The sequence below is a fragment of the Apium graveolens genome, chromosome 8 (genome assembly GCF_009905375.1).
Source record: "Apium graveolens cultivar Ventura chromosome 8, ASM990537v1, whole genome shotgun sequence".
Taxonomy (NCBI): Eukaryota; Viridiplantae; Streptophyta; class Magnoliopsida; order Apiales; family Apiaceae; genus Apium; species Apium graveolens.
In genome coordinates, this window is record NC_133654.1 from 261,980,577 (window position 1) to 262,052,665 (window position 72,089).

A 72,089-nucleotide genomic window follows, 5' to 3' on the forward strand; every position below is an offset into this window, starting at 1 on the left:
ATTTAGATCATGTAAGAACATTTCTAATGGGTTGTTAAACTAAGATTGCTAATATTACTAGCTCACCAATAATATTATTATAATAGATATTTTTTCAATTATAATTTTGACACCATTCTTATAAAATACATATATTTAGTGGGATATATTGGGCTTGCTAACGAGTCCTAACTCCAAATTATTATGATATTGTCCGTTTTGGACTAAGCTCGCACAATTTTGTTTTGTGCACATCCTAAAAGACTTCATATTAATAGAGTTATTTGTCTGTTTATATTCTAGTAATCTGCCCCTTATACATCGGGTCGACACTTGTCGAATCTGCTATCTGATTGTGTGATCTTACTCCCCCTTGGCCCATACTGAAATCCTTCTAACTTTCTGACTCCCTTTACCTTTAGGCCCATATTGGAAGGTCTAGCTGCCTCCCCCTTAAGCCCATTTTGAGTAGCCAATCTGCTGCTTTCTAGGTCCATTATGAAGTCCACGTGAGATTGTTCTAGACCGTTATAATCAGAAGTTTTGATACCACTTGTTGGGCTTGATAAGCATGTTTTACCTTCACATTAGTATGATATTGTCCGTTTTGTGCTAAGCCCGCACGGTTTTGTTTCGGGTATATCGTAAAAGATCTCGTACTAATAGAGTTATCTGACTGTTTATATTTTAGCAATCCGCCTCTCCCACAAACGATGTGGTACAACTCTTAACAATATATTGCATTGTTTCATTTATGGAGAGTGACAAAAATTGTCAAAAATTGGCTATTTTGATTGACACCCCTAAGCCTCTAATGGGTAGCCAAAAAACTGTCAGCCAACAAAAGTGTCATGCTATCTCATGTCACATGATATTTTGACACTTTTTTTGACACCTCACATGAGACACGATACTAACATGAAATTTTGTGACCCTCTCTGGTGTTACCTTTACACATTTTTTTAAAAGAGGCTCTAAGGGTTACCTTTACACTTTTTTTAAAATATACTATTGCTGCGATCTACCCGATAAAACATTTTAATTTTTTTAAGTTAAAGAGGTTTATTTCAATAAAAGAATGACCTCAATATTCACGTAATTCGAATTTAATGTATGTACAATTTCATCTTTGTTTCTTTTAGAATATTTTTATGTAGTAAAAAAAGCCAGTTGATAATAAACTTTGTCACAGCATGCCACCTTAAGCAGTCCATCACAAAATATTGAATATGTCTGATATTCTCATGTAGTGAATGTAGGAACAAAACACTGCTTTCCATTAAATTCAAACTTCGCGCGTAAGGACTAAGAATCCACTCTCCTATAAAAGTCACAATATAAAAAAGTCAAATTTTTAGAATAAATATATAATTTGAAGGTGATATATAATGATACTCAACGCGTTTGAATAAGGAGATTTCCTCTTTACTTGGTAAAAGAAAGTGACAGGAGTGTATACGCTAATTATATATTTATACAAATGTGTTGCCCTATATAAATAATGAACTAGTCGACTACATACATTGAGTACATGTATTATAAAATTGCTAGCAAACAAACTAATGGCTTCAATGGGTGTATCTACTACAATGGTGATCAACTTAACCTTGTTACTCTTCACTCTTCTCTTCACTTTCTCTTTAGCGCAGAGAGGAATTACAGTAGTTTCAACACCTAATGATGGTAAATGATTCTCTTATTCATAAGGAAATTACACATTGATCAGTCTAATTATTAACAGCTACAACATGTTTTTATCATCATCTAACTGATTTCTAGTATAGTAAAATAAGATAACCCTAATTTGGGTGTGTAGAAAATCTCTGCTGTTGATACACGTTTAACATAAATTCAATTCAGGGAGTAGCTTTGCACACGGAAGCCGTTCTCCACCCGCACCACATGGTTAAGAGGTGGCTTGAGGATCCAGTACCATTTAATTTACTATTTCGCTAATTGTGCATGTAATATTTCAGTATTTCTCGTGTAATAACAATACTTCATGTTAAGTAAATTTATCTACTAATAAGGATGGTATTAGTTATCTGCTTACTTTGAAGGTGTTGGAATCAATCTTAAACTTTATTATTTAATTTTTTTAGTCTTGTTAATTTTTTTAGTTGTGTTAGTGTCGGGAGGAAAAGGTCAGCAAAGTAGCAGAATTTTAGAGATTTTTGAGGAACATAGTGAAGTAAGTGGAGTAGTTTGTGTAGTGTGAAACTTATCATGTAGTTTCTATTTTACTGCCACCATATTTGGTGTGAAATTGTATTTTTAAATACATGCATGTAATCATTTTTACATATCATAAATTTTAGTTTCTTCCCTGAAAATGTTAGAATGTTCATACATTTAAAGAAAGAGTTTATATACATATACAGTGATTAACTATAATTGGTATTAGAGTTTAGGATTTGGTGGGTGACCACGACAACACTCATGGACCTACCAGAGACAAAAGAAGGTGTTATAGGACATCATATGCTCGTACTGTAATATCCGTAATTTTTCGGATAATATTAATTAATAGAATATAATAGAACTAAAATAATTACAATTAGATAAATATTAGAATTTAAAATTTGAATTAGACTAATGGGCCTAAATTTGGATCGAATTTTTAATACCGATAACTTCTAGGTTAAGAAAAAGGGTTTTGCATCGTTATAAATACACCGTAGTCGTCTTTCTCATTTTTATTGCTAAAATTTGTAGGGCTCTTTTACACCAAAATCAACAATCCTGTAAAATTCGTAAAAAAATCATTTGAAGTCAGAATTCGTTGGTTTCGAACATTTCGGAAATGTCTTTTCATTCGCTACAACTTTCGTGTTTCGTGTTTTTCAAGATAACATCGTTTAGAGGGTCAAAAAGGGTAAATTCAGATTTGATCAGGTTTAGAGGTAAGTTTTCGATCGATCTTACTGGAGTTTTCGAAATTGTGTGATATACGTATATATTTGATTATCAAAACTTGGGTTAAATGATGATATATTTAAAAGTATTATGGGTTATAATATACGTATTGTTGTATTGTTGTACCTCTGTGGTGTCAAAATGATAATTTTGAATCTCTGATTTATATCATGGTTTATGAAAATATCGAATAAGAATTTAGGACTGTGGTCACCGGATTGTAGTGACAGTTTTCAGAAAATTTAGGACTGTTATCACCGGGTTATAGTGGTTGTGGCATGATGTAAGAGTTTTGAAATATTGTTGTTTATGTGCTATGTGTATCGTATATATCGAATAAAAATAAGAATATTGAAGTGTATGGAAAGTGTTTGTATACTATATTGTATGATTAACGTACTTTATTATATGTGTACATGTACTTGGCCTACTAGTTGGATTGATTGGCTTCTTGCTGAGCTGTGTATCTCATTACTTACGATTTTAGGTTTTGTCTAAGATTCGAGGATCTTAGTATTAGGAGTAGATTGACTTTTGGACTTCCATTAGCTGCGCTTTTGTAATAGGCACCTTTGGAATAGATTTTTAAGTATAAAAATTATAATTTATTTCAGTTTCGATTTAGAGTTAATAGTCCGGAAGTGCAGGCTGTTACAGCTGGCCACTAACAATTACCTTGCATGGTCGTTGCAAATGAAGGTATTCATGCGGAAATAGGGCGTATGAGAAAATATTGAGAATAGAGACCCACTACCACATAAATGGTCTTTAGCAACATCCAAAAAAATTGTTAAAAATGTTGAAAAATATAGCTATAAGGCGTAAGGCAACACTTTGATCAAATTTGAGGGTGTAGGAAATTTGCATGTGGCCTTTGATGTTATACCAACACATTTTAAAAAATTATGCCAACATCCATAATATGTTGTATTAGGGTCCTATAGCAACATTTTTTACGCAGTAGCAACACCAACACTGGTGTTGGCTTTAACTCTATGGCAATACCCTCTAGTCAATAGCAACACAATCTTGATGTTGTCATAATTCTTATTGCGACATCTTTCTCCATCTGTAGCAACATCGGCAGAATAACGTTTTTCATTTTTGCCAACACCTTATCATGTTATAGCAACACCGGTTAATTAATTTTTCCCAACACCTTATCAGAATAAGGCAACATCTTTAGTGGCATTTTTTGAGTAGCTTGTTATCTAATAAAACATCAAAATATTAATTAAATTAATCCAAACAATACATAAGTCATATGCAATTCAATCAATTTAAAGAACTTTGAAGATAAATCCTTGAATAAGAACTTTTAAGTCATACCAACATAAACTTTCATGTCATATCAATTTCAACTACTTTGACCTAAACTTTCAACTTAAATAAAATTACATGCTTTAGAAATTAGCTTTTACAATTGATCTTCAACTGCTAAAAATGCCAGTAAAGTTATGGAGGAAGATCGATCACCAACCAAACGAGCAGACGACATTTCTTCAATGTCTTTCCCAAAAGCACCCCTGCCCAAAACCCGAACAAAAAAATTAATTCAAATTAGAGGACTAATTAGACTTCAATTTGGTACACTAGTATGTAAAGTGGATGGATACATAAAATGTCTTGAGATTTTTCAAATTGCCTAAACCAGGACGCAAATGCTGATAATTAACCTATTAGGGACAGTTTGACTACTTAATATTAGACGGAAACATAAAAAGTCAAGAACCCAATTGCATTGAAACTTAGGATCATTTAATCAGACCATTCTTTTGGTCTCTGCAAATATTTATGAAGTTAACAATAAAAGTAGATTAAACTCAATATAGCAAAAAATGTAGATTAGAGTGGTCGATCAGAGGCCACCTAAATTACCAGATGTCTGAGACTGATAAGTAATTGTGTACAGAAATTGTGAATGACAAGGACTTGCTATCAATATTCTTCACCTGGGGCACAAAATTAAGCTTGTCTGGATCAAGAGAAACATGAATCTGTGGTACAAAGCTGCAGAGAACCATTTACTGTCAATAATGGTCAGACACTAACGTCTCTGCACATGGTCATTTTTCCTGACTAGGCAAACAGATTGCTCTACGTGGCCATAAATAGACATTATTGCGTAGACTAAAGTCACTAACTCATAAGGATAATTAATGTGGGGGGTATTGAGGCGCAACCCAAGTACAAATTTAATAATATAATTCATTTCCTTTTTGTTTGACCGTAAAGTTTGTAATTTCTTATTTCTAATGTGGTTCTTACGTATATCTATTGTTCCACGCCAATTCGAATTTCCAATAGCATACTAAAGCAAACAGATCCATAACCTTGTTTAGGTGATAATAGTCTGCAATATTTTTATGCAATAAGGTGATAATAGTCCGCGAGATTAATTTACAAAAGAGTCATAATAAATGAAAATAGTACCTGAAGTATTAAACATTAAAACCTATGTTAATGCATCATCATGGAAAACATACAAAAAAGTAAAAGAGTTCCAAAAATTACGTCCGCAAATAAGGCCAGTAAACCCATTATAACCATTAAGATGAAACAATAAAATTCAGGCATCACAAATTCCTGCATTGAAGGTGTGACGAAGTGAGCATATATTGGACCAATATATAGCTTTAAGACAACCATCAACCTTGTTTTGGTGATAAAGGTCAATTGCAGAAAATGAAATAATGTATATGGCCGAAAAGTCAGTGCCTCGTAAAACTATTGATAGTGCATCACCTTAACAGAATATCCCCAACTATTTAGACAGACTAAACAAAATACATGATATGAGCATAGCAAGATTGACTTAATTTACAAGCATTCAAATTACATACTCAGGGGTGTTATTTCATCTAATCTCGAAAAATAAGTACAATTTTCCAGCAAAGGAAACTAACTTATTAAGATGCTATATACATCAATAGCAGGTGCCTAGTAAGACAACTCTTATATCTACTAAGGTGCATAATAGTGACAAAATTACCTGGAACATGGAATTAAATTGCACAAAGTATTTAGTTATTTTTCAGAAAAAATAACACTTATTTAGAACATCTTATTTAGTAACTTCTTTTTGATAGAGATCCCTCAATGTCAGTTGTCACCAAAGAAGATGAGATAAAGAAAAAAATAAGTACCTGTGAAGTGCTAGACAAGTAGTGAAACCTGCTATGCCACCACCTACTATAACAATTTCATGTTCTTGAATTTCCTCGATATGTTCAAGCCTGCTGGAGAATATTACATACTCAGTCTTACAGAAGATGGAGTTAGTCAGTAGTATACATAGTGTTTATACTTATACATGTAGTACATCACTACCTTTCTTCAAGATAGCTTGGCACAATCATTCATTTTTGTTCCATTAAAGATTGGCGGGCCAAGTATAGGGACTGATGACGCATGCAGATACACTAATAGGCAATAGCAAGCAGCCACACAGCTCTCACTATTTTTGTACTTATTATTGCACATACATTTTACTGATTTTTTCAGGAAAAAAAAACTAACTTATTTAGTTATTTTTCTTTGTTCCATATCCCTGGTCTTGAAATTTAACAGAGTATGATTTGAGGTCAATCAACACAGAATTATATATTACACATATGTCTTAAGAAATATACTTAAGACAAAGTATGAAAGAAAGAGGTGGGAAAACACACTCAAGTAAAAAGAGAATGACCACTAATGCAAATTAGTGTAAAGCTAATTATCTACTAAATTTTATAAGGACCTACACTAATTATCAAATTAGTTGTCTAAATTCAAAATTCCAGTTGTCAAAATCTAAAATTCTAAATTTACCACCTCTTTGATATAAAACAAAAAAAATCAATCAATTATTAACAAAAATAATGAATCAAAATTAATCAAAACTCAACTTCTTTTTGGGGTCATGTTATTGGTGCATTATTTCAGTTTAATATGACAATAATGAGAAGATTAATTCTCATTATTTTATATATCAATTATGAATATAAAAGCTCAGACTTTATATTTTCTTAAAACAATTATTAATCGATTAATATGTGAATCAATTAATATGTGAATCAATTAAATCCAAAAATGGTTAAAACTCACAAAATTAGTTACTATTAAACACACCGATGATATATTATAGTAGTCCTGTACCTATAAATTGATAGAGCTAAGGATCATCATGATAAAAATATCACAGTTCAGGGATGACTATAGCCTTGATGTGTTTATACCACAAGACTGAGATTGCAAATGAAAATTTCACATAAATAACTTCCAGTTTTAGCTCTTAAAATGGAACGAGTTCCCTTATGGCGAGATGGACACTTAGATAGTCCATTCTTAAATAGTGTAAGCAGCAAATCTTGCGAGAACATGCTCAAACAAAACAACCTGCAAGAAAATAATCTTGAAATCCTAAAAATATCACAAATTCAAATCTAACAGCACAAATTCGGATTCCATTCACAATACTTGACCAGTTGTCAAAACAACCATATTTCAATCAAAATTATCACAATTCAACCGTCAAAATTTGATACTTTTCCGTAAAAATAACACAAAATTAAACTAAAATCCACTTTAATTACAACGAATTCTCGAGCCAAAATCTGCAACAACAAACTCACACACGCAAAGAGAGAGGGGGGAGGATTATATTATCTTCCTAACATCACTTCCAAATCGGCAAATAGCTTGCCACCATCCTGCCATTCGTTATAACGTCTCTCGATCTTCTTTCTCAATTCATTATCAACAACGACGGCCGCTGATTTAGAATTGAATTAGGGATTTAGGGTACGGATGATTTGAAATGCCCCCCAAATTAAGATTTGTAAACATATTATAAAAACCCCCAAAATTGACAAATTAAAATATCGGCATAATTATTGTTTGTAAACAAATAATATTTAATTAGGGCCTCTACCTCTAATTAGAGCTTTGAAATGAAAGTGGAACTTTAAAACCAAGCTTTGAAATCAGGCTTTCACGAGTGTCGGAGATGAGCTTTGAATAGAGATGAAGATTTGTACGAAGAGACTGAGACAAGGGTTCAAGGGTTTGTGAGAAGAGAGTTCTGTTTTGTGTTTGATTTTGTGCAAAGAGATGATAATTAAAGAGTTGTGTTCTCTATTTTAATTATTGTTTTAATTTGTGCGGGCTTTCAGTTTTAGTAAGAGCGGGATTTCCCCCCATTTTTTTTACATTTTTCATCTCTCTAATGCAAGACCAAAAAAGGTGTTGGCCATAGCATATCCAAGCCAACAATTACACCAACATTTTGTTACGATGTTGCCATACATCATTTTTTTCAATTTCATATCACATAAGGCAACATTTTTTGTTCCAACACCAATTTTCGATGTTGGTGATGACCATTTATTTGGTACCCAAAAGTTGTAACTGAAGCAAGGCATGATAATATTCCATTAGCAGCCATATATCAGGAAATTCCCGAAGATATCTTGTTATTCGTGGCTGAGAAAAAAACAACCAATGAGGCTTTGGATGCTATTAAAATGATGTGTGTCTCAGGTGATCGTGTCCAGAAACCAAAGGCCACGGTCTGTGAAGTCTAAGTTTTAAGCTTTCAACACGAAGGAGACAAAACAAATCGATGATTTCTTTATGAAACTGAATAATATTGTGAGTAACATTCGAGCACTAAGAAATAAAGTGGAAATGTCTTGTGTTGTAAAGAAACTGTTATGAGCAATTTCATCAAAATTTCTATAATTTGCTTCAATGATTGAATAATTTAGTGATTTAGACAACATATCTGTTGAGAAGGTAATTGGGAGGCTGAGAGCTCATGAAAAAAGGATTCGTGGACATGTTGAAGAAAATGTGAATCAGTTGCTTCTAACTCAAGAAGAATGAAAGGCGAGATCCCGTGGATGATTACATGGCAGAAACGACGGACGTGACAATAGTAGGATAAAGTGTTATAACGGCAACATCTTTGGACACTACGCAGCAGAATGTGATAAACCACGACGAGGCAGAGAACAGAGACATGAGAAGTAAAACCTTGCACAGATCGAGGATGATGAACCATCTTTACTATAGACAGAAAATACGGTATGCCAGATGAGAAAATAAGAAGTGCCATACGGGTAACGAAATAACGTACCAGACATGCATACAAAAGGCTAGACAAGCTAGCCAGATGGGCCAAGTTGAAAGCCAAACAGACTGATGATAAGTTTAAGATTATGGGAGTGATTGTTGAATTAAATTTAAACTTAATTATTTAATTTGTTTTAGTCTTGTTATTTATTTTAGTAGTGTTATTGTGAGAAGAAATAGGTCCCCATAGTAGCAGATATTTATTGAGTCTTGTTAGTAAATTATGAAACTAATTTTTGATGCTAGAAAAAGTCTGTAAAAAGATCATGATCAAGTACTTGAGAAGTACGTTGTTAGGCAGACGTGCTTGAATTTGTTTGGATATTTCGGTGTAAGCATCGAATGTGTTTTGATAATACCAATTTAATTTTGGTGGAACTGAGTTTTGAGATGTTAAATTCATGACATAGTGAATATTATTTTAATGAATAAAGTGATTGATTAAAAGTATTTGGAAAGACACTAAGTGGGTTATGCTAATTTGTATGAGTCATTATATATGGAATGTTAATGTATAGTGAAAATACAATTTAGAATTATAAACTCCGAAAAAGATGGGAGTCACAGATAATGTGACAAATACGTCAAGTGAGAGATGTTGTATATTTGACTTATTTGTCAAATAAAGAAAAGAAAAAATCATAAATGATAGGAGTTAAAAAATAGATTATTTAATAAATTAGGAATTACATTATAATCATTATATATTTATTGTGATATTTAATTAGGTAGTTACATATATGGGTAGAGAAAGTGTATGGAATGGCCTACATACAGTCGATTAGTCCGAGAGAAAAAAGCACTCAAGAACACGAGATGGGAGCTTGTTCACTTCTCTTCCGGAACCCTAAATAATTTCATTTTTCCAAATTATTTCTCTTACTTATATTTTAATACTTATAACGGTTAGTAGCTCACTTCACTTAATCAGAATTACATGACATCAAATATTTACAATTAGCCAACATATTCTAGATTATCGATTGATTCAACATTTTTTTGCTAATTTATTGAGTCAACATGAGTTTTAATTGAATAACAATATTTCTATCTATAACAAGAATCTCACAAAAAATATTACAAAAAGCTCATCAGTTGATGGGCTACTCCTTCAACGACTATCTGTTACGATGGTTATCCGTTAAATGCTACAATTTGACTTAAAATAATTATTCCATGTGATTTGCTTATCACAAAATTCAGGTTTGATTCCTAACTAATTAACTCTTTGGTTACAAGGAGAGACATGTCTAATACAATGACCTTTTTCCTGTATGCTTGATACCCGAGGCTAGAGGGCACATGATACCTAAAGAATAGTTGAATCATGGATGCCATGTTAAATGACAAGAGTCTCGGGGAAATAATAAGGTTGCAATAGAATCAGTGTTCTAAAAATCGGAACCCAGATTAACTTAGAAGTACTTTGAATAAATATTCAGATCAAAAATTGGATATATTAAAAAATAAATACTATAAATTAAGCTAATAGTGCATGTAGGTGTACTATAAATTAGACTTAAAAAGTGAGAGTTTCGAACCCTCAATATTTGATAGTATTTTAAAATTATTTTTCTTACACGTATTATATAATTATAATATAATTTATTATGCAACATTTTTGCATAGCTAATATATATAATGATCCCGTAATTTATTAATTATTAATTCTGATTTATAATTAATTGCTTAAAACCCAAGTTATCCTCCCTCCGAAATGAAGAAAGAATCATGAACAATCAATCAATACAGAAAAAATATATCAACGATGTCCTTCAAATCATAAATATATCACAACATCAATATTAAATCAGATAAAATCGGTAATTAGCACATTTAACGAAGTTTGTCCCTAAAATCTCTCAAGGATAGACACAATCAATTTCATAAAACTCTATAGACTTGATCCAATATAAATTGATATGCAGGTATCTTGGCAAAAGATCTTGACAAATAGATCCGATATCTGAGACAAATCTAGATACATCCAAGTCCAGTCCCCCTTTTTGATAAACCCTAATCTCACAATTACAAATAAATCGATCTACTATTTTAGCAACCCTCCGATTTGTATTGTTACGAAATTTCTTCAACAATATTTGGCGCTAGAAGGATGACCTTTTATTAGAAGGACGGATAATATCCAAAACGTTATACACTTTGGAATTTGGGTTTGCAGTAAATGGAAGGGGTTCGATATTGGTGGCTGTACAAAAAAACTCAATGAATTGCTTTTGATAGAACATAATTGTCTCATCTCATGCAACAATGGCACCCGAGGTTAAAACAGGAGCAAGGATGTTGACAATATATATGCGGTGGACCCAGTTGATAATTTAAAAGCTAAAAATACAGAAAATCAAGGAGATGAATCAAGATTAAACGAAAAACAAGTACAAATAATCGGTAGCACGCATGACTGAGGATCATCGGCGTGAAGATAATACCAAAAAATAACACATAAAACGGCCCCACGGGAACTTGGTAAAATGAGGAGGAGCAACACTGTGGAGATAAAGGAGAATAAAGTAAATTAAAAAACGGTTTTTCTGTGGTGTGCTCATGGCACACACTAAGCACAAACTTCTATAATTTTAACTTGTTTTGATTGACCAACACTTCTTAATAATAATGGAACCCCCTGCATTTACAACATATACACCAATCAAAATACTCCAAATTTTATAAGTTTTTGTGCTTAACATGTGCCCATATGCACACACACTAGACAAACCCATTAAAAAAATAGGAAGCTAATTAAAACTAGACGACCCACTAAGCTAGTACCAAGAACGAGCAAAAAGGGAAAAAAGACGAAGGACACGACCCGAAAACTAAAAGATAAGTCTTCTGAATTTTAATCTTGTTTTATTTGCAATTACATGTATTTGTTGTACGAATGTTACGTGATGCATGCATCCATGTTATATTTTTAAATACTTTTTATAAAAAAAATTAGTATTAAAATTCGTGCGAGTCACATATTTTTATGACTGTATAATTACTTGTGAGACCCGAAACATGGGAGACACATATATTTTGGAAAATATCATATGAGATATTCCATCTGTTTTAAAAAATCACACATATTAAGAAAAGTAAAAGTTGATAAGAAAAAAGTGTATTAATTGCATTAAATGAATGTAATATGTGGTATATGCTTAAACTTGAAAATATAAATTTGAAATATGTGGAATAGAGTTGATTTTGGAATCGTAAACTTGTATTGTAAGTTGAAGTAAACAACTAATCTGAAATAAATTTTTTCCTCCAAAGTGGACATGTAATTTAAAACGGAGAGAGTATTTATTTTGGAACTTTGTTAATATTTTTAGAAGACGGTATAAGTAGCATCTTATTGAAAAATAAACTATTTATGCTAGTTGCAAGATTTTTGAGAAAATGCTTAAGGAAAAACATTAATTCGGGAAAAAATATATCGCGACAATTTTAAATTGACATATTTATTGTTAAGTTGAAAATATTTTTAAACTTGTGAATTGAAATTTTTAAGTTGGGTGAATTGCAAATGGAAAGATTGAAGGTGCGAGCTCACCTTATCTCAAGTATGGAAAGAGATTGAAGGTCGGTAGTTCCACATTATCTAAAGTATGAAAAGAGATTGAAGGTCGGGAGTTCCACCTTATCTTATGCTGAAGGTATGTTTGTTGATCTTGTTACACTCGGATAATACTAGCAATTCACCTCAACAGTACTATTTTACATTTAGCTGCTATATCTTGAAGAGTGTGTACATCAAGATCCAACTTAACAATAATGTTCGCAATGGGTTTAAAAATTTGTGCTCGCGCAGCAACAAACAAAGGAAATATGTATCTTTTTCAGATCTTGCATGGTTTCGCACATTAATTTGCATATTTTTTTAGCACGGGGGTTCTCCATGTTATGTACTAAGTACTGATTTTCAGTTATGTCAGCGATCAAAGAATGCTTAGTTCTCCACTACAGCAACCGAAGAACTAGAACTGAGGGTGGTTGTTATGCCACGTTTTGGTGTAGCTAATTTCTTTAATGATGTCGTATTTTATTAATTATTAATTTTAATTAATAAATAATTTCTTAAGGCCCAAGTTATTCTCTCTACAGAACGAAATAAGACTCAATAACAATCAATCAATACGAAAAAAATAACTCAACGATATCCTTCAAATGAAAAAGATATCACAAACCCAAGATTAAATTAGATAAAATGAGTAATTAGCACATTAAACTTAGTTTGTCCCTAAATCTATTAGGGATAGACACAATCAATTTCACATAATTGTGTACAATTGATCTAATATAAATTGATACGCAGACATTTTGGCAAAGAGATCCGATATCTGAGACAAATGGTGACATCTCTCAAATGCTGCCCCGACTTAAACTAAAATATCACAATTATACATTAATCGATCTACTATTTCAGCAGCACTCCGATTTCATAAATTACGAAATTTCTGCAACAACATAATTAATACAAAATAATGTTAGGCAATTTCAAAGAATCACGGCACGGTATTAGAACATGTATACATCAGTATGTAAACGTGGGAAGGGACATCTAAAGAAAAGTCAGAGCTCAAGGGACATCTGATTTGTGTCCGCAATTCCTCGCAATTTACAGAGAAAAGGGACAGAGGGTAATTATTACGTGTATAATTAAAATACCATAACCTGTATGACTTGTGACTATATATATGACTCAACTCTCATATGAAAGCATGCAGCATACTACTATTTCAACTGAGAGAATATAATTGCTAGTTAAGATCAAGAAATGGCTTCTACTCAAGTGATGAACCTGTTATTGATACTAATAAGTATTCTCTTCATAATATCTTTGTTTCGATCAACCTGTCATGACAATCCATCATCTGTACCCGTTGATGCTATTTACTCTATAAGGCGTTTTCTGGCCGAAGGTAATAATACTCTTTATTTCAATCAATTTGTCATGACAGCTTAACAATTCGAAGTAATAGATCACAGTATATACTATCATATCTGAATATTCCTAAAAAAGATTCACACCATGCTTATCTTAGGTGACGTCGGCGGAAGTTCTTCTCCACAAGCTCCGGGTGGGCGGCGTGTGTAAAGCATACACCTCGATGAAAATATGTCCTATATGAAGAATTTCTAATCTAGAGACAGTGCTTTGTATTTCTCTTAAAACCTTATTTGTTACGACATAATAATAGAACTGGCAATGTGAACATGTATATTTGTACATGTAAAAGACCCAGCTCATTTAAAAGCAGTACCACAATATCGACTGATAAATTAATTGCTAGTTAAGATAAAAAAAAAATGGCTTCAGTGGCTCCTGCGTCTACTCATGTGGTGAACCTGTTGTTGTAACTAATAATCAGTTTTCTCTTTACAATACTTATTTGTCATGACGACCCATCATCATCTCCACCACTTGATGCTATTTTTTCTGTCCGACGCTTTGTCCTCCAGGGAGGTAACGTAGTATTAGCTCACGTTGCAAATACTAATACTTCTTGAAAAAGTAGAACTCACATTGTAGTTTTTAGCTCATGATCCTCCTAACAAAATGCCTGATTATTTTTCACTTATAACGTAAAAGTAGAGTATATTTATATCACCGCAATTTGCAGGGAATAATGGCGTCCGCCCAAGTCCTTCTCGAAAAGGTCCGGGTGGGCATGGATAGGGTATATGCTCTCTTGCCAGGAATAGTGTAGTAGTGTGAGAATGGGAATTTTGCTTGGTTTTACTCTTATTTGCAGAATAAAAGTACTAATGTACTATACATTAATAGTACAGGTACATAGTTGATGTAACCCTGCTAGTACCCAAGATTTATTATATATTGTAATCTTCTACTACTCCGTCCTTCTCTAAAAACGAATTCAATAAGATTCCTCGTGATTATATACGTAAATTAATAGTCAATTGCTTACCAGTGTCTCAAGTCAACATAGGAAACGTATATATTGTAAATAAAAGTTTGGAGCAAATTTTTTTTTTAATATCCCTGGGATTTGATAGATAAATAAATCAGTGCTACTTGCAGTCTCTTATATTTGAAATGCAATTTTTTCTAGTAGCGTTGCAAATATTAGGAGTCTTTAATAGTATTTCCCCATTCCTTGGCAAAATTTAATAATATTTCCCCATTCCTTGGTGAAACATATGGTAATTTTTTCATTTTATATTTGTTGGGAGTAAATAATATTATAGCGTCCAACAATGGGCAGTCATAATTTAGTAAATATAGACAATGAATCAATACATAAACGAAATAAATCCCCAAGGCAAGACTCAATTAACAAAAAGAGGATAAACACAGTTTTACAAAGGCAAGCAACACATTGTCTTTGTATTATATGTTTCTTTATATTTAACACACAATTAACCTAGCATCCCATTAATAAGCATATTAATAACCTATCTCATTTTGTAACTTCTAATTAATATATCTCCTCTTCATACAAAGCCAAGGTAGAAGGTTGTAAACAGATAGCAAAACAGGCCAACTTGAGTAATCAGTACGGTTTCTATGAAAAGGATTAAAATCATCGACGGATAAAGCTAACCGAAGGTTCCAGCTCTCTGATGCAAAATTATGCCACTTTTGGTCTACATCCTTCCATGTTTTCGAGTTAGCCGGATGCCTTATTTTACCATCCTTTTGTCACTCGGTGTTATGTCAAGTCATGTCCTTTGCAATTTGAGGTGTATTAAAAATATTTCTTATTCTTGGTATCAATGGGAAGTACCATAAATCTTTAGCAGGGACTTCTTCCAGTTCCTCTCCGTTCTTATTCAATTTTCATCTAGAAGCCTTACATATGCGACAAGTAATCTCATATTCATCTTTCTGGCCATGGTACAAGAGACAATTATTCGGACATGCTTGCATTTTTTCATATCCCATTCCTAATACACATAAAGTCTTTTTCTCTCTTCTTCTCTTCATTGAAGGAAGAAGGGACATTGTTGTCTTCCGGAAGTAAAGACCCAATTAATAATAAAATATCACAGAAATATGAATCACTCATACTATGCTTCACTTTCAAGTTGAATAACTTAACCATAGTTTTCATTTTAGTGTGACTCTCACATCCAGGATAAAGAGGTTCGTACTCACCTTTCACGTGGTTGATAAATTTAGAAGTGTCGGTTTCATCTAGTATAGGACTTTCTATCAATACTGATTCCTCGTGCCATATTCAGCGTGTATATGTTTTATCAATACCAGAATGAAAGAGATGGTTTTTAACAATCCGAATATTCCATGATTTGCTATGTGCACACTTTGTGCATGGACAACTTATTTTTTCTTCACTATACCCATTCTTAAATGCAAACATTAGTAAATCGTCCACTCCTTTCTTAAAATCTTCTGTTCTTCTATCAACTCTTAACCATGATCTATCCATCTTTATAGCCTTATGTTTCTTCAAAATCTGTACAAAAGTTTACACTAATTTAGAAAATATACGTTGTTAAGTTTCTACTAATTTTGAAAAAATAGAGTCAATACCAATCGAGGTCTTAAACAGAGTAAATATATTATTATGTTGCCAACTAAATCTGCAAACACAAGGTCTAAGCCAGGTGATCCCAACTACACCACTACTCTAATTAAAAATATTAAAAGAAAGGAAACAAATCTGGTATATTTCAACAATGGTGCTTCCACAGAAATAAAAATGCCCAGATACAAAGCACTCCAAACTACTCTATATCGAGTGACAAGAACTAAACCATTTATTTTGACACTAAATCAAAGACCAGAGTAATAGAGAAGTAGGTCTTAAACAGGGTCAAAACTTGATAAGACTAACTTAATTAACATAAATTCTTAAGGTCGAATTTACCTTGAATGAAATTAATGGAGGTCTTAAACAGAGTCAATATATTGTTAAGTTGCTAAGAAAATTACATATCAAAACTCAATAACACGAACTTAATTCTTAAAAATATGAAACTTAATTAACATAAATTATTAAACTCAAATTTATCTTGAATGAAATTAATGGAGGTCTTGAATCCAGTCATTCATGAAAGCTAAGCTCAAAAAATTGAAATTTGAAGTAAAATAAAGTAACAGCTCAGGTCTATTTCTTCATATGTTTCTCACAAATTTGAAGGGCTAAGCTCATGAAAGCTCTTTTGTGGTGCTTTAAGGTCAAAGAGAGACGGTGGTGAAGGAGAAAGAGAAAAGGGAGAAAGAGTGGGGAAGTGAGATTAAAGGGAGTAAAGAGATGGGTGTTTGGACAAAAATTATTAGGGACACATATTACATCATATTTATTATGAAAGTACAAAAGTACGAAAATTCTAGTACAATATCGTATATATAAAAAAATCGCGATAATTACATATTTCAGTTTTAAAATTTTAATAAAAGCAACTAAATCATGAATATACAAATTTATTAATTAATAGGTTAAAAAATTGTCATATACAACTGGTAGATGTGAAGATGCTTACGTATATGTGACTCATGTACCGATAATTAGTCGGTTAAAAGTATTAAAATCTTACGATAGCCACACTACTTTACACCAAATTTATAAATAGAGATATGATATACTTACTTTTCAAAAGCAAAATTGATATAATATGATATAAATGGGATTAGTATGGTGCACTCGGAAAATCCGGCAATTGAGCAGGCCAGTTTGGTTGAGTTTGCGAAAGCTCATCCTATTTTGTTTGTTAATGAGTGTGTTTAAGTCTCTGAATGATAAAATTGTCTCCGTGGAGGAGTTTTGTGATTCTCCGTGTGTGTTTGTTACGGAGAGCGAGACTCGAACCTCGAAACTTTTAGGTGATAATGAGTGAGTGTTTAAGTCTCCGAATGATGATATTGTCTCCGTGGAGGAGTTTTGTGATTCTCCGTGTGTGTTTATTACGGAAAGCGGGACTCAAACCTCGAAACTTTTAGTTGTTGTGTAGACAAATCATAAATCGCAATTCGGGAGCATATTACCATTATAACATAAAAAGCTAAATTTATGTAATGTTAGAAATTGTTCAATATTAAAAATAATAATTAATTACACAATTCGTAGATGTTTAAAAAGTTTAAACTAATCATCTTCAAGTTCTCATCATCGTTGATCATTTTCCTCCATTCTTTGTAATTTTTTCATTTTCGTCAGTGTTTTTCCATTTTCTTGGCTTAAATTAATAAAAATCTACATAAGAAGATTAAATAAATGTTAGGAGTCATTAACACACATGAACAATTAATACTTGTAGTAAAAAATAAAAAAGTAATTACATAAAGATATAAACCAATCAAGATTAAAAATATGTTACGAGGATTGAAATGCATACATTTTATAAGAGATGGTTAAAATAAAGAAGATGAAGATGATACCAAAAGAGAAGAAAAATGAAAGAATTGTGAAATGAAATTTTGGTAGAGTATATGAAAATAAAAGTGAAACGAGAAAGATAGTAGTTTATAGATTCAAGTCACCTATTTCCTAATAAGTTATGGGTTCGGGCGTAATTTTTAAATTTTTTTGGGTTTGGTTTTGAATCCATATTTGAAATTTTCGTTTTTGGTTTTAGCTCCATGTTTGAAATTCTGGTCAAATTAATGTTCATTAATGTTTGATTTATATTAAAATAAAATCAGTATATTGGAAGGTTTTGAGTTTGGCGACAAATTTGAATTTTTGATTTTGGCTCCAAGTTCGAAAGGCTTGATTTTGAAATTTTCGTTTTTCAGTTCCTACTATTATTGGTAGGTTTTGAATTGGGCGAAATTTTTAAATTTTATATTTTTTTATCGTAGGGAAACCGCAGCCGCTATCCATCGGGTGCGCACTGGGTAAACCCCACGGGCTCAGGCAATAGCCTGCAAAGCACGTGAACCAAGATAAACCGCATTTAAGCGACAAGCTCTGGCTCAGAAGGTATAATCATATATTCTCCTCCCGTGGAATTCGAACATGTGACCAAGAGGATAATTATCCCCTCTTTAACCAACTGAGTTAACCCTTGGCGGCTTAAATTTTGTATTTTAGCATCATGTTTAAAAAATTTTGATTAATAGGTTTATTTTCTAACGAGGTTTAACGAATTTTTTGAAATTTTAGTGTGAGTGCAATAATTAAAAATTTATTTAAATATAATTTTCAGTGTGTGAAATTTTCCAACCACGTTGGACCATTTTCCTACCAATTATGGTAGGATATACCCCATTAGGAAAAAGATAACAAGTTTAGTGGTAGTAATTAAACATTTATTTTATAGATTGATTATAAAAACATAAGAGTTTAATTTTAAAAAAATTCAAAATTTCACTTACATATACAAAATTAATATATTTAATCATCGGTACCGTTGGATTAATAAAAAAAACATTCAATATGTGTAAACCTAGATAATCCGTAAATTATGAGTATAAAAACTAACTTAAACATCGAACAGTCTCGCTCGTCCGTATTCTAAACGATTTTCTTATTTATAATTATTTTCTTGTCCAAATTATTTTTCTTAGTTTTCTTTTTAAAATGACATTTCACTTTTAGAGATTTAATTTATCGAGATAATTTTATATTTAATAAAAAAATTCATAATAATATTATAATTTATTTTAAAATAATAAAAACACGAGAATGTAAGTATAATCAACTGAATTTTAGAGTTTCACTACTTAAATGAATAGATGTTTATGTCTTTAGAGCTTGATCAACAGAAACGGTGGGAAAGAATAAAGCACCAAAAACACTGAAAAGCATATTAATCTTAGTTTTCACCCATTTCCAACTAGTTCTAGGCTTATTTCATACCAAACAATTGGTAGGCAATACCCTCTTAGGAAAAATCAGGATACGTCAATATATACGTAAACGTGGGAAGGGACATCTAAGAAAAGTCAGAGCTCAAGGGACATCCAATTTGTGTCCACACTTCCTACCAATTTACAGAGAAAAGGGACAGAGAGTAACCATTCACGTGTATAATTAAAATACCATAACCTGTATGACTTGTGACTATATATAAGACTCAGCTCTCATATGAAAGTATGCAGTACTACTAATTCGAGAAATGGCTTCATTGTCTCCTGCATATACTCAAGTGTTGAACCTGTTCTTGTTACTGATCAGTATTATCTTCATAATATCTTTGTTTCAATCAACCTGTCGTGACAATCCATCATCTGTACCCGTTTATGCTTTTGACTCAATAAGGCGTTTTCTGGCCGAAGGTAATATACTATATATAAGATGCTAGGTCATTTATTAATATTCTACAATTAGATTCACATGCACCGTACTTATCTTAGGTACTGGTGTCAGTGGAAGTCCTTCTCAACAAGCTCCTGGTGGGCGGAATGGGTAAAGCTCCTGGTGCAAGAAAGCAAGTAACACTTTAGTAGTGTGCATGAGAATGAATGGGTCATTTAAGTGCTTGGTTTTATTATTGTTGCAAATTAAAATACTTCAGGTAAGTAGAGTTCATGCAACTTTGCAGGTGCCCCAGAATTATAATATATTGCAACTAATGTATTGATATATAAATAAATAAATGTTTAGACCTAAACAATTATGTAATATTTGAGAGGCTTAGTGGTGTTGTATTGTGTATATTAATTTCAAGACCCGCTTTGGATTCTTACCTGTGTAATATTTTACCGTATATATGTAATCACTAATTGATATAAATAAAATGAAAAGTTACCTAGTCAAAGAATTTTTTTACTGAAAATCAATTAATTTATTAATTAAAGACATACGAACAATTGACCAAATATATATTGAAAAGATCAAATTAGAGACTGTTTTAACAAAAATTAAGATCTGGATTATATCTTTCGTTGGGCAAATGTCTAGCTGGTATTAAAATATTTAATATATAGAGACATAATCTAACAATTTGTTATAGTTACTAGTTATACATATATTTGACTTGCTAAAAGTGTTCAAACAATATAGGGTAAATTTGATCCATGTAACTTAAATTAATGGACTAATAAAAAAAATCCTGTAAATTTTACAATTTAGTATAACAAAACAAGTTAAACTTAGAATAAAACAAAATCCAAGATAAGGGTACCAAGAAACCACCTGGGTAGTAAAACTCTTAGTAAGAAAACCAAAGGAAATGAAAATAATCAAAGCTGGCTCATTATTTTTCTAAAGAATAAACTACTTTTTTGAGAGAAAATTAAACAGGGTTAATCAAAAGAATACTTCAAACAATATTGTTCATTAGTTAATTACAAAATAAAATAATATTTATTTATTATAATAAATTCTTAGTATATGTTATATACTAAGAATTTATAGTCTAGACACAGTAGTCAGCATTTCTCATAAAAGCCTAATATTGTGACGAAATTTCAAAGGCTCTTTTTCAAAATAATCACAACTCAATGCTAGAACATATAAATGTGAATATGCATGTGTTGGAGAGGGACATCTAAAGAAAGTCAGGGCTCCAGACACATCTAATTAGTGTCGGTTCCCACTTTGTCCTTCCTCGAGGTTCCCAATTTTATTAGGTGTATTAGTAAATTACCATAAACCTTTATGACTATGTCTTATGACTGACTAGAAGTAAAAGAAACCTTCATATGAAAGCAGTATATCACAATATCGACTGATAAAATTAATTGCTAGTTAAGATCAAGAAATGGCTTCAGGGGCTCCTGCGTCTACGCAAGTGGTGAACCTGTTGTTGTTCCTAATCAGTATTCTCTTAATAATATCTTTATTTGAATCATCCTCATCTCGGCCAGTTGATGCTACTTATTCTGTACGACGCTTTCTCCTCCAGCGAGGTAATATTTCTCCCTCCACAAATCTAATACTGCTATCAACTGAGAAAGTAGCTAGAACTCAGGTTGTATGTTTAGCTCATGATCAGCTTAACAAATACCTAATTATTTTCATATATGTAGAGTATATATTACTTAATTTTATCACTGCAATTTGCAGGGCATAGTGGCGTCCGCCCAAGTCCCTCTCGAAAAGGTCCGGGTGGCCGTGGATAGATTACATATATGCACTCTTGCTAATAGTATGAGAATGGGAATTTTGATTGGTTTTAGTGTTATTGCAAGATAAAAGTACTAATGCATCCGCAGGTACCCAAGAATAAAAGTTTAGAGCAAAACAGTTATGTAACATCCCTGGGATTTGATATAGATAAGCTACATGCAGTCTGTTGCAATTTCAGTTGTAGCTTTGCAAATCTTGCAGCCTAACTTTTTAATATTTCTCCTTTTCTTGGAATGAAGCATAAAATTAATTTTTTTGGTTTTATAAATTAATTTTTCACTCTTATCAGTGTACTCAAAAACATTACGGCTCATGTTATTGAACATAATAGATTACAGTCATTAGTTAAGTTTTATCTTCACAAGAGACTCAAGCAACTCGACATCTTTTTATCATATATTTTTATATTTAAAAACACAATTATCCTAGTATTTGTGAGAATGACATTTTAAATGTCTTGTATGGTTTGATTGACATTATAATATGTGGACAGTGTGACACAATTGATCCATTTAAGAAATTTGAATAAATATTTGGACTACATATACATACAAGTGGAAAATGCGGGAGACAAAAAAAAAATTATATGCACTCTTTTAAAATTTGACAATATTTTCAGGTGGGTATAGTTTTTTTTTTTGACAAGACACATGGATAATTAATGTTGAATTGCTCCAAACTATTTTAAAAAAAAATCCAAAAAAGTCCAAGCCCTAAATATAAATTCATGGCCCATTTCTATTTAACTATTTCCTTTTCTTTTTCATTTACAAGAGTTCATGTAAGTAAGCTGATAAAAAAATTGAAGTTATTATTAAAATGAAATAGGGCTTATAACTTACTCATTTATAATAAAATTAAATAAAAGAAGCAAACTTATTTTATATGAAGCAATCTTATTTAAATAAAACCTTATCAAGCTAACTGTTTGCAGCTACAAACGTGTAAGTCATCAAGCATGATGCGAAAGAATTAAATTAACATCATGTTCAAACATGCAGGTAATCACTTGCTTATGCTGCTTATACAACAGTAGAAATTCATGTGTTTCGTCAGAATTAGTAATATTTTATTCAAATTAAAGCATTCGGTTTTACTTTTTTGCAGGGAGCCGCGGAGTAAAAGGAAGCCCTTCTAGAGGTGCACCACGCGGTTAATTACATAATATTACAATCTGTAATATTGAATCCCCTGAAATTCTCATTTTATTTAATTCTCAAATTCCGCATGTAATATTGCAATATTGTTTCAATTCTCGTGTAAAGCAATCTGTTCCGGAGAATCGTACTGAGTAAGTAATCTGCATGTTTTGAAGGGTAAAAAGCACCTTTATATTGTACTTTTTAAAATAATACTCCCTCCATTTTTTTAAAGTGTCGTTTTTTGACGATACACACTTATTAGGAATAGAATTGTAGATAATTGACTTTGTATCATTCATATAGTTTTATTTTCCAATTTTAGCCTTCATCGACCACCACTAACTTTAATACTAATATTTGGGAATAATATAAATTAAATATTAAATAAGGGTATTTGGGTTAAAGGGAGATTTAGTTGTCTCGAAAATATAAGAATGACACTTAAATTAAAATTCAAATTAAGTCAAAAAAATACTTAAAATAAAACGGAGGCAGTATCAACTAACCGATCCGTATTTGTACAAGAAGTTAGATGTTAGTGGGAAAATTAAGATGCAAGAAATGTTACCTAGCTTTGGAATTGAATGTTGTTAATACTTGTTCGGGCTACTCTACTAATCTGTCATGTATTACACTCTAAGAAAAACTCATATTTCTTATCACTAATGAGCATATTGAGTTAAAAATGAGTTGGTCAGAAAGGTTCGTTTTTGATGTAAATTTAGTTACCCATCATAAATTATTAATATAAAATCATGAAGTCCATAAATATTTGATTTATATATATTTTAAATGGTTTGGGAAAAGCAAGTGGTTGTAATTGAAAATATTAAAATTCAAACCTTGAATACATAGCTCTAAATTTTAATTTTAATTGGATTTAAGTGATACGTTTAGAATTGAATCAAACCGAAACATGTGTGACACCATAGAAACCTATTTTTTGTGCATATTTTATTTTGAGTTACTAAAGTACCTATTAGCCGAAACCTATTGATGAGAATAAGTTTCAAATTTGAGCTTAGTGAATAACTTATTTTATTTCTATATATTTATTTTCGGAATTCAAGCTCATTTGATGTCTTGACTCTCCACACTAAGTCCTGGCTTTAATGTTATACAGACTTGTATAATCCACTGCTACATGGTAACGGTCTCCGGAGGTTGTAATCGATTACGCGTAAAATTAAGTGCCATGTCTCTTATTTCTTTAAAAAATTAATACACAGTTATTTGTATTATCAGTTATAATTGATACTTGAGGACTATATATGATAGGGCCGGCATATAATTGCAGACGCAATTTAATTTCACATAATTCAAATTTGATGACTTCGCCTCCTATAAATACTAGGATTGTAATTTGATCCGGGCGAGCCGAGTTCCGAACCGATTGTAATTTAAGCCGAGTTAAATTGAGTCGAACCAAACCGGCTCGTTTAACTAATTAAGTATAAATTTTGCCCGAACTCCACTAGTTTATTTTCACAAGTTGAGTCGAGTCAGCTCGCTTATCCAAACGAGTCGGGAAAGCTGGCTCATAATTTCACGACAACTCTAGCCTCAAACGCTACACCCAAAATCGACTGGTTTAATTTCATGAATCGATTCAATCCGAGCCGGCTCGTTTAATTACACGAGTTGAAACCTCTATCTGAACTCAAATTCGTTTAACTAAATGAGTCGAGTCGAACATAGCTGTAAAATTATTTCGAGCCGTTTAAGCTTGCAAACAGCGGGATCAAATTACAGTATACTAGTATATCGTGGACCAGAGCCAGGAAAATATTGCCACAAGCTATTTACAAAAAGATTGCATGGACAAGATTTCCTATAGGTAGAGACTGCATGTTTACGCTATGTGCAACTAGTTCACATTATGTTTAAAATAAAACTCTTTTATGTAAAAAAGATTTTATTAAAACACTTTCATTTTTGTTTTTTTCCACAAATTATATGTAGGTAATGATGAAACAGCTTGAATGTATATAAAACGGTAAATTGAATATGAACTTTAGGTCACAAGCTATATGTCATGGCACATTGATTTTAACGTAGAAAGAAACACATTACTTCTCAATAAATAAGAACTTTAAGCGACTATAAGTAGCGATGATCTGAGCATCTCCAACCGACCAAGTAAATGAGCCCTCCAATTTTAAATGTAAGGATCATATATGTATAAGTGTGGTTAGAGTTAGAGTTGGCTGTTTCGTGTACTTTCGTATTTCGTGTTATAAATATTTAACCAAAATCCAAATTGTTAAGAATTCGTTTCATGTAATTTTAAATCAATAATAAAAATAAAAATTATCTAATATATATTTAAATATTAAATTTTTACTATTCGAGTCATAAGTCAATGAGTCATAAAGACTTAAGTGTTGTCGTGTCGTGTAAAATATAAATTTGAACCTATTTTGTATCTATTTTTTGTAAAAATTATATGTAAATTATTATTGTAAGATATATATATTCATATAATTTTGATAAATTTACATATTTAAATATTTAATTATTTCTTGTACTTTGGTTTCGTATCGTGTACCCAACAGCAAATCCAAAACTGACACTAAATTAATCCATACTTTCGTGTTCATATACCAAAAATGACAACCCAAACTCATAATTTTCGTGTCTTTTTCATATCGTGTTGAGTGCGAGATTGCAGGCTCTAATTAAAGTCATCTTTATTTATATTGATCCAAATCACCAAAAACCTAATTACATAATATATTTATAAGAAATACATTAAGAGACTTTTAAAAATGCTTTAAGAGTCATCATACCAAAAAGTCAAGATATCGGAATTTGTATAACTGAATTGCAGCTTCGTATATTTATAAATATAAGTATATAGTACTCTATGAAATGAAGAACATGTATATTTTAAAAAATTCTTAGCAAATATCAAACTAATGGCCTCAGTCGGTGTATCTACCACAGTGGTGATCAACTTGCTCTTGTTGCTCATCGCTCTTCTCTTCACATTTTCTTTAGCGCAAAAACAATGTACAGTTTCATCATGGACAAAACTTCATGGTGAATAATTCCCTTAGTTGGGATCAGTTTAACAACTGCATGTTTACATTATCTGCAACTAGTTTATAACTTACGGTTACTGAACACGTGACTCATTCTAATTATGTTCCTCCCAACTTGGGATCTGCAGCATCTCTTTATTCTCATCTGTTTGTTATTGAGTCGCTTTTGGTATAATTTTTTTTGCAGGGACTAGCGGTACTGTACATGGAAGCCCTTCTGCACAATCACCAAATTGTTAAATAAGAGATGGCTTGAGGATCAAAGACAACGATGAATGTACTCAACTTTAAATCATCCTACGAACCTTTTTCTCTTATATCGATCAATTCTCGTGTAATAATCTTATATATATGAATTCTCGTATTTGTATTTTTTTTCCTGAAAAACATATACTCCCTCCATTTCAAAATTAAGTATTAATATTATACATGTCCATTAATAAAAAAAATCACATATGAAGGTTGATAAATGAACATTTATATGTGAAATATGGTTGATCTTGAAAAATATAAATTAGAAATATGTCACATAATTAATTTTGAAAATATAAACTTAAATTGAAAATTGAAATGTACAACTAATTTGAAATAAAAAAAATTTAGGTGGATATATATTGTGAAATTGATGGAGTACTATAAAATTGAAATTAGATGTTGTTAATGCATGCTTATCGTGTCTATTTGACTAATCTTCCAGGTATTCCCTACCAACCATTATATGAAGTCTAGGTAAGGAATTTTAATTCTTGCTAAAAACAATTAAGTGATAAACGTTAACAACTATAATTAAAAATATTAAAATTCATTTTAGATTTTGAATACATGTAGTTTTTGTTTTTCATTTTTAGAGCAAAAACACAATCACACGTCTCAGTAACCTTTTATTGGCTAAATTCTACTTATATTTGATTGATACCGACTTGAATTGAATATAAAGTAAATTTATTTTTTTAGGCATCCAAATTAAGTCAATGATTGGTATTTGATCATTTTCAATTATATGCATGTTTCCAAATGTTCGTAATTAATGACAAATTTATAAATTTACTGAATTTAAACTTATTCTATGTCGGGTGACCCTTCACAATTGATTAAGCATCAATCAAATCACCAACACCAAAAGTCCAATATCCAAGTAGTACTCAGACTTCCATGACATGCGTTTTTCAAAATCTAAACCTAAACCTAATGGACCCCCGATTTCCAAGTTCCACTGAGGTGCATGACCACCCATCTAAATTAATAGGCTCTACTGTATGACGCGTTGGCAATAGAAAAGTAAACAAATGAGTGCAAATTTCAATGACCAAAAAGACTAAGGGCGTGTTAGGCCACCACTAAATAAGTGGCTTATTGGCCCGTAAGTACTTATCAATGAGTGTTTGTCGATCTCGAATTTACAACTTATAAGCTGATAAGTTGAATGTTAGCAATTATTTTTTCTTAACTTATTTTATTTTTTCGCTTTTTTATTAACTTCAGTTTTTAAATTTATGTTTTTAAACGTTTTTCTAAATTAAAATTCACGAATTAAGATAATTTTATTTAAAAATTATTTATTTTAGTTCATTTAAGTAAAAAAAATCTGACTTATAAATAAAATTCTTCAAACACTTATTTAACTTATATATTCATATACTTATCACTTATAAGTCATTTATTCATTTTAAATTATAAGTTACTTATTTATTTTAAGATTTCTCAAACAGTCACTGACAAATTTGGTACCTCCATAAGTCTGGCGTTAAGTATTCAAGTCTGGCGTTTTAAGTCTTTGACTTCCATAAGTCTTCCATCACAAGTTGATGCGGATTGGCCCTAGCTAGCTTGGTTGGTGCATTTAAAAATTTTAAAGAATTGTATAGACAGTTGTGATATTTATTTGTAGTAATCACTGAACATAAACTTTTATATTTACTCAGTTTTTAAATATTAGTTTCAAGTATGTAGAAGTTTTAGTTTTGGCTCTATTGCAATAAAAAAATTTAAAATTGTATTAAAAATATTAAAATATATTTTCAAGTGTCTCTGAACACAAAATTCATGTTACATAGGCTGGTACAATGATTGAGCTATTGCATGAAGGGTTGTCTTGTGAATTCAAGTGATCAGTTTACTTAGAAAAAAAATGAACTCATGAGAAATAAAATATATGACTAATTGTTACATGTCTATAATAATGCAATGTGTAAAGTTGAATCAGGGGACTTGTATATAAAAGCATGGTAGAGATTCAGTCTATTCTATATGTGTATGAAAAGTAAATGGCTTCTTCAGTAGCTGCTGCTGCTCTTCTACTCGCAAATTTGCTCTTCTTGCTCATCACTCTTCTGTTCATACTTTTCTTATTTCAATCAACTACCCCTGATTACGTATCATCTCCATCAGTTGATGCAAACAGTTCTGCACGACGCCTACTCATTCATGGAACTAACTGGAGCAAGCGTAATTCTTATTGTTTATATTAATTGTGTTCCAAATTATGTGTTTTACTGATCACATGTAGGAGTTTTGGGGTGCTATATGTTTTCAAGTTATTTAGCAAAAACTAAATATGTACATATGTATATTCAAAGTTAAAACAGAACTTGGCCATGCAAGGGACAAGATTAAAACAAATTTATATACTGGGTTTGGTTAAAACAAACTTATATACTGGTTTCATTGCACTTTGCAGCATGCGGTACCAGTCAAATTGGTGGAAGTATATCGGTTCCAGGTCACCGTTGCTAGGGCACACTGAGCAGTAGCGCCAGATTATGCTAATAACTTCTAATATTTTGATATTTTTAATGTCTGCTTGTTTGAATATTATTATAACTGTTGTCCAAATTTGTTAGGTTTTAGTCCTTTTACTTATAAGTAAGGATGGATGTTAATGTTATATTTTCGACTCATCATTGTTTTGTGGTTGGGCCTATCACAATTTTAGTAAGCTCATTCACATTTCTCATATATAATATTAGTGATGTTATATTCTTAATTTTAGTTGATTGAAATAAATAAATCAAGAATACAAGACAGATAAGTGATAATGACAATCATGAAACATCATTTCCGCCAATTGATTGATGTTAAAACTTATGTTCCTCCCCCTCCCAAAGTTGATGTTAATATTTTATTTTCAAGTCATTATATGCTTTTCATGAGACATTATCTCGGCGAGTTGATATTAAAGCTTCTACGGTCCCTTTGTTGATGTTAATGTTGTATTTTCAAGGCAGTATATTTTGATGTTATCAACTAATGATTGGTGCAGTATTCGAGGTTTAACTTTTTAAGAAATATCAAAAAAATGTATGTGTGTATATTATTAAATTTGACCGAAAGCTGTTAAATTTGGTCGTGTTAAAATTTATGGCTCCGTTTGGGAGTGATGTTGAAAACTGTTGTACTCTGAGAAAAAATGCTGGTGGAAAAAGTGTTGTTAGGAAAATTAGATTATTGTTTGGTATTTTTTTTATTTATGCATATTTTGAGATTTAATATATACAAATAATGTTTTTGAGAAGGTTTGATGGTGAAACTGATACTACATGTTGAAAAACCTGAAAACAGCTTTTTTCAAAAGCAGGCGACATGGTATTCGTAACAACACCTTAATTTACTAAACACGTTTCAACAAAAAACTTTTGTAGCTGTCTGTAACAGTAATACCAAACATGACCTATGTCTATTTAACATTATTTTATTATAGTGTATGGTCAACTATATAAAAAAAATATTAATATATTTATAGTCGGGTACATGGATTATAATTGTGTTTTACTATTTATTTCATTAAAAACCTACTACTAAACTTGCCTATTATCAGTTCTACATATAGCTCCCCTGATCTTATTATAGCCGAGTCCTTCAGAAATAGTTGAGACGAACATAACATGTTGGTATAATCATTTCTTCTCCATGAGATATTTTTAAATATTTTTTATTTAGTATTATTGAAACTAATTTCAAATTAAGAATATATGGCCGGTGCATCTTTCTGCCAAAAAAACTCGAGGCTGGTTCTTAAAAGAGGTCACGTTCTAGGTTTTTATTTTTTATGTAGATGACTTGTATAGATGTACAATAGCCGTATCAAGAATTTTGAAAATTTATTATCTAATCAAAATATATATAAATCTTTTGAATGTTTAGACAATAAAGCTTAAATGATCGAAAAGATAATACCCGTAAAGCCATTACAGATGCACAAAAAGCCCGGGCCCGAAAATCTGGCCCGGCCCGATTCGGTCAAAGCCCAGTCAAGCCCGGCCCGGTCCCGGCCCGGTCCCGGCCCGGGCTTCGGGCCTTGACGGACCCTATATTTTTAGGCAAAGCCCGGCCCGGCCCGGCCCGGTTAAAAGCCCGGGCTTCGGCCCGGCCCGGTCCCGATTAAAAACCCGAAAAAACCCGGTTATAATCTGATTATTCTAATATATTTTCTTATATATTTATAAATTCACATTTACTATAAATATAAATAATACTTTAAACACATATATATTTACATATTTGTGATTAATAATATTATTTATATACTTTGTTGCATAAATAATGAAAGAATATATAATAAGTACACTATATATATTTGGATATCATTGTTATGAATATTTGGATATCATTGTTATCATAACAATCCGATATAATTAGAAAAAAGCCCGGTCCGATCTGTTCCGGCCCGAAAAAAAGCCCGGTTAGACCCGTCTCGAGGGCCCAAACGGGCTTTAACATTTCCGGAAAGCCCGGCCCGGCCCGGACCGGTCAAAGTCAAAACCCGAAAAGTCCGGCCCGGTCAAAGCCCGGGCTTTTTAAGGCTCGGTCAAAGCCCGGCCCGGTGGGCTTTTTGTGCATTTCTAAAAGCCACCGTAAAGCCACCTCCTCCTTGCTTCTGGGAATATTCAAGATGATAAGAACTGAAAGAAATTATATATAAGAAAACTGAATAGTATTATGAACTAAACGAAATTATATATATTATGTTAAAACGAAGAAAACTTGAATAGTAGTAATTACGGCATTTAAAATGGAAAGGAAAGGAAAATAAATACGCCCTTTATTTTTTCAAACGACGTTTGACTTTTGGGCACATAATTTTAAGTTCTTCGACCACATAATTAAAATAATAATTTTAAATAAATGTGAATAAAAATATTGTTAAATAACCAATCCGTCTAAAAACCTTGGTAGAGGAAGACCCAAACACAATCTTATACTCTTTAACCCTCCCCTCAATCATACGAACCCGAGTCGCTCCCTAACCCGAGCTCTGATACCATGTTTCGCTCTAAAACCTTAAGGTATTAGAGTAAGACTCGAACATGATATATACTCTTTAACAAATATATAACTAAAATTTTAATTCATAAGAAAAATTAAAAAAATTATTATTTTAGATATGTAATCAATAAATTTAAAAATATATGCATAAAAGTCAAATCATTTATATAAAAAAAAGCACAGAGGAGTAACTCTTTCATGTATCACCTATAATGATTAAAAAAAGATTAAGCAAATATAACATATTTCAAAGTTCACGTCTTCACTTGTTAAAGACCACGAGCTCTTTCCAAAAGATGCCGAATGTTCATTTTTCCTTAGTTAACCGAGGAGTGAAAGAAAACTGTTGTTTTTTCATTAAAACAGTTTACTTTAAATGTCTTAATTAATGTAAATATATGTATAGATGATATTAAACTTGACTACATGATTTGGTGGGTGCAATATGGAGCGAGAAATGTAAAAGAGATAGTATATAAATTAATCAAACAAGTGGCCAGAAGTATTTTTACTTTGTTGTCTCTATTTTACTTTGGCGGCAGAGAAACAATGAATTATGACTGCAATATTTTAAACTTCTGCATCGAAATACTTAAAGTGCATAATCTAATATAAGTACCAATACTTAGTGGACTATATTTAAATTAATTGGTATACTTGAACCAGTGTTTTTTTTTGGACTTCATGTTAAATTCGATTCTATAAAATAAGTGTTCCAAAAAAAATTGTTTGTTGATCAGTTAACCTCTTTGGTCAAAAAGATCCTGTCTATCTTTATCTGATTATCTCTTTTACCAAAATCATTTCATTCTGTGTAAGACTGTAATTCGGGCCGAGCGAGCCGAGTTTCGAGTCGGGCGTAATTCGAGCCGAGATTAATCGAGTCAAGCGGAGCCGGCTCGTTTATTTAAACGAGTCTAAACCTCTGCTCGAACTCGACTCGTTTAATTTCACGAGTCGAGTCGAGCCGGCTCGTTTAACTAAACGAGCCGGTTTTAACAAGTCGAGCGAGCCGGCTCGTCTAATTTTACACTTAATCGAGCCTAAATCTCCACCCGAATTCGGCTCGTTTAATTTCACGAGTCGAGCCGAGCCGGCTCGAGTAATAAACGAGCCGGTTTTAACTAGTCGAGCGAGCCGGCTCGTTTAATTTTACACTTAATATAGCCTAAATCTCCACCCGAACTCGGCTCGTTTAATTTCACGAGTCGATCCGAGCCGGCTCGAGTAATTAAACGAGTTGAAACCTCTGTCCGAACTCGGCTCGTTTTAAACGAGCCGAGTCGAACCCACTTAAACGAGTTTGAGCCGGACGAGCTCGCGAGCCGCCCGACTCGAATTACAGCCCTAAATTTCTGTATCACATCAAAAATCCACACAGAGGCCATGACATTGACATGCATATATATGTATATATATATGCATCATCCTACACCATACACTTTCTTCAAAATTTCCCGCAAAATTCTTAAACACCATGCTTATTGCTCATGCACCATCCCTCTTATTTTCAATATTTTTTCTACTCTGCGTTTATTTATTTCATTCATAACTACTTTTACCTCAGTTCAAGTACATCAGTAATACAAACAACAAGTTACTCTTATCTATTATCTACACATGTACATTTTATTGTACCTTTCACAAAATGTTCAAGATTTGAAAATCCAGATTGTCAGTTACATTTAGGTGAATTTTGAAAAACTTGCATTGAATAAACATTGTTTGTGTACCCTATTAAATTCCAACATTTAAGCACATGATTGCATTTGATGTGTGTTCTAGACTTGTGGTTATTTGAACAACAAAGTTGTAGCTTTTTGAAGATTAAATGATTCTATTCACTGGATTATTGGTGTTCAGTATCTTTATGTAACTTTTTTTTATTTTAATCTAGGTGTGTTCCCTTCTTTTCACATGAAACCAAAGTGGAACTGGGCACATACTATAGTTGTGAGTGTGTGTAGATCTTTTTCTCAATTATTATTTCCTTTATTTGGTTCTTTAACTTTCATTCATTTCTTGATTAAATTTGTTTCTTTTTTAGACATGTTGAATTTCTTGGGCTTTGAGCTGATTGGCTTTAAATTCTTTCTGGGGAATAGTTGTTCTCTGCTTAGATAATTCTCTATTGTTTGGTGTGTTGTATATTTTGGGTGTTTGCTCAGGCTTGTTTTTCTTGGAGTAGCTGCTCTTATCACTGCAAAGATTCAATCTTTTCTCTTATTTTGAGGTGGGTCAGTGAAAAGACTCAATCTTTCTCTTAATTTGAGTTGGGTTTTCAAGAATTTTGTGTTTTGTGAAGTTGGGTTAGTTTGAAGTTGAAGATTTGTAGAAAAATGTCTGGTAAGGAGAAAAGGATAAAGTTTAGCAAGATCTATACATTCAAATGCAAAAGAGAAAGTGCAAAAGATGCTCATAATCACATTGGTGGACCTGGATTTTCAAGAATAGTGTTTTGTAATGAACCTGCTAGCTTTGAGTCTACAAGCAGAGGTTATGCAGATAATTATGTTAAAACTACAAAATATAGTCCTGCAACTTTTGTGCCAAAGTCTTTGTTTGAACAATTTAGGAGGGTAGCCAATTTTTTCTTTCTTGTTACTGCCATCTTGTCATTTACACCAATTGCCCCTTATTCTGCTGCTAGTTCCATTCTGCCTCTGGCTGTTGTGATTGGGGCAACCATGTTAAAAGAAGGTGTTGAAGATTTTCGGCGAAAACAGCAGGTATAAATGCCAATTACATTTCCATTAGTTTTCATATCCTAAATTATTCTATCTGTTTTTTGTTTTGTATTTTTTGTTGAATTGGTATGTCAAGATTTGTGTAGTTTGATGGTTGTTGATTGGTGGTACTTAGCTGAGAAAATGTAGCTCCGGCTTTAGCTTAAAAAGGGTTAATTGAGTCGTTTATTTAAACCATGTTTTAGTCCAAGGTATTTTTTTCCAGCACAGGTGTTGGTTGATTATGTCTTACAATGTTATAGTTGATTTGAATCATGGAAATTTAAGGAGCTTTCACAAATCACAATATTTTGCGATAAATGATCAGCATAGTACGGGATGGTATACATAATTATTAGAACTTTTAATATACCTTAAATTCTGATTTCACATTCAATTTACGTCTAGAGGTTCCGTTAGACATGGACTTGATGAAGTTAGAAATAAAGTAATTATGGACTTTAATAATTTGATATTGAACCAGATATTAGATTATGCTTCCCTGATCCTATTTGTAGAGATATATTTGTTAACCTAACATACACACTAATATTATTACATACTTATTCTGTAGCAAGATGTCAATTGGTACTATTACTAAATGTATGGAAATCTCTTTCAGGATGATGAAGTAAACGGCAGAAAGGTTAATGTACATCAGGGTGATGGATCCTTTAAACAGTGTGAATGGAAAGATCTGAGAGTAGGTGACATAGTTAAGGTGCAGAAGGATGAATTCTTTCCGGCTGACCTTCTTTTGCTTTCATCTAGTTATGATGATGCAATCTGCTATGTTGAGACCATGAACCTTGATGGAGAAACAAATTTGAAGCTAAAACAATCTCCGGAGGTAACTTCATCCCTTCACGAGGACACAAGCTACAAAAACTTTAAGGCCACCGTTAAATGTGAAGATCCTAATGCAAATTTGTACACTTTTGTTGGAAGTATGGAGTTGCGAGAAGAAAAGTTTCCCCTTTCTCCTCAACAGCTTCTCCTTAGAGACTCTAAACTTAGAAACACAGAATTTATATATGGGGCTGTTGTCTTCACTGGCCATGAGACAAAGGTGATTCAAAACTCAACTGCACCCCCTTCGAAGAGAAGCAACATTGAGAGGAAAATGGACAGAATAATTTACTTTCTTTTTGGCGTCTTGTTCGTACTAGCATCTGTTGGATCACTTGTCTTTGGAATTGTAACTAAAGATGACCTCCATGGTGATCGCATGAAAAGGTGGTACCTAAGACCTGATAATGCTGAAATACTTTTTGATCCCGACCGAGCTCCATACGCAGCAATGTATCACTTCCTTACCGCCATATTGCTTTATACTTACTTGATTCCGATATCCTTGTATGTGTCAATAGAAGTTGTCAAAGTTCTTCAGTGCATTTTTATCAATCAAGATATTGAGATGTACCATGAGGAAACTGATAAACCAGCTCACGCCCGCACCTCAAATTTAAACGAGGAACTTGGACAAATTCACACCATACTTTCAGACAAGACTGGAACACTAACTTGCAATTCAATGGAATTCATCAAATGCTCTATCGCAGGAACAGCTTATGGTCGTGGTGTCACGGAAGTTGAAAGGGCTATGGCCAAAAGATTAGGATCACCGCTGATAGGGATTAAGGATGAGAAGAAGGATATGGAAAGTAATAATACAAAACCCCGCATCAAAGGCTTCAATTTTGAAGATGAAAGGATCATGAACGGGAACTGGGTTCATGAACCTCATCCACTGATCATACAGGGGTTCTTGCGTTTGTTGGCTATCTGCCACACAGCAATTCCTGATTTGGATGAAGATACTGGGAACGTCACATACGAAGCTGAGTCACCAGATGAAGCAGCATTTGTCATTGCAGCATTACAACTAGGTTTTGAATTTTATCAGAGGACGCAAACTACTGTTTCATTGATTGAGTTGGATCCTGAGTCTCATGAAAAAGTAAAAAGGTCAGCACACAGTTTTTCAAACTTAAGGCCTCCTTTTATGCTTAAAAATTCAGTTGGATAAGGATTTTATTAAGGTGTTTTCACATTAAAAAAAATTTCACTGAATTTTTTACTTTGCAACTTCCTTTTGCAGGGAATATGACGTTTTGAACATGTTAGAATTTAACAGTACAAGAAAGAGAATGTCTGTTATTTTGAGATATGAGGGAAAACTTTTGCTGCTCTGCAAAGGTGCTGACAGGTTAGTCAAACTTATTGCTTCTATAAAACCAAGATAGCATTTTTTTTCTATATTGACCTATTCTATGTTGTAATTTGAGTCATCAATCTCAGTCCTTCAAACTTTCCTTTCTAATACTTTAGTTTTGGTGTCTTGTTAGTGTTATGTTTGAAAGACTTGGAGAAAATGGAAGAGAATTTGAAAAAGATACTAGAGAGCATGTGACTGAGTATGCTGATGCAGGTTTAAGAACATTGATACTTGCTTATCGTGAACTCACTGAAGAAGAATACAAAGAGTTTAGTGAGAGATTCAAAGTGGCAGAGAATTCAGTTAGTGCAGATCGAGACACAATGATTAATGAAGCCACAGAGCTTGTTGAGAGGGACTTGGTCCTTATAGGTGCAACAGCAGTTGAGGACAAACTCCAACAAGGGGTGAGCTCAAAATTTTCTTATGCCGAAAAATACACAAATTTCATGCAACTTCTTCAATACCAATATTCTTAATTAATTTATCTTCTATTATGTCTGGCAGGTCCCTGAATGTATTGACAAGCTTGCTCAAGCAGGAATAAAGTTGTGGGTTTTGACCGGAGATAAAATGGAGACTGCAATTAATATCGGGTACTCAATTGTTTTTTTTTAGTTTGACATCATACATGTAACATGAGGTGTACTTTTGAAACGTACTGTAATTTATGTAATAGATATCTTTCAGGTTCGCTTGCAGTTTACTTAGACAAGGAATGAAGCAGATAATAATTACCTTGGAAACACCAGAAATTAAACAAATAGAGAAAGAGGGAGAAAAGGGTCCTATTGCTCAGGTATAATTCATATATGTAACGTATTAAGGTGAAAAGTTTTAAAGAAGGATCAAACTAATTGTTCAAGAAGACAAATGGAACGGAGATTAATCAAGAAGAGAGTTTTCAATATTCCTACACTGCTGAATTTTTAAGAAACTTGTTCCTGATATCATTCAGCTTGTTTTATTAATATAAATGTTGCAATGTTGATGGAATACCTTCATCTCCTTTTAGGCCTCAAAGAAGAGTGTCCTCCAGCAGATAAGTGAAGGGAAGGATCTGATTGCCTCATCAGAAAATGAGGCATTTGCTCTGATCATTGATGGTAAATCACTTGCGTATGCTCTGGAAGATGACCTGAAAAAAATGTTTATAGATCTTGCAATTGCGTGTTCCTCTGTTATTTGTTGTCGTTCATCACCGAAACAGAAGGCGCTGGTAAGTGTTGAGCTATTTAAGAAGTTCTTAGTTTCACAAAAAGTGTAAGAAATACTTTTGAGTTACCGGCAAATCAATTACCTCTGTACTGAAAGTCCAGTTTCTAATATAAAAATGTAGGTTACTAGACTTGTTAAAGAAGAAACTGGGAAGACAACATTGGCAATTGGTGATGGAGCAAACGATGTGGGAATGCTTCAAGAAGCTGATATTGGGGTTGGAATCAGTGGTGTTGAAGGAATGCAGGTGCTTAACTAGTAGCTACATATGATTGTCGTTATATGCTACATTTCATATGATTTCTTCGGAGCCCGTAATCTGTTTTTCTACTTATCAGGCGGTTATGTCAAGCGATTTTGCCATAGCGCAGTTTAAATTTTTGGAGCGCTTACTGCTGGTGCATGGGCATTGGTGTTACAGAAGGATCTCATCAATGGTAATAACAATTGTATGAATATTTGGTTTATATTAGAATTTTGGTTCTGTTTATTGCAAATTTCCTTCATTCAGGTGCATGACTGTGTTTGACTGTGTTTCTATGAGGTTAAAAATCAGGTCTTGTCTTAAGGCAAAGCAGGTGCATGACTGTGTTTGAGTTGCAATACTGAAGTAAACAACTTATCCTTTTGCAGATTTGCTACTTTTTCTATAAAAATATTACATTCGGTTTCACTCTCTTCTGGTACGAGGCACATGCCTCATTCTCTGGTCAAGCTGCATACAATGACTGGTGTATGTCCCTTTACAATGTTTTCTTCACGTCACTTCCTGTTATTGCTATGGGAGTTTTTGATCAGGATGTATCAGCCAAATACTGTCTCAAGGTATGCTTAGGGCGGAAAAATGTCGAAAAATTGTATATTGAGTACCCCTGTTAAGATAATATATAATTCTGAAACACGTAACTTTACATGGTATTAGAACTCTGATTAGGAGAGGTTTAAGCACTATTCCTTCCTATCCCCAATATTCTTACATATTATATATGGACAGAAGGCAAATTATTGCCCCAAAATATGGGCGTTCATGATTAAATCTTCGACCTAAAAATGGGCTTTTTGGTGAGAAAAAAGTGTTAAAAAGTAAAATATATGATATTTTCCTAAAACCTTAAAACTGGATGATTTTGGGAGAACTGGTAGCTCAATATGGTATCAGAGCCGCCTTGGTTAGCAGTTGTCTAAAGTTCTCCAGAACAAATTATTGAACCAAAGACTGAAAATAGGTTTCCAAGTGAGGGGAAGTGTTAAGATATACAATATGATCCCACTAAGCCTGTAACACCTTGAACCGGTAACTTAACAGTTCTACATCCAGTTAATTGTTCAACTAGTGCAAATGTCTCTACAACTATCCACGGTTATTAATTGTGACTGATTTCGAATATAGATCCTTTGATATATTTGTGATATGTGACAGTTCCCTTTACTGTACCAAGAAGGTGTGCAAAATGTTCTTTTTAGCTGGCGAAGAATAATTGGCTGGATGCTCAATGGGGTTTGCTCTTCTGTTATAATCTTCTTTCTCTGCATAAGAGCACTAGATCCTCAAGCCTACATGAAAGATGGGAAAACTGCGGGATGGGATGTAGTAGGTTCAACAATATATACATGTGTAATCTGGGTAGTTAACTGCCAAATGGCCATTTCAATAACTTACTTTACCTTGATCCAACATGTCTTCATCTGGGGTGGAATTGTTTTCTGGTATTGTTTCCTCCTGGCATACGGAGCCATGTCTCCCAGCATTTCCACAACTGCCTATAAAGTCTTCACTGAAGGCCTTGCTCCATCAGCATCCTACTGGTTGATCACACTCTGTGTCGTGATCGCTGCCCTGACTCCTTACTTCTCGTACAAATCTATTCAGATGCGGTTCTTCCCTATGTACCACGGAATGATACAGTGGATAAGGCATGACGGGCGTTCAGATGACCACGAATACTGCAATCTGGTTAGACAAAGATCAATAAGGCATACCACAGTGGGCATCATGGCGCGATCAATGGCAAGAACTAATCCTTTAACTGGCAGTACTCATAGACGGAGATGACAAATCAATTTGTCCCCCCATATCTTAAAGTTATTAAACAGGATCTTTGCATCTAGCACGCGATGAACGAAGGGGATGTTGTTCCAAAGATATCACAAAGTTCCTGAAATCTGTACAGCAGCATATTACAAATGTACATTATGTATGGTTGTCAGATAGAAGTCTTGAAATCTTTCAAATTCATTTTGTGAATCTTTTTTGTTGTAACTCAAGTGAAAAATACAAACATGCCATCCAAGTTTGTCTATCCATTTGTGTCCAGGCTCTGCTGTTTAACAAATTCTGATGGAGATCGTTAACAGTTATTAGCAATAATTTAGTAGGTTGATTTTGTAACATCGTGGGACGTTCTAGTGAACTGTACATATTTAAATTTTAAGACTTGCATATTCTGCCTTTATCAAAGACATACCAATTTGTTAGGTAACCCCGATTTATTAAGTAACTCCGTAGGGCTGACGCGGACTTAAAACGTGAGGGGCAAAAAAAATCACATTAGACTGTTTAGAGAGAGATAGAAAGAGCTATGTATGGGACCTTTCAAGTACAATTAAATTTCTTAATCTCTTTTTCTTCTTGTCCATTAGATTCTTGTATAGGCCAGTTTTAGAATTTACTCTTTTATGTATGGGTTAATCACATATTGGGAAGGGTTATTTTACCTTTTAACAAGCTGCTTGAAGATAGAATACATAATACTAGTGACGTAATAAAAAGTTGTGGGGGCCATGGTCATCCGTGATCTGACTGTAGTTCCGCCTTGGATATCATGTTAGATAATTCATCGCTCTTACAGCTGTATACCATGTTAGGTATAACTCGTCGTTCTTAGAGTTAAATATGTGAATAGTCCAACGAGATCTTATGTTATTCAACTGGATTCTTGTATATTTTAAATTTGTATCATAAATAGCATTATGAGTTAAAGCATAAGCATGTATAGTTACTTTGCTAATAGAGGACTTAATAGCAAATAAATAGAAAGTAAGAAAAAGATATATAGTACTATTAGCTATCTAATTGCATGTGCTCTCTACGTAAACCAATATCAGATCTCAGTCATCTGACTCTATGGACGGTGTCGACATTGTTGTTTTCGACTGCCACGCCTGCCTTGCACTTCTTAATCAATAATAATAAAGTTAAGCAAAGCACTAAAGCGCGAATCTTGAAATACTAATAACAATCTTTTCTCCACATCATGTCTAAGTAATCTATTTTCTCAGATACAAACGTTGATCAATTGCAGAAATTTAAATAATACGTGCTCTCGGGAATTAAGCATCATCATTTTATTACAATTAGACTTAAGTAATTGAGTATATTTGGTGGTTAACTTTTTGAAATAATTTTTTATTCCATAAAGCTAATTTCAAAAAAAAAATACTTGGAAGGAGGTTTTTTTAACATGTATAAAAAAAAACTAATTGAAATGGCTATTAATCAAAAAGTTTTGTTCAAAACCGCTAATCAAAACAACTCACTCAATCAACTTGTCAAAACAGCTAATTAAAGCCGCTACATCTAACCGCTAATTGCCAAGCAAGACCCAAGTATTTTCGCGATTCTAAAATGTGCCCGGAATGTTCTAGTGTTAGGATAGTACCTTATGACCAGAAGAACTGATGCAAATTCTGCTGTTAAAAGATGTAAATGTCAACACCTAAAATATGAAGAGACTAGTATGCTAAGCTATCAACCACATTGTATTGCAAATCATGGCATTCAAGATTTTTTACAAGAAAAGTTGGGAAGCTATCTTCCAAATCTTCCCCTCTCCAAAAGCTTCCGAATGCAAACTCACCCTTCCCAGACATATCCTCCAACGCATTCTCGATTTCCTTCATACACCCGAAACAGCATTCCTCCGACGAAATTCCTTGGAATAGAATCCTGAAAGACCCGGAGTCACGTTTTATGACTCCATCAGTACTATATCTACTCAACTCCCTTGCGATCGCGTTCTCTTCTTTCTTCTGGTTCCTTAACTTTTTCTTGACATACTGTTTGGTTTTTCGAAGTAATTTGTAAGGAAGTTTGAGCAAGATGAAGACTACGATCTGTAAAACCAGACACTGGCAGCAACAGGAGATAACAACACAGTCTGCAGCTATCATGTTCAAGTCTTCCATGGCTTATTTAATGTCAGAGAGATTAAAGGAGGGGCTAAAAGAGAAGTTATGTTAAGGTAATAAAGAAAACAAGTCATTTCTTGGGAGGGAAAAGATACCTTATCCTCGGGGGAGGATATTGTGAAGGGTGAAGCAATAGGATATAGAAACTTGCTAACACCTGACTTGCAAGACAACAAATGACCTGAATATCTGTTCAAACTTAAAATATTATAGTTACTACTTCGGAACGTGTTGGTGCACAAGTCTCCTGTATCAGCACAGTCGGAAGAAGGCCATTTTTCATAAATAGATTGTTTTTGTTTGTAAACTAGCCAAGCAAACATCTAAAATAGTAAAAATACCCTTCTTGTGAAATGATGAAATCCCAAAGTATCCGCACCTCAAACAACATTCAATTTAAGTAGGCCAAGGTGCACATATCTCAGTGGACACTAATTATTAAAAGAAGAGTACAGTACAAGGAAACATAAGCTGTCACCTTTGTCTAATGGCTTGCACTTGATGCTTTAAAGATACCTAGTAAACCTCTTTTGACAATTTGAATTTCTCTCTTTACTTGATGTCCTATAACTCTTACTTTCAAAGGAAGGTATCAATGTGTCTTTCCTTTGCTTATTCTCCATTTCATAGAGTACAGGCTGGCAATTATGAGAGCAAGTGTAAAAGCCTGGAAAAACTGCAACATTAAACACATCAGCATCAACAGCCACCCCGTTTCGATCTCCCGAGAAAAATCATATATGAATAAAACCGATTTTGGTTAATATAAAAATTCAAGGATTTGTAAATGTAAGGACTTGTTAGAAGGGCTTGGAATAGGAAACAGAAAGAAAGAAAAAGAATCATAGGAACATCAAATTTATTGCACAATCCAATTGCTAGCAACATCAAATTCATTGTAAAACAGAACTTTAGAACACTGTTGCACATCAGTGCTTTCTTATTTACAGACATGTCTCAGTTGTCTAAACGGGAAAAAGAAATGAACAAAGAATGAGCTAAAGCAATTATAAAGTTCAATAAACCCAGCACAATTCTTGTCAAAATTGGTTGCTGTTAACTAGCTTGTCATTTGCTCAACAATCCCTGTTAAGCTTTAAATTCTAGTTACAAAATTGTAATGTTCTTGAAGTAAGACCACAAGTATAATTTGCAGATAACATTAGACTATCTTACATATTTTAGATGTGAATATCTATTATCTCAACAAAAATAAGAAGAAAAGTATGCCAAATAGCTTTTCAACTTGTCTAACTTGATTTTCTTCTTGAAATTATTTCAGCTGCCCAGCTCTTTCCAATATCAGTTTGAAATTTCCCTGCAACTCAAATTAGGAGACTATATTTTCAAACATGGTGATCATTAATAGAATCATTTGGTTTGTACACTACTTAAATGAGATTATAACATTACCGGCTGTTGAAAGGAAAAACTCATCCAACACCATCCCATGTTCTGTCACAACAACATAACACCAAAATAAATTGTTAAGCACAAAAATGGCACATTAAAATTGCTCAAGTAAACAATACCCAAAAAGGGATTGGGCTGAACATAGTGGTCTGCAAAGAAATATTCAGCTTGCTCTATTGGTTTGAGTTCCAGTCTTTTATATTCACAACAACTGATAAGAGGCGGCAAATTTTCTTAACCAATTACTCAGGCAGCTGCAGATTTTAGACATTAAAAGTTGCAAAAGGAGGACCATAAAATTAGTTACTCTGGTCTCTGTAGCACAAACATCAAAAACTTTTTAAAACTACATACTACAGTAAGATCCTTGCTCATTTAAATAATTAATCCTCAGTAATTATGAATACATCAAATGCAGACACTACGCAACAGTTGATGTCAATATGTTGGTCATAACTCATAAGCAAACAAATGACAAGCACACGGGTAAATTTTTTATAGTTGACAACAAATGATTGCATATAATCACATTCAAAGAAGCAATGTATATCTTAAATATAATTAAAACTGTAGACTCACCAGTTTCATATTCCAATGCTTGCAGAATCATTTCAACCTAGATAAAGCAAGTTAATTTATATAAGAAGCATTCTTAGAATATACCAAAGACGCATAAGCTCCTACAAAATTAGTTGAACACTGAATATATATCCATCACAAGCGCATACATTTCTATGACAATTAGTTGAATTCTAAATATATATATATATATATCCATTACAAGCGCATGCATTTTAATTATAATATCGTAACCTAAATGCCGTGAAAATCAAATGGCTCTTGTGTACTAAACATGCAGTAGTACGTTGATTGATTTATAATTACTATATAAAAAAAGTTTATATGAATCCACAGGGTTTTTATGTTAATTTGAGAATCTACACAGAGGAATGCCAGTAGGATCATACTTTGTCAAAATCTTTCACTAGATTAGCCTCTATGGAAGAATTGTTTTCATATTCTGCCCACAGCTCTTGGATCTCATCAGCTGTCACGAATTGGAGAAAAATAAATTAATAAATTAATCAGTTGAACAAAATGTGTTTTTAAGATACTTGGTGATAGTCAATACCCCTCATCCCTCCACCAAGAACTTTGCACATTTCATTTAAGGCTGCCTGTTCCATTCTACTCTTTTCTACTTTAGGCACACCATCAGAAGGTGTAATATCTCCGACAATGGCTGTCAAATGCAAAACATGTATTAAAGCCAAAAAAATGTGTCCTTAAAACTTAGATATTAATCGGCACACAACTTTTAAACAACTGTGACAGTCGACAGACCAACATATATCGATATAGCAAATGTTTGTGTTCATTTTATATACATAGAAGACTGAACTTAAAAGATGTACCTTCTGCAATATCATGCACAAGTGCTAGCTTGATACACCTATCCAGATTAAGAAGAGAAACAAAGTAATTCAGTAGTGGAGTTAAAAATGAAAAGAATATAAGTTGAAGCATATAAAGCCGGTGACGTAACTCAAACAAATTAGCTTGAATAGAGTATTTCCATGTACGACTTCTAAGCTAAGAGGGATCTAGAGCCTATTGTAAGAGAAAGAGTAAACTAGAGACACCCTAGAGTCCTAGACTCACTTTGATTAGTCCAGCCTGATATCAGATTAAATATTTCAGCAAGAACCTTTTCCCAATAGAATAAGCAGATAATCTCATTTAATAATCTCTTTACGTAGCCACTCTGAGAAGCTGGGAAGAATAAGCAGATAATATGTTACAGCCAGATTAAGCAGTGGTTATGTTTGAGGCAGGACAATAGAAATGTTATATACCGGGAAACATGAATAACTGACAATGTTAATGTAATATTACATAAAAACATATAAAATAAATTTGAAGGACAAGTGTACATGCATTTGACCTCTCTCTATTGACACCAGAGTTATCTCCAGCAATCAATGCCATCAACGCCATGCGATACATATGATCAGCAATGGATTCAGGACCCTTAATCCCGTGATTGATCCATCCTTTTCGTTTAGTAGTCTGAAAATATTGAAAGAGGCAGCCAAGTAATCCCATCAGATAAAATCACATAACCTCCCTTCAACATGTAACTTCATATATTTCAGAGATTTGTTGACAAGACATACAATAATATATCTTTATTCATAGGTCATAGGCCTACCTGATGTTTTTATTATACTAAAAGCAGCGACTTCATGGTTTTTCCTCAAAGCCTATCGGCCCATAGGAGTTAGCATTAAAGTAATATCATATGCAACAAATGAGACCAAGGAGAATTATATGAACTTCTAGAGTAGGAGAAAATGCAGACCCTTTATAGACACAAGAACAGGGACATAACAGCCACTGTTTAGAATTCGAAATTTAATAAGTTTGCTTATTGACTGTTAAAAAATATACATAATCACAAATGTCCCTGCTCATTAAATTAAAAGGGTTTTTAGTCTAGCCAAGGATATCTTAATACAGTGGCATCACAACAATCAAGTACATGAGCACATAATCCAAGTATAATGTCGCCACCAAGCACTACATATAATATCATCTATGTCTTCCGCAGCCGCAGGTAAACTTTTTCACTAATACTCTTCAACTATCTAGTTATAAGTCCTCCAACTAGTGCCTACACCATTAAATATTAATCAATCACACAGTTTTTAGCTTCGTTTCTTTACTCTTATAACATAATAAACTAGAATGCAATATTATAGTATACTTATATATCTATACACAAATGAGAACAATTTCAGAACGAAAACTATTGTTCTGCACATGTTTTCTGCTATAATGCTATCGCAATGTAGTGTCAAGCAAATTACTGGAAGTGCATAACATGTTCTCCAGTTCTCTGTAGAGACCATTATATATATAAATATTAACAGTACACTTCTCCTAATTAGATTGTCCCATAGGTTATTCACACGGTCATACCCCATAGGGCTTGACATCATGTATATATATTACTAAAAAGCAGTGACTTTAAGGTTATTTCTCTAAACATTCCTCCGGCCCATAGGGTTAGCATACAAGTAATATCATATTCTATAGAGCAACAATCGAAACCAGAGAAATATACGAACTTTAATAGATATAATAATGCAGATTTTGGAGAGACAGCAGCACGGGCATAGTTAAACTACCGTCTGAAACTTTATACTATGCGTATACTACAAAATCAGTCAAGAAAGGCATGATCTTTCAACAAAAAGAGTTCCTACTTTTCGCAAAGAAAACTTACTGGAGTGGCATCAAAACAATCAAGTTTCAGCCTTGAAGCTCATCTTCTTACAGAAGATAGTTGAACATATTAGCACCTCAGTGTAGTCTAGATATAATGTCCCCACCAAAGCACTACATTCTCCATATAATAATATCATCAAATTCATAATTCCTCAACCTTTTACTCAGTTACATCCATGGTCTAGTTTGTTATTAATTCCTTTCCGCTTACAATAGAAACAACATAAAATCCAATATGGCAACATAAGGGTAAAACACTAAACTTCAAGATCAATTTTCAACATAATAATACAATACCCTGAAATGCAAGAAATTTAACAATTTCAATTTATCTATATATAAGGTCCCGCTGTAGTAAGAACAATTTTAGCCCGTAAATGTGATAACAATAGGTATGCACCTGCTCTACACTTCTTCTCGATTTATCTATATTTAAGGTCACGCTCTAGTAAGAACAATTTTAGCCGGAAATGTGGCAACAATTGTTGTGAACCTGTTCTACCCTTCTTGTCTAACATACCCTAAAAACCAACAATTTCAATAAAATATTAAACATAAGGCCAGACTAGTAACAACAATTTAGCCGAAACACAACAACAATTGTTCTGCACATTTTGTACACATTGCTATGCAAATTTTCAACAAAATAATAACAAATGCTTACATAAAAATTACAAAAAAAAAAAATATGCATCAAATAAAAAAGGACATTAACCTTAAGGCTGTGACACAAAGTGAGAAAATCAATAGCAGAAGAAGACAAACACCCATCATCCTCATCACATTGCAAAGCCTTTTTGGGCCCAAACCCATCAATATTTGGGTCAGAAACAACATTATCAGGGCCTGATTTGGAAATTTGGGCCCGACCCATCACAAGATTTGGATGATCATTGAATAAAAATGGAAGCTTTAAAAAGGAGCGTTGAAATCGAGGTGGGGTTGTAGAAAGGTTAAATTGTGAAGGAGAGTAGAGAGAAGACGGTGAAGATTGGTTCAAAGCCATTGTTGTTGTGTATGTTTATGTATGTGTGTGTATGTGCTTATGTTGTGGGGTTTGATTGTAATGGAAGTGAAAGACTTTGGAACATGAGTTTATGGGGCCGTTGGTGTTTCTTAGAAAAAGTAATTTCGTTGTTAGAAGTTATTTAAGTAAAGTAATTTCGTTGTTAGAAGTTATTTAAGTGCGTCGATAATGTAAATAATGTGTTTGGTAAATTATAATTATAAGTTATAATTTTTTTAAAATAAAATTAAAATGTATATTATAAATTACTTGAATTAATAATTATGATACATTAAGATAAAATAAAAATTATATTTCCGGTCTCATCATTTGCACGTTTTTCTTACTTTTTATATTAAATTATATTTTTTACCTCCGTGCTCAAATCATTCGTACATATAGAACTCAATAAGACGATGGAACTATAATATACATTATTTATATGGCCGAAAAAAAAATTATACTATTGATTCAGGCTATATAAACAAAATATAATAAGATTGATTTAGTTTGGTCGGTATATGATATAGGGTTAAGACAAAATTATAACATTAAAACGGGTTAAAACAAAATTAAAATCAAAAGATAACCAACTATCATTTAAAAATATTAACTTAACAAAATTAATATCTTAATTTTTTTATCAAATTAAATTTGAAAAAATAATTTAATATTAATAATATTTTATTTATCGCACGAGTCTTAAGTTAATATAAATTAAATAAAAGAAACTAAGAAAAAAAAATGAGATACGTAAAATGGAGAATGAAAGGCTGAATGTAAGGATTTCTAACCTTCTTCTTTCTACTCAAAAGGGGTTACAAATGACAGAAATATGAAATTGCCAAACAGTTCAGGTAAATTTGAAATGGACTTAAAGCACGAATGGGCCTTGGAAATGGGTGCCCAAACATGCACTATGTTCGGTCTGAAAGTCGGAGAAAAATTAAGGGTCAAACATGAGTTAATGTTGTTAAGTAGGCCAGGTGTAAGAAAAATGTTATTTTTATCCGTGAAAAGCAACCTAAGAGCAAGTTCTCGTATTACTCTAGTTTTGTCGAAAGACGCGATGGATTTAAGATCACTCGTAAAAATAATAGAAATAATTAAATTTTTGGTAAGTTATTATTTTCTTTGTGACGAATAAGTGAAATTTTTATTAAAATACAGTTGAAACAAATTTTTGAACTGTCAACTGCAATCAAACTGTGAAACAAAAAATAAGCTGAACAAATAGTTAATTTGTTTTCAGATCGCTTAACACATGAAATATGCAAATCTTACGATATAAAAAGCATTACAATGATATTTTGAGCAATCTAACATATACTAGTTGTGAAAATACTATCATCATAATTGATCTCACATAAGAATAATCTGTATAGCTCAATATTCAGAAACATGAATATTTTTTTGTTGTGAAAATTGAGCTCTTATAATATCCATCACCACCCCATATTTGATGCAATTCTTACCGATCTCACAATATATCATAATTTTTTTTTTGAGATGGAACTACTAAGCACGTAAAAGGACAAACAAAAACATCAAAAAAGAACATTTACATCCCAAAAATATGAGTGCGAATAACAATTTTCATAATAAGGTACTTCACAAGATTTAATCCAAAAATGATTAAATCCCGATTTTATTGAAAAAATAGATAAAAAGAGGGTATGAAATAAACGAAGGGGGGAATGACTGAAAAAATGGAGAAGTGGTGGGTAAAATTCAAGATATGGGAGCCGACTCTCAAAACCCTAGCTGAGAGAGAATGACATTGATTAGGATCCTTATTCTCTTTTTTAAATATGAGAAGACAATAGTAAATTATTATATTTAAAATAAATCGAATCAAGCGTACAAAGTTTATCCCTACTCTGAAAAATAGGGAGATTCTTTTCTATGAAGACCCTGACAAAAATAGTGTGTGATAAAAGAAAATAGTAAAAAAAAATGATAAATACTCGTACAACCATAAACTTAAGGAAAGTGCACGAGACAAACCGGAGTTCACGGTCATATTCACATACAACGTATTTATAAGAACACCTCGCTAAAAGTGATATTATTTAAAATAATTTTTAAAAATATATCAGTTGAACTACCAATAATGTGATCTTTGCTTTCAAAAATCAATATCTTCTGTAAGATATATAATCGGTCAGATTAATAATCTCTATGTTTTTTTATTGATCGGTATATATATTGCAAATAAATACTATATATAAAAATAGAATTTCAATTAAATTTACATAACTACAAATTATATAATATGATAAATTTATTTTAACTTATTTTAAATTACTAACAAATTAAGAATATTAGAATTAATATAGTTTAAAATATTAAAATACATCAAAATTTTCCTCCGATTGTTCCCGATTCTCCGATTAATCCTAAATCAGTAGTTTAACTGGTCTCTTTAGGGTAGGATATCGTAGTGTTAATTTAGAGGGGCTGCTCTGATAAAAGATTAAAGAGTATATTGCACTTTGTATCCCATAAGTTTGGCAAAAAAAATAGATAAATATTTATATTTAAGTTGGTTACAGTTCGTACCCCAAACTTATGAATCAGCTTCAGTTTGCAACACTTCCGTCAAAGTCACGCCGTTACCGTTAAATTTGAATTTTAGTACAAAAACATCTTTGTAATTGTATAACATAATTTTTTATTTTTCTCAAAAAATTTGTAAAATAATTTGATTTAAATCCTAAAAAACTTTTATTCAAATTTTTAATACTTTCATCTATCATAACTTAAAAGAAATAAATATGAAAATTTTAATCTTATAAAATTCACCTAAAATATTTTTTCCCAAATAATTCGGGAGGAACTTTAGAAAAAAATCTAATTGTAATTTCGTTTGCATAAAATTATTTTAAAAAACTTCAAATAAATCGTCCTTTATTTAATCAACCAGATTATGCAAGTATATTTTTTTATAAATAAAATAATAATTTTTTAGAATATGAAATCAAATTATTATATATGTATTTTGGTAAATTTAAAAATTATATTATGTAGTTACCAAAACGCCCCTTGTACTTTTTAACGGTAACGAAGATAAACTAACGCAGAGTTACAAATTGAAGCTAACTGTGATGTTTGGGGTGCGCACCGCCACGAATTTAAGTACGAATACTTAAGTGTTTTTTGGCCAAAGTAATGGGTCACAAAGTACAATGTACTCGAGATTAAAATCATTCGAAAGAATCTCTTACAATTGACAAATCACAATAAGTTTGCTAAATAAACCTTTCGAGCAATTATTAAAGTAATAAATTATCATGCGCTGTGCTTTGGAAAAATATACCACCTGGTCACCTACACTGGTCTATTGAGAGCATCTCCAACGAGAATGAACTCTTAGCTAAAAATATATTAAATATATCATAAATATATATTTTAGATATTATGTAAAATATTATTCGCTTCAATGGTGCATTCCTCTTAGCTAAAAATTTAGTCAATTTCTCTGTATTAGCTATATTCTATATTTGTCGAATCTCTAACAACCTGTAATAAAACTACACATAATATGTTATCATATTCAAATAATACATTCTATTTATAACAACCTGAAATAATAATATACTATTTTTAAAATATAGTCAATCATTATAGCCAACTCCATCGGAGTAAATAACCTCATACGTCCAATAATTTTTTAGATAATCTCTATTTTAAATTATTTTAGCTAATCGTTATAACAATACCGTTAGAGATGCTCTAACATGGACCTTGTTAGATTGTACTTAAAAATCCTAATTACCGTATATTTCCATTTTCAAGCTCTCAACCCCTCTCTACATGTTTGTGTACATCGAAGCAGAGGCATATAAATGTTCGTCTTAATCATCAGACATGTTAGTGAATCGAAAACTACATTCAAAAGAAAATATCTTCATCATTCTTTTCCTCTTGATAACACTCCTCATTTGCACCACATAAGCTCAAATCTCGGTTAATTTGTGTTACGCCCAGATTCCTTCGGCTTGAAGAACAACTTTCGGTCAGTCAAGAACGTCCTTCGGGTATGACCTGAAAAGGAAGAGAATATGAGGGATTATCCCCCCGATTTACCTCTGGTGTGAGAATCAATAATCTGGAAGTAAATTGGGTTTTTGGAAATATATGAGTGTAGAGAGAGTTGTGAGAGTATATGTGTCAAGTTCTGAGTTTCTTACATTCCAGAGGGTATTTATACCCAAACCTACCATAAATGTTTGTCCGTTGTGAGTAAAACACAGACGAACGTTGGAGTAGCTTGAAAGAGGATCCTGAAAGATGAGCCGTTTTGATTCTGCATTGATGAGCAGTTTGTGAGAGGTCAATTGGGCTTTCGGTCCGTGAGTAACGTGGGCATTCAGCCCAATGATCCAGGTGCAAGATGGGCCTTCGCTCATCGGGCCTTATTGGGCCTACAACTAACATGTCTCTATCTTTCGTCCAGTCCATCGGTTGGTCAATAGACATCATTCTCAACCTATCTTGGGGCGAAAAACCATATGGCGATCCTTCGGTCTTTCCTTTGGTTCGTCCGTCCACGTGGCGCCATCACGGTGGCATAATAAAGAGGACAGTTGTCAATCACGTCGTTATATGGTATCACAACAGCCGTTAAATCCCAACCGTCTCCATCTGGGCCTTTGATTTCAAAATACCCAGGGACGGTTTTTTAGCACCCAAACGTTTGGGTTTTTGGGCATCTATATATATACTTCACAATTACTTTGTTTATTTTCACTTTTTCATTCAAGCACCACCAAAAAGCACAACCACCAAAAATATTCTCAAGTTTCTTCAAGACGGACAGTGTTAACTCTACATTTCCGGATTACCCCATCTCAGTAGAGCAACATCTTGAAATTAGTAAGTGATTTTTTCAGTTTCTCTCCTTAAAGTAATTTCTCTGTATTGCAAGCTTTGTTTTTGTTTTCCATCTTGGGTGTTTTTTGGGGGGTACATAGTTCTTAATCTTCTGTGTTGATAGTTAGTGGCTTTGTGGGTACATATATTTTCTTTTTTCTTTTTTTTTCTGGAGTATCACTTGGCTTAAAGATGGCATGCAATATGTTATTGGTCAAGAACTTCCTTCGTGGGGGTTTTGGATGTAGAACATCCTTCGGGAGCCATCCCAGTGTGTTCAGTTTTCCTTTTCTTTAGCTTGTTGAGCTTAAAGATGGCATGCGAAGTGTTCTGGGGGGCAGGAACTTCTTTCAGGAAACCTTGTCTGTAGAAAAACCTTCGGGAGCCGACTCTAGGCATTTTTCTTTTCTTTTAAGAGTCGTTCGTTCGGTTCCCAGTACATGTACTCGGTTTCTTTTTGTCTTTTTTATTTTTCCTTTGTCGCTTAACCGAGTACATGGACTAACTAGTCTCTTTATTTTTGAATACATGAACATGGACCAAGCAAACACTCTTGCAAGGACCTCCGCCTCTCAACCCGAACTGTCAAGGAGGAGACTCTTCAGTTCGATAACTACATACCCTACGGTCAATAACCGCTCGAAGTTATCTGAAAAGAGGGTGGGGCACATGTACTCGGATTACTCAATTCCCCGAGGTTACTTCTGGTTCTACCCCGCAACCTCTCGCGAGCGAATATGATACTCCGCCCGTGCTGAAGGGATACAGGGATCGTGCCCTTGACATTTCCGAAGCAGCCTTCAAGTGCGGTTTCAGAGTACGTCTACTAAAGATTCTGAAGCGGCTCTTCAGTGAGATGGAGATCGTTTTGGGATAGATGGACCCAAACGGGTTCATCCATATCAATTTTTTCCACAACCGATACCTCAAGGCCGGTGTTCAGTCACTTACCCGACTCTTTTGGTTCAACTTTATGACTTCTGAAAGAACCCTAAGAGCCCGGTTTTCTACAACATCACTCGTCGGGCTGGCCGAGCGGATTGGACGGCCACAAACTCCAGCAACAAGACTACTCATACCCACTGGTGTTTCATTAGTGGGCCGAAGCTGGACGATTTTTCGGAATGATGTGAGGTCGACCCCTCGAAGCTCCTGATTCCAAATCTAAGCGACGAGGAGAAGGACTTATACGCCGCCTTGGTGAACGCCAAGGTAGACAAGCTTGGCCCACGAGGAGTTTAGGGATAAGGATTGGCTACTGAGTTTGTGGGGTGGGGGTAACATATTTCTTTCATTTGTCCTTCTTTATTTTTATCTTACTACATATTTGACTTTCCTTCTTCATTCGTCTTTATACATTGTGTACTTGACAATTGCAATACTAATTTGGGCTAATCCTTCTTCTATCTTCTTTTTCAGTGTCTTACAGGGAAGCTTTGATAGAGAGAAAGAAGGTGAAGGTGGCTTAAAAGAGAGCCGCCAAGGAGGCGAAGAAGGCCGAAGCGGCTGGTAAAAAGGTCGTTCCAGACCCTTCGGCTGCTGGTGGAGAGGCAGAGGCCAAAAGGGCGGTCCCTATTCAGGAAGCCATGCCGGTTTTGGAGGACATCCAGGGGATGACCTGGAGTTCGTAGGCAAAGGGGCTCCCAGAAAAAGGCTTCGGAACCGAGATGAAAACGTTCAGATATTTATCCCAGATTAAGGCATCTTGACGACCGATCATGCGGGGTACCCGGCCATGGCGGCTACAAAGGAGGTGGCTTCCGACCTCTACCACGGTCTCTAGCTTCCGGCCGATTGCTCGCTTTTCGCGGTGGATTCTCCGACGGAGGCTTGCACCGAGCTCATGTCCTTCCTGTCCCTTGTAAGTTTTATTTTTTACTCGTCTTTCAGTTTTTCATTATTTTTTTCTATCCACCGATCTTTGACTGACATTCTGCCTTGTATTTTTTTATGGCAGGCTACTCCTTGGGCCGCTACTGTTGCGGACAAGGTTCAGGATATGTAGGGTTGAATGGCCCAAGTCCAGGAGCTTGAACGAAGGGCCACTGCAGCCGAGGAGGAGCTCAAAAGAGTTAAGCTGTAAAATGAGACTTTAATCGGCCATGCTACGGTGCTGCAGGAGGATAGGCAGCGACTGGAGGGGGCGTGGCTAAGGCGAACAGGAGGATCAGCCACCGAAATGGCCAGTTCTAGAAGTCCCGAAAGGATATTCGGAAGACGAAGAAGCGACTGGACCAGATGGAAAAAAGTGATGTTTCCAGTTTGGCGCTGATTATATCTTGGAGAAGGCTTGTGGCCTTTGTTGGGACTATAAGCAGTTGTTGGACGACATCCTGGAGGACCCCATTGGTCGGGCGGTCGTGGAAGCTCCCGAAGTCTCCTCTGGCGAAGATGAGGAGCTTCCCGATAAAGACATTCAGTCCTAAATTTGGGCTTGTAATTTAATTTTCCTTCGGGCTTTATACTTTGAATTGCCGTCGGGCAAGGTTTTAATTTAAATGTATTTTTCATTTGTCAACATTTTTTATTTTTACCTTAACAGTTTTGCATAGTTTTACCGCATCTTCGGCTTGTTTGTTCCGTCGGTCAAAAGATGTACTTGAAATATTATGAGTGTAAAATTTAACGTTGGGGACGAAGGGCTTGTCTTCGCTGGGTTTGCCCTCAGACAAGGCTTTCTTCGTCCTTCGTCAGAAAGGGTACTTGAAAATATTTCAGTATAAACTTCAAATCAAGGACGATGGAGAATGTCTTTTTATGGGATTGCCCCTAGAGATTCTTCGTACATTCTTCTAAATATTAATTTTAAGTATTTTTATAGTATTAAGGAAACTTTAGGGCGAAGGATATTATGTGTTTAGAGGGTTGCCCCTAGATAATGTTCTTTTACCTCTTTAGTGTAAACAGTTAATCTGAAAGAACGAAGGGTTTATCTTCTTTGGGATCGCCCCTAGATAATACTCATTCATTCACTCAAAGTGTCATAATTCCTAAGTAATAAGGTGGTGCGAATGAAGTGTAATTTCATTGAACATTTAATTATTACACATTTCGCAATTATTAGGACTTTAAAATGAAGTATAAAAGGGGAAATATATAAAAAAATTCTTACTGATAAAATTTCTGATGGCGACTAGCATGTCAAGTGTTCTTGATGGTTTCTCCAGCCAGTGTTTCCAACTTGTAAGTCTTGGACGAATGATCTCTGTTACTTTGTAAGGTCCTTCCCAGTTTGGTTGGAACTATCCTTGTCTTGTTGGCATAGATGTAGCTAACTCCCGTAGGATGAAGTCACCAATCCCGAATGACCTTTTCTTAATACCCGAATCGTAGTGTTGGACGGCCTGCAGTAGGTACTTTATGTTCCTTTGGTAGGCAGCTTCCCTCTCTTCTTTCAGTAAATCTACGTTCGCCCTTAGTATGAAGTTGTTGACCTCCACGTTGTACACTTCTGTTCAGTAAGACTCTAGGCCCACTTCGACTGGTACCAGGGCATCTGTTCCATATGCCAATCTGAAGGGAGTTTCCCCGGTGGAAGATCTGGGAGTTGTTCGGTAGGCCCATAAGACTCGGGGTAACTCTTCTGCCCATCTTCCTTTGGCTTCGCCCAATATTTTCTTAATCCCTTGAAAAATTATTTTGTTGGTTGCTTCGATTGCCCTGTTGCCTTCTGGATGTGCAATCGAACTAAACTTCTATTGGACCCCAAAATGATGTAGAAGTTTTCTGAATTTATTTCTTACGGATTGCGTTCCATTGTCCAAAACACATACCTTTGGAATTCCAAACCTCGGAATGATTTGCTCGAGGAAGAATTTTTTAGCTGCTTCTTCGGTTGTGGCAAATAGTGGCTTGGATTTGACCCACTTTGTCATGTAATAGATGGAAATGATGCAATATTTTTCATGTCTTGTGCTAGTAGATAGAATACCAACAATATCTATGGCCTACATAGAAAAAGTTATGGGACTGAGGACCGAGGCCATTTCTTCAAGAGGCTGCTTCAGAACAGAGGTGAATAGTTGACACTATTTGCATTTCTTAGCATATTCACTTGCATCAGCTCGCAAATTCGTCCAAAAGAACCCTTGTCGAAGGATCTTAAAGGATAGAGACCGACCGTCCAGATGTTCTCCGCAAATTCCTTCGTGCACCATCTTCAAAGCTTGTTCCTTCTCTTCGGGATTCAAGCACATTAAGAGGGGATGAGTTGTCGAATGAAGATAGAGCTTCATTTTGACAACCGTGTAGCTTGCCGCGTTGTATTTAATTTTTAGGGCTTCCCTTTGGTCAAGAGGGAGAATTCTCCTCTCTAGGTAATTCCGAATGGGAGTCATCCAATTCGCGTCTTGGTGTATTTCGAGGAAGTCTTTTCTTTCAATTAAAGGCGTCTTGGCTTTGGTGAGGAAGATGGAACCAGTTAGGCTCTGTGTCTCGGCCGAAGCTAGCCTGGATAGGGCGTCTTCCCGACTGTTGTTTTCTCTTCCTATCTGACTTAGTTCAAAAGTTTTAAATGACAAAGAAAAGTCTTTTACCTTAGCAGCGTAGGCCTTTGTACAGGGATCTCTTGGTTCATATTCCCCTGAGAAGTGCTTGACCACCAACATGGAGTAGCTGAACGCCCTTAGATGTTTTACTTCGAGGCTTTGGGCTAGTTCCATCCTAGCTAAGAGAGCTTCATACTCTGCCTCATTGTTGGTGAGGGGGAAGTTGAACCGAATAGCTTGGCATATTTCAAACCCATCAGGACTAGAGAGAATCATACATGCCCCACACTTCTTCTCAACGACTGAACCATCCACAAAGAGCTTGTTCCTCAGGTGTGAGGTCTTTGAGTCTGAAAAAGATGCATTCGACCATAAAATCTACCAGTGCTTGAGCTTTAATCTCCGTTCGGGGAACGAGCTTCCCCGCTCAAGGTCGTATTTTCCCAGCTCGATGGATCAAGCTACAAGCCTTCCCGAAGCTTCTGACCTTGTCCAAATTTTCTTCAATGGTTGATCGGTGACGAATTAAACCGTTCGGCCTTAGAGATAGTGTCACAATTTTCGAGAGGCCATGACAACCCATATGTGAGCTTCTCGGCGTTGGGGTACCTTGTCTCGGCGTCCTTCACCACATGGGACACATAGAAGACAGGATGCTGATTTCTCTCATGATTTTCACCAAAACTGCTCCAAGTGTTCGGTCGGACACAGGTAGATAGAGCTGAAGAGTTTCCTTCGATCATGTCTCATTAAGAGTGGGGCCTTGGTGATTACTTCTTCAAATGCTCTTTTACATTCGGGCATCCACTCAAAATTCTTCGACCCCTTGAGTACGGCGAAGAAAGGAAGCGCTTTCTCTGCTGACCATGAGATGAATCACCGAAGGGCTACTAGTTGGTCTGTTAGCTTCTTGATGTCTCAAATACTTTTGGAGCTTCCATGTTGATAACAGCTTCAATTTTTTCCGGGTTTGCTTCAATCCCTCGGGCACTGACCATATAACCCAAAATTTCCCGCTTGCTACTCCGAATGTGCATTTGTTCAGGTTTATCCTCTTATTATTTCTTCAGAGTGTCTCGAAGCACTCTCTCGGGTCTTCATCATGGTCCCAGAATATGAACTTTACGATCATGTCATCCACATAAGCTCCCATGTTTCGGCCTATCTATTCCTTGAACACTTTGTTTACCATTCGCTGAAATGTGGCTCCAGCGTTTTTAAGTCCGAAGGGCATTTTGATGTATGCACAGGTTCCCTTCGGAGTTATGAACACTGTCTTTGGCACATTTTTGTCGTTCATAGCAATTTGATGATAACCATAAAAAGCATCAAGAGAACTAAGTAACTGGTATCCAGCCGTAGCGTCTATTAACTAGTCGATACTAGGGGAGTGTAGTGGTCCTTCAGACATGATTTGTTAAGATGCGTGTAGTCCACGCACATCCTCCACTTTCCGTTGGATTTTTTGACGACCACCACATTAGCCAACCAGTCGGGAAATTCGATTTCCTCAATAAACTTGGCTTCTGTTGGTGAGATTGCATAGCTGTATGAATAGTGGACGTGATAACTCAACACTAGAACATGACAGGTAAATAATACTACGACTACACAAGAAATCAGGAAGAAATGAAGACAAGTAAAATACAAAGAATCAAAAGATTAGAAGAAGGCTTGAAGTCTGTCCATAGGTCACTGCAAGAAGTTCAATAATATGTTCATGCCTTAGTGAAGAATAAAGGTTAAAGACTTTCAGGTTTTTGGAAGTGTTGAAAATTCAGTGTAAAAGTGTCATAAGAAGATTTCAGTATATTGGCCTTGATTGAAGATATACAGTATTTGAAGCATAGGAATCTGAAGAATTGAAGACGGGATAAAGACAAAGGTTAAAGAAAATACCTGCAATCTTGAAGTGATACTCACTAAAAGGAGTTCATTTATATGCTCAAGAGTCAGTAAAAAACAGTGAATGAAGTATTCAATATTGTAGCAACAATGATGATATTGTCTGAGTACCAGAAAGGATCCAGTGAAATTAAACTTGCTTATTGACAGTCAGTTTTTGAAGCGATGAAGTTGTTGCAAGCTTAACAATGATCAGAGAAGAATATAGTACGAAGGCCTGAGAGCGGAACTAGTCACCTATAAACCAGACCATTGCACTAGGTGTCAGTGATTCGTGAAAGGAAATTAAGTACTATCATTAGGAATATTATTAAGTGAGAATTTGTATCTGAATATGAAGGTTATTTTGTTTATACGAAGACTCAAAGAGAAGACTTGAAGATGGGACAGTTTAAGGGTTACAACGTTCTACAGAAACTAAATCAAACTGATCATTACCTTGTAGTAGGAGTCACCATGGCCACTCTATTTCTTAGAAGGATCAAGAACCTTGAAGTACAACTCAAAATCTAAGTACCAGAGTTGGTCTTGACCTGGTAGGAGCAACAGAGAAGAAATGAGAGCATAAACTTACTCAGAATTTTACTTGGACCACTCTAGCCTCCAGTTAGACTACAAAGGAGTGTATAGATCACAACTAAGCATTTTTTCCTAGGCAAAAGTGCCTTGTGGTGGCCACTTAGCCTATCCTCAAGTGGAGGGGTTACAACTAACATGTTACTTGAAGAAACTAAGTGCTAGAACCTCTCCATGTATGCGCAAGTAAAAGAAAATGAGTCCTTGGAAGCAAGGAACTCTCAGCCACTACTTTATTTAATATATCAATTGATTTATGTGGTAAATAATTGACCATATATCCAATTGATATATAAATACTACACTTGAAGCAGAATAGAAACCAATTGTTCTGCTCATCTTCTCTCTCACAAGAATTGGTGAAAACAAGAAACAAAGAGAATATAAAGAAGCTCATCACATTGACATCCGTTTAACTTCTCACCGGAGAAATGTTATAGTGCCCAATTTAACTCTTGTATATTCATAGGGGAATTATAATCGTTATCAAGTAATTAGATCCTTAGGGATACAAAAAGCTTGATCATTGTATTGGATTTAATTTGTAAAATCTTTGTAAAATCAAGAACCTTATTATTCTTGAATTGTAACCGGTTAATTTATTTACCGGAGTGTAGCAACACCCCCGAGGATTTATATATAAATATATACTTTCCCGAATATCTTGTGTTCGTTATTTTATTGTCCTAAACACTATTCACCTCAAGAACACAGAACCAAAGCGAACACTAAATTATATATCCGCAAAAGATTAGAAAGAATTTTTTTTAATTTAGTGAGTATCGTATTCAACCCCCCTTCTACGATACTTTGGGACCCAACAGCTTCCGTCAGCTTTTCCACTTTGGCCTCAATCACCTTTTGTCGTTCTGCTGCAAAAGTCCTCTTCTTCTTCTTGACCGGTTTGGCCTCGGGTTGTACATCAAGGCAATATTTAGCCGTCTTGGGATTCAAATCGGGCATGTCCTCTGGCCCCCAGAAGAACACATCATGGTATTGCCTAATGACCTCAATAACCTTCTCCTTCAAATCCTTTTCCATGTTCCTCCCTATATGAACCATTTTCCCCGAATGTCCAGCATATAGTTCAACCTCCTCTACCTCGGCAGCTGGTTCGGCGATCGTATTTGAGAGATCCGTACCAAATTTCTCTAGTTCAATATTCAGGGTCTGTCTATTTCCGCTTGGTTTGGCTATAGTCCTCTTTCTTTTTCCCGTTTCATCCGGTTTTTCGTAGGCCTGATCCTTCTCTAAATCTTCCAACATTATTATTCGGGTGATCTTATGATCACCCCGCATCACTCCTACTCCTTTCTCTATTAGAAATTTAAGTTTTAGATGGGGTGTAGATTCCACCGCCTCAAAAGTTGACAAGAATAGCCTTCCCGTGATTGCATTATAGGGGATCTCGATCCGAACCACATAAAACTTTACAGGCTTTTCAATAGTATATGGAAATTTACCCAAAAGAACAAGAAGAGTTATTGTACCTTCGAATTGTACTGGGTGTCCGCCAAAGGCGTAGAGAGGAGCTTCGTCGCAAGGTTCCAATTGTTCACCCGCTAGATTCATCTTATAGTACATTTTTTGGAACAGAATGTTGGCCAAGCTACCAATATCTACAAGTCAATTTCAGATTTTGTTTTGCCCAATGAGAGGATTGATGATGAGGGGTTCTTCGTGTGGACGGATGACATCCTCATAATTTTCTGTACTAAAGGTCATCGACATATTGGGATTCGCCTGGCCAAAATGGTAGAGGTTGTACACTTGTCTAGCATACTTTTTCTTCGATGTCTTAATATCACGATCCAGAACACTGCCACTCGATATGGTTTTCACTTCGCCCTTTATCTTGTCTCTTCATTCAGGCTCTTCGGCTTCTAGTTCTTCCTGATTGTCCTTCAACCCCAATCTATCCCTTAGATCTCGGATGAACTGATTTAGTTCTTTTTCTTTAATCATTCGTTTAATAAGTTTCTTAAAATGGTAGCATTCATCAGTATTATGTCCCTTGTCCCCGTGGTAATAACAGTACTTGTCAGGATTTTTCTTGTGATTCGGGACCTTCATCTTAGCTGATCGAACGAATCTAGGCTTCCCTTTGATCTCATGGAGAATTTTGGAGATTGGTGTATTCAAAGGGGTGAATACAACCGAATCTCTATCTCGACGTTGTTCGGTCCCGCAATCTGTCTCTTTTCTTTCTTCCTATTGTCCCTTTGGTCACCACCAGACCTTGAGTTGTCATATCTCTTTGTTCGCTTCGGGTGGTCATTCCTTCGGGAATTTTTGTAACATCCAATGCATCCCATTTTCCAAAGAATATTCTCCCCCTCACAAAAATATCATAGAGGGATTTTGGGGGGAAATCATAAAGAGAGGAGCGAAGATTTTTGCCTTTATAGGGGTCCACTACAAGAAAATAAGGTTAAATACAACTGATTTAAATTCGACCGGTGTTAAATTCGACCGCAAGCAGTCGAATCCTTTAGACACGGCTAAATTCGACCGGCCTCGGTCGAATTTAAATGGTCGTATTTAAATGGTCGTATTTACAACTAATTTTAACCGAAAATGGGTGAAATTAAAATAGTCGAAATTAAAACGGTCGAATTTAGCCCCTAAATTCAACCAAAAAAAATTTCGGTCAATTTAACCCCAATAAAAATTGGAGGGAAAATTCCCGCAAAGTAATTTATTTGGGGCTCCTAAATTCAACCGATTTCGGTCAAATTTTTTACTTAAAATTGGCGGGAAATTTTAAAATTTTTTAAAATAAAAGTGAGAGAAAGTTCCCGCTTTTTTCGAAGTTATATTTCAATGGAATTTGGTTGTATTTAGAATTTTTTAGAATTTTAATTTTTAATAAAAAAATTTATTTAAATGTTAGTGAATATTTTGAAATTATGAATATGGGAGAAAATAAAAGTTATCCAAATAAAAAAATTTAGTTCTTGAAAAAATAAATTATGCTCATTAAGAATTTTCAAATTTCTTTATTTGTTAAAAAAATAAAATTGATGTTAGTTAGTTGCACTAGTCAAACTAATTCTTGACTTTTTAAATGGCAAACCAAATAAAATTATTTTGATCTGAAATTTTGGTTATATCAATAATATATATATATATATTTATTGACATCCATACTGTTGGATCGCTAAAAATATTTTAAAAAAAATCGAAACACCAATTCACGACTAAACACTACGTATTGTACAAGTCAAACTGATGTTTGACTTTTAAAATGACAAACTAAATAAAATTATTTTGACCTGAAATATTGGTTATATCACTAATATATTTATTTATTGACATCCATATGGTTGGATCGATGAAAAATATTTTTAAAAAAATCGAAACACCAATTCAGGACTAAACACTATGTAGTTATACTAGTCAAATTGATGTTTGACTATTAAAATGGTAAACCAAATAAAATTATTTTGATCTGAAACTTTTGTTATAACACTAATATATATATCTATTGACATCCATATGGTTGGATCGATGAAAAATATTTTTAAAAAAACCAAAACACCAATCAGGACTAAACACTATGTAGTTGTACTGGTCAAATTGATGTTTGACTGTTAAAATGGCAAACCAAATAAAATTATTTTAATCTGAAACTTTTGTTGTAACACTAATATATATCTATTGACATCCATACTATTGGATCGATGAAAAATATTTTATAAAAAATCAAAACACTAATTTAGGACTAAACACTATGTAGTTGCACTAGTCAAATTGATGTTTGACTGTTAAAATGGCAAATCAAATAAAATTATTTTGATCTAAAACTTTTGTTGTATCACAAATATATATATATATATCTATTGAAATCCATACGGTTGGATCGATAAAAAATATTTAAAATCGAAACACCAATTTAGGACTAAACAATATGTAGTTGTACTAGTCAAATTGATGTTTGACTGTTAAAATGGCAAACCAAATAAAATTATTTTGATCTGAAACTTTTATTATAACATTAATATATATATATATATATATTGACATCCATACGGTTGGATCGATGAAAAATATTTTTAAAAAAATCGAAACACCAATTGAGGACTAAACACTATGTAGTTGTACTAGTCAAATTGATGTTTGACTGTTAAAATGGCAAACCAAATAAAATTATTTTGATCTGAAACTTTTGTTGTAACAATAATATATATATCTATTGACATCCATACTATTGGATCGATGAAAAATATTTTTAAAACAATCAAAACACCAATTCAGGACTAAACACAATGTAGTTGCACTAGTCAACTTAATGTTTGACTGTTAAAATGGCAAAACAAATAAAATTATTTTTGATCTAAAACTTTTGTTGTATCACAAATATATATATCTATTGACATCCATATGGTTGGATCGATCAAAAATATTTTTAAAAAAATTGAAATACCAATTCAGGACTAAACACTAGTTAGTTCTACTAGTCAAACTGATGCTTGACTTTTAAAATGGAAAACAAATATAATTGTTTTGATTTGAAATTTTGATTATATCACTAATATGTATTTCTATTGATATCCATACGGTTGGATCGATGAAAAATATTTTGAGAAAAATTAAAACACCAATTTAAACTAAAGACTAGTAAGTCAAAATGATGTTTGACTTTTAAAATGACAAACCAAATAAAATTATTTTGATATGAAATTTTGATTATATCACTAATTTGTATATTTATTGACATCCATACGGTTGGATCGATGACAAATATTTTGAGAAAAATTGAAACACCAATTCAGACTAAAGACTAGGTAGTTATACTAGTGAAAATGATGTTTGACTTTTAAAATGACAAACCAAATAAAATTATTTTGATCTGAAACTTTGGTTATATCACTAATATATATATATTTTGACATTCATACGGTTGGAATGATAAAAAATATTTTTAAAAAATTCGAAACACCAATTCAGAACTAAACAATAGGTAGTTATACTAGTCAAACTGATTTTTGACTTTTAAAATGGCAAACCGAATAAAATTATTTTGATCTGAAAATTTGGCTAGATCACTAATTTACGGGTTTCCAAACTTAGAATGTTCCTTATATTTAAAATAAATATTAAAAAAATCCAACCGTACAAATATTAAACTTTACACTAAATTTCACTACACACTAATATTGGTGGAATTTATGATAAAATCAGCCAAAAACATGATTCTATTCTTTTTTTCTTAAAATAATGTATTGCTAAAATAAAATTTTGTAAGATTTTAGTTCCAGAACAAAATCATAATATTAAAATAATTTATAAAAAAATTAAGATATAGATCATAATAATTAAAAAATTTATAATTAATAAGGCTTAATTAAATAAAGGCCCAGCACCGGTCCAGCCCGTTGATAGACAAACCCTAGCTATTTATCATTTTTATATAAAACCATCACAAACTAATGCTATTAGTATTAGTTGTGGCCGCCTGCATCTCTCAATCCCTTTCTTCACTCACATCTCCACACCCATTCACCTCCTCACGATTTCCATTTTTCTCCCATCCAAGATACGTCGTTGACAGTCTCCCCAAAATCTCAAGATACGCCACCAAACTCATCCTCTCTTCATCTTCACTCCCTTTAAGCCCAAACCAAAAAACTCATTTAAAATCTTTTGAATCTAGTGCGGGTCTTAGTCGAAAAGCGTTTCGACTCGGTAAGTTCATTCAAGATGTCAACTCACTGCGTAACTCGGTAATTGACTCAGCCCAGACTTGATTTTGACAGTTCTTGTTTGTGGAGGAGAAGGGGTTTATTATTTTATTGTACAGTATATTTGGTTAGTTAAATCAGGCCTATTTGGTGGTAAATATTTGATCTTTATGCAAAAGATTAGTGCTTGGTTTGAGTTTCTTGGGTGTTTTGAGAGTGTTCGGTTGAAAATTAGGGAGCTGAAGAGGGTTAATGTGGTTTCGAGTATTCGGGTTTCGGAAGTGAGGGGGATTAGGTGTGAGTAGGATAGGATGAGGTTGAGGAAGGTGAGGGAGAAGAAGATGTTGAACTGTTGTTCAAGATATGGCTGATGGGTTAATGGCATTGGGTGATATGAGGGATGAGAACAAGCACCCTGAACAAGTGTTGAAATTGTTTACAGACAAGAAATGGGTTGGCATCTCGCCAAATTCAGTAAATCTAGCCTCTGTGATTTCAGCTTGTAGACAAGCAGACAATTCTAAGTTTGGCAGGTTGGTGCATGGGTTTGGACTCAAGCTTGGTTTGGAAGATGTAAATGTGTCAATTGCTCTTGTGCGCATGTATGCAAAATGCGATATGGTGGAAGATGCTAATAATTCTATATTTGTGGCTTATTTGAAATAAGTTCTGACTTGAATTGTGTTACCGGAATATGCTCGGAATCTTGGCAAACTCACCGGATTTTGGAAATTTTCCAATTTCCGGTGAGATTTTTTTAAAAACTTGTTTTAATTAATTCAACCGAAGCTAGTTAAATTTAGAATCCTTATTTTTTACTAGATAAGGTCGAATTTAAGTTTTGGGCGGTTCTTTCAAAAATTTTCGGAAAATTCAAATTTTCGAGCGGGATTTTTAAATTTTAAGCGAAAATTTTAATTTGACCGTTTTAGGTCGAATTTGGGTGGTTGAATTTAAGCGGTTGTATTCATCCGGTCTTAATTAGCCGGTCGAATTTAGTTAAATACGACTGAACTCCTAAATTCGACTCCCTTTATTACAACCGATTCAAAATCGGTCGAATTTAGTTAAATTCGACCGCGCGCAGTCAAATTAAGCTAAATTCGACCGATTTTTTCGGTCGAATTTAGCCTTTTTTCTTGTAGTGGTCTAGCCCCCCGTAAGGAAGCCCATCGCTTTAACCTTGTACAGGTTAGTGATCATTCCATCTTCTTCCTTAAACCGAGCCAGGCAATCCCCAAGTTCTTCGTTCGCCCTCTGCGTGGTGTGGACCAAGGCTTCGGTTTCCTTCGCCTTTCGACATAAATAGCATAGTACTTCAGGAATTTTCTCTTTAACTGCTCATATGAACCTATGGATCTGGGTTTGAGGGACTTGTACCACATCGAAGTTGAGCTCTTTAGGTAAGTTTTGAACATTCTACTGAGCATGATGTCATTATGACCATCCCTATCATCAGCAGTTCGTATTTTTCACAGTGGTCCTCCGGATCGCCCTTTCCATTAAGCTCACTCATCTTTGGGAATTACCTTTCCTTGCCCGGAGAAGGTCGGTACTGCTCAATCTCCTCGGTCACGATCGACTCTCGGTCGACCCTTCTGTCACCGAATATGGTTTTCTCCAGCTGAGTTAGTCTGATCCGGGACCCATCGAGTTCTTCATCCGAATCAGAGGAATAACGTTGCTTCGTTCGCTTCCTTTTGGGGTTCAAATCAGAGTCAGAATCATCTTCTTCGTCATACCCCCTTCGCTCTTTCCTTGGCCTGGTGACTATCACTGTCTCATTGGCCTATAACGCTTCACGAAGTTCCTTCTCTAGTAGCTCAATCTCTTCTCTCTGGAGCTGTAGAGCCTTTTATCGCAGCGCATCGGCCTGCCTTCGCTTCGCTCTGGCCTCCGCCTTTTTTTTGACCTGTTCATTTTCTTTGGCTTTTCCCTTCTCTGCGGCTAATTTGTCTACCCGGATCTTTAGGAGCAAAGAGCTTCTTCTTTAGGAGTCAACTTAGTGACTTTATCAGCGTCCACCAAGGAGGACGTTTGCCCCCTGTCGTGAGGAGTGAAACCAGGTGGTGGTGATTTTTCGTGCATTGGGTTTGTCATTTTCTCAGTATCTCGTCATAATTCTTGTACTTCCCACAGAAGACGCCAAATGTTACGCCCATATTCCTTCGGCTTGAAGAACAACATTCGGCTAGTCAAGTACGTCCTTCGGGTATGACCTGAAAAGGAAGAGAATGTGAGGGATTATTCCCCCGATTCACCTACGGTGTGAGAATCAGTAATTTGGAAGTATAATGGGTTTTTGGAAGTACAAGAGTGCAGAGAGAGTTGTGAGAGTATATGTGTCAAGTTCTGGGTTTCTTACATTCCATGGGGTATTTATATCTGTAATATCCCGTAATTTTTAGAATTAGATTATTCATAGAATAATAGAATAAAAAAGATTAAAATCAGACTAGGATTTAAAACTGAATTAGACTAATGGACCTAAAATTTGGATCAGATTTTGCTCTTCTCAGCATAAATCAGCAATCTTGTAAAATTCGTAGAAAATTCATCGTAAGTCAGAATTCGTTGGTTCTAGAATTTTGGAAAGATCTTTTCGTTCTCTACAACTTTATGTTTTTGTGTTTTTCAAGAAAACATCTTTTAGTGGGTCAAAAGGGGTAAATTCAGATCTGGTCAGAATTTGAGGTAAGTTTTCGATCTTGCTAGTGTTTTTCAAAATTGTGTGATACGTGTATATTTGATTATCAAAACATGGGATAAGTGATGATATTTTTGAAAGTTTTATGTGTTACAAGTATACGTATTGTTGTATATGTGTTGTGTCGAAGCGATAATTCTGAATCTCTGATTTGTCGAGACGATACAAAACCCTATATCTTAACCTACAAGTTATCTGTATTAGAATCTGATCCAAATTTTAGGACCATTAGTCTAATTCAATTTTAAATCCTAGTCCTTATCTAATTTTAATCTTTTTTATTCTATTATCTCTTCTATATATAATAGGAGAACAAGGGGATAATTTGATGAGATTAAAAAGTCTCATTGAAAAGACTAAAATACCCCTATTTTTAATATTTATATAAAAGATGTGGTTTGTCGGAATCGAACCCAAGTTATTTCATTCACATATACAACCTCATACCACTACACCATATTGTCACATGTGTTTTTTATCATACACATAATATGTAAGTGTGCTAAATGAATATTTTTTTTTTGAAATAATCGAACTTGCATTACTTAAACTTCCTCAGAAGAAATATTACACATGATGAAATCTGGAGCAGTAGATAACCACTCAGTGAGACCTGACATAGAATACGTAGCCTTTGCTAACAAGTGTGCTACCGTATTCGCAGACCTAGTAACAAAAACAACTAACACTTCATCAAAGTGTTTTAAAATATCCCTACAATCGTCAACAATCGTATCAAAGAAAGAGTTTCCTCCCTCCCCATTAATCGCATCCACCAGACCTTTAGCATCACATTCAAAAATACATTTACTTGTTCTCCACTCCTTTGTCCACGATAAAGCCTCCCGTAATCCTATAGCCTCAACTTCCCTAGGTTGCAATCTTCCCTGTATCACCTGAAATCTGGCTCGAATAAAGTGGCCCTGATCATCACGGATCACACAACCCACCCCCATCTTCCCCATCTTTGGCATACACGCAACGTCTGTGTTTACTTTAACCCAGCCTGTAGGAGGTTTACTCCACAAACAGCTCCTCTGTTGTTGTCCAGTTAGCTTTTTTAAATCCTCCATGGCGCGCTTCCATTCTGCTAACATACTCATTGCCCTGGACTTAACTCCAAAAACTGAGATATTAAACCGATTCCATACCCAGCTGTTCCTCCTGTGCCATAGGTTCCAACACAGCGAACCTATCATACCCATCTGCTCTTTATTAGAATTCTGAAACACTCGCTTCAATACTGTCAAGATAGTATCATCTGGTAGCACATTTACTACCTCAGCAAACCCAACCTGCTCCCATAGCTCTCTAGCAAAACAACACTGAAACAAAACATGTAAATCATTCTCCACATACGTTTGACACCATGAACACATTGCATTAATATTGACATGTTTTCTCCCAATGCTACCGCCGTAGGCAGTACACTACGACTCACTCGCCAGAGAAAATTCGTAACCTTTCCTGGTAGGTTAAGCCCCCATAACTTTTTCCAAAAGACCCTATCTGGACATTCATTTTCTCCTCGAATATGTCTATAGCACGTTTTCACTGAGAATTCCCCCTTTTTATCAAACAACCAAAACCATGAGTCAGCTTTACGTACCCTTGGAACTGGAATTTGCTTTATTAATTCTTGATCTCGTTCATTACATAGATCCTGTAGTATTTCTTCATCCCACGCACCCTGACTTTCATCCATCAAATTCTCAACTCTCACCTCCTTAAGCTCTTTAGGCATGACGGTAGTTAAAAAACCATTTACAGGACAAGGTAACCAGGGTACCTGCCAGATATTTGTACTTCTGCCATCTCCAATTCAACGTCTACATCCTTGCCTTATTACTTCTTGAGCTTCCATTAGGCTCCTCCATACGTAGCTTGGATTTGTTCCAATCTTAGCATCCAGAAAATTTGAATTTGGAAAGTAACGAGCCTGCAGAATACTCGTCACTAAAGGATTTACGTTATTCACCACACGCCAAGCCTGCTTTGCCAACATCGCAATATTGAATTCCCTTAGGCGTTTAAAGCCCAAACCACCGTCTTCCTTAACCTTACACAATCGCTCCCAGGACATCCATTTAATCCCATTTCCTGATCTGCCACTCCCCCACCAGAACGCATTCATATTTTTTTCAATTCTATCACACACCTCTAATGGAATCAGTAACATATTCATCCAAAAGTTTGGGACAACTTGAGCAGCCGTTTTTAACAAAGTCACTTTACTTGCTTTAGATAGGTTCTGATTTTGCCAACCCTGTAACTTCTGGTTAACTTTCTCAGATAGAAAGGAGAATGTTGCAACTTTCCTCCTTCCTACACACATAGGCATCCCCAAATACTTTCCCGGATTCTGAACTTCATTGACACCCAGCTGATCACATACCTCCGTCCTATTACATGCAGGTGTGTTTGTAGAAAATATTACTGATAACTTACCATAATTTATTATTTGTCCCAATATACTCTCATACCTTCCCAAAATCCTCTTCATAATATTTGCTTCTACCTTGGTTGCTCTGAAGAAAAAATAACAATCATCCGCAAATAACAAGTGTGATATCGTTAGTGCACCCCGAGCAATCGTACATCTGTGTAATAATCCCACCTCTTCATTCCGACGAATAATAGAGCTAAGCCCCTCTACACACATAATATATATGTATGGAGATATTGGGTCACCTTGACGTACTCCACGACTTGGTACTACATCACCAAACACATTACCATTTCGGATAAAACTATATGAGACTAAACAGATCAACCCCATAACTCTTGTAATCCACAATTCAGAAAAGCCAAACTTCATCATCATGTTGCGAATAAAATTCCACTCCAATCGGTCGTATGCTTTTGAAATGTCTATTTTAAACCCTGCCATGCCCTTGTTTCCCTGAGTTAACCTTCTCATGTAGTGGTTAATTTCAAATGCTATTAGAGCATTATCATTAAGCAATCTTCCTTCTATGAATGCACTTTGTTTATCCGAAATTAACAATTTTAAGCAAGGCTTCAGTCTGTTTGCCATGACCTTCGAGAGTATACGAACTAGCACATTGCATAAGGAAATGGGTCTTAAATCAGTCATTCCTTGTGGCACTTTTATTTTCGGGATTAAGCACACCAACGTCTGATTAACTCCATACGGAAGCTCACCTGTCCTCATGTACTGCTGACAGAAATGTACCGCATCCTTTCCAACTATGCACCAATACGTCTGAAAAAACGCTGGGTTTAGTCCATCTTGACCGGGTGACTTCTCCGGATGCATGGAAAACACTGCATCTTTGACTTCGTTATAAGTAACCTCAGCTATTAACTCTGCATTCTCTCCTTCTGTAATCTGATTAACACTTTCTCGATCCGCCAGCTTGCCATTTGACCCTGAAGATTGAAACACTGTTGCAAAATAGTTCGTAATAATCCCTTGAATTTCCTCCTCTGATTCTTTCCACTCTCCGCCCTCGTCTTTAATTCGTTGAAACCCGTTATTTCTCCTCTGAGCTGATGCTAAACGATGATAAAACTTGGTGTTCTGATCCCCATTTTGTAACCAAAACTGTTTCACACGTTGCTTCCAATACACCTCCTTTCTTTCCAGCAAATTTAAGTATTCCCATCTCACCTCATCGTACATTTGAATACCAGTTACATCTCGTCGAGATCTGAGCGTTCTTAACTTACTGCTACATACCAATAACTTTTGCGTAAAATCCTTGCTTATGCCACCTCCCCATTCATCTAATTTAAGAGCACAATACCTCATTTTTTCCAGAATTTCCTGCCCCTCGGTATACTCCCAGCTGTCTTTTACTAGATTAAAACAATCTTTCTCTTTTATCCAGACATTCTCAAACCTAAACCTCTTACTTCTTTGCACATAAACTTGTCTATTTAGCTGTAAGTACAGAGGTAAGTGATCTGATGTAGTCACTTCAAGTACTTTAACTTCAGCCAAAGGAAACAAATCTCTCCAGCCTTGCGTAGCGAGGCCTCTATCCAGCCGCTCCTGAACCCAATTATATTTTCCCCTTGATTTCTCCCATGTAAACTTCTCCCCAACAAACCCCAAATCAACCAACTCACAGTCTCTAATTGCTTCCCCAAACCCATCCACACACCATCGAGGATGATCTCTACCCCCTCTCTTTTCGTCTGTAAACATCAAATCATTAAAGTCACCAATTATGCACCATGGTAGGTCAGAATTACCAGCCAAATTGCGAAGAATATTCCATGACTCATATCTTCTTCTCCTTTCTGGGCATCCGTAGAACCCAGTATACCGCCATCGCCCTACTTGATCATTTTCCACCTCAAAA

The 72,089-nt window shown here is 34.3% G+C and overlaps 3 protein-coding genes and 1 long non-coding RNA gene across 7 annotated transcripts; 2 read left to right on the forward strand and 2 right to left on the reverse strand.

Moving 5' to 3' along the window:
• Window positions 1–19,998: 19,998 nt before the first annotated feature.
• Window positions 19,999–22,279, forward strand: LOC141678587 (uncharacterized). The gene is made up of 3 exons (XR_012557806.1): window positions 19,999–20,221; window positions 20,300–21,796; window positions 21,954–22,279. It is a non-coding gene; the product is annotated as an uncharacterized LOC141678587 (long non-coding RNA).
• A 10,730-nt stretch (window positions 22,280–33,009) lies between these two features.
• LOC141677008 (putative phospholipid-transporting ATPase 9) lies at window positions 33,010–40,106 on the forward strand. Of its 4 annotated transcripts, XM_074482737.1 has the most exons (12): window positions 33,038–33,417; window positions 33,512–34,193; window positions 34,813–36,158; window positions 36,292–36,399; window positions 36,539–36,815; window positions 36,916–37,004; window positions 37,099–37,207; window positions 37,424–37,627; window positions 37,748–37,873; window positions 37,965–38,063; window positions 38,260–38,451; window positions 39,047–40,106. In XM_074482737.1, the coding sequence occupies exons 2-12, from the start codon at window positions 33,804–33,806 to the stop codon at window positions 39,677–39,679; spliced, it is 3,573 nt and encodes a 1,190-aa protein (XP_074338838.1). In that variant the 5' UTR covers window positions 33,038–33,417; window positions 33,512–33,803; the 3' UTR covers window positions 39,680–40,106. The 4 variants fall into 4 exon arrangements, with proteins under 4 accessions (XP_074338840.1, XP_074338839.1, XP_074338838.1 ...); XM_074482738.1 differs by having other exon boundaries at window positions 33,015–34,193; window positions 39,069–39,318; XM_074482736.1 differs by having other exon boundaries at window positions 33,038–34,193.
• Window positions 40,107–41,125: 1,019 nt separating this feature from the next.
• LOC141677880 (uncharacterized) lies at window positions 41,126–42,676 on the reverse strand. The gene has a single exon (XM_074483993.1). It carries the CDS (start codon window positions 41,809–41,811, stop codon window positions 41,359–41,361), a length of 453 nt encoding a protein of 150 aa, XP_074340094.1. The 5' UTR covers window positions 41,812–42,676; the 3' UTR covers window positions 41,126–41,358.
• Window positions 42,677–42,808: 132 nt separating this feature from the next.
• LOC141677879 (uncharacterized) lies at window positions 42,809–47,636 on the reverse strand. The gene is made up of 8 exons (XM_074483992.1): window positions 47,234–47,636; window positions 45,173–45,297; window positions 44,643–44,680; window positions 44,360–44,470; window positions 44,196–44,275; window positions 43,807–43,843; window positions 43,228–43,269; window positions 42,809–43,132 (listed from the first exon to the last, which is right to left on the reverse strand). The coding sequence occupies exons 1-8, from the start codon at window positions 47,522–47,524 to the stop codon at window positions 43,065–43,067; spliced, it is 792 nt and encodes a 263-aa protein (XP_074340093.1). The 5' UTR covers window positions 47,525–47,636; the 3' UTR covers window positions 42,809–43,064.
• Between the last annotated feature and the right edge of the window lie 24,453 nt (window positions 47,637–72,089).

Excerpts from the sequence above, each read along its gene's own strand:
- LOC141677008 (XM_074482736.1), top strand. The coding sequence starts at position 33,804 with ATGTCTGGTAAGGAGAAAAGGATAAAGTTTAGCAAGATCTATACATTC. Across the intron at positions 34,194-34,812 it reads ATTTTCGGCGAAAACAGCAG|GATGATGAAGTAAACGGCAG; the intron begins GTATAAATGCCA and ends AATCTCTTTCAG. Across the intron at positions 37,628-37,747 it reads CACCGAAACAGAAGGCGCTG|GTTACTAGACTTGTTAAAGA; the intron begins GTAAGTGTTGAG and ends ATAAAAATGTAG.
- LOC141677880 (XM_074483993.1), bottom strand. The coding sequence starts at position 41,811 with ATGGAAGACTTGAACATGATAGCTGCAGACTGTGTTGTTATCTCCTGT.
- LOC141677879 (XM_074483992.1), bottom strand. The coding sequence starts at position 47,524 with ATGGCTTTGAACCAATCTTCACCGTCTTCTCTCTACTCTCCTTCACAA. Across the intron at positions 45,298-47,233 it reads CTTTGTGTCACAGCCTTAAG|ACTACTAAACGAAAAGGATG; the intron begins GTTAATGTCCTT and ends CAATATTTTCAG. Across the intron at positions 43,133-43,227 it reads GTTTTTCCTTTCAACAGCCG|GGAAATTTCAAACTGATATT; the intron begins GTAATGTTATAA and ends TTTGAGTTGCAG.